General features: G+C 31.7%; 7 protein-coding genes and 1 pseudogene across 12 annotated transcripts; 4 read left to right on the forward strand and 4 right to left on the reverse strand.

Moving 5' to 3' along the window:
* Window positions 1-9,273: 9,273 nt before the first annotated feature.
* LOC137810078 (transcription factor MYB44) lies at window positions 9,274-11,529 on the reverse strand. Its single transcript, XM_068611201.2, has one exon. The coding sequence runs from the start codon at window positions 10,564-10,566 to the stop codon at window positions 9,631-9,633; it is 936 nt and encodes a 311-aa protein (XP_068467302.1). The 5' UTR covers window positions 10,567-11,529; the 3' UTR covers window positions 9,274-9,630.
* A 16,142-nt stretch (window positions 11,530-27,671) lies between these two features.
* LOC137810079 (octanoyltransferase LIP2, mitochondrial pseudogene) lies at window positions 27,672-28,929 on the reverse strand (annotated as a pseudogene). The gene has a single exon (XR_016518326.1). The product of XR_016518326.1 is annotated as an octanoyltransferase LIP2, mitochondrial pseudogene (transcript).
* A 4,956-nt stretch (window positions 28,930-33,885) lies between these two features.
* Window positions 33,886-35,759, forward strand: EB1C (end binding protein 1C). Its single transcript, XM_068611202.2, has 6 exons — window positions 33,886-34,140; window positions 34,235-34,390; window positions 34,491-34,594; window positions 34,709-34,928; window positions 35,007-35,120; window positions 35,235-35,759. The coding sequence occupies exons 1-6, from the start codon at window positions 34,033-34,035 to the stop codon at window positions 35,511-35,513; spliced, it is 981 nt and encodes a 326-aa protein (XP_068467303.1). The 5' UTR covers window positions 33,886-34,032; the 3' UTR covers window positions 35,514-35,759.
* A 431-nt stretch (window positions 35,760-36,190) lies between these two features.
* On the forward strand, window positions 36,191-38,130 carry LOC137810081 (ADP-ribosylation factor 2). 4 transcript variants are annotated; one of them, XM_068611203.2, is made up of 6 exons: window positions 36,191-36,372; window positions 36,506-36,682; window positions 36,966-37,036; window positions 37,182-37,301; window positions 37,455-37,573; window positions 37,698-38,130. In XM_068611203.2, exons 2-6 carry the CDS (start codon window positions 36,535-36,537, stop codon window positions 37,786-37,788), a joined length of 549 nt encoding a protein of 182 aa, XP_068467304.1. In that variant the 5' UTR covers window positions 36,191-36,372; window positions 36,506-36,534; the 3' UTR covers window positions 37,789-38,130. The 4 variants fall into 4 exon arrangements, with proteins under 4 accessions (XP_068467304.1, XP_068467306.1, XP_068467305.1 ...); XM_068611205.2 differs by having other exon boundaries at window positions 36,335-36,375; XM_068611204.1 differs by having other exon boundaries at window positions 36,335-36,372; window positions 36,494-36,682.
* A 2,448-nt stretch (window positions 38,131-40,578) lies between these two features.
* LOC137810093 (cyclin-D3-3) lies at window positions 40,579-42,316 on the reverse strand. The gene is made up of 4 exons (XM_068611221.2): window positions 41,742-42,316; window positions 41,448-41,649; window positions 41,197-41,327; window positions 40,579-41,115 (listed from the first exon to the last, which is right to left on the reverse strand). Exons 1-4 carry the CDS (start codon window positions 42,153-42,155, stop codon window positions 40,837-40,839), a joined length of 1,026 nt encoding a protein of 341 aa, XP_068467322.1. The 5' UTR covers window positions 42,156-42,316; the 3' UTR covers window positions 40,579-40,836.
* A 3,522-nt stretch (window positions 42,317-45,838) lies between these two features.
* Window positions 45,839-47,870, forward strand: LOC137810092 (F-box protein SKIP2). The gene has a single exon (XM_068611220.2). It carries the CDS (start codon window positions 46,052-46,054, stop codon window positions 47,744-47,746), a length of 1,695 nt encoding a protein of 564 aa, XP_068467321.1. The 5' UTR covers window positions 45,839-46,051; the 3' UTR covers window positions 47,747-47,870.
* Window positions 47,871-50,360: 2,490 nt separating this feature from the next.
* LOC137810083 (phosphatidylinositol 3,4,5-trisphosphate 3-phosphatase and protein-tyrosine-phosphatase PTEN2A) lies at window positions 50,361-60,007 on the reverse strand. Of its 2 annotated transcripts, XM_068611206.1 has the most exons (13): window positions 59,754-60,007; window positions 58,929-59,370; window positions 55,840-55,941; window positions 55,693-55,749; window positions 54,581-54,646; window positions 53,111-53,287; window positions 52,925-53,011; window positions 52,760-52,824; window positions 52,616-52,692; window positions 51,793-51,839; window positions 51,569-51,699; window positions 51,187-51,256; window positions 50,361-51,052 (listed from the first exon to the last, which is right to left on the reverse strand). In XM_068611206.1, exons 2-13 carry the CDS (start codon window positions 59,349-59,351, stop codon window positions 50,531-50,533), a joined length of 1,824 nt encoding a protein of 607 aa, XP_068467307.1. In that variant the 5' UTR covers window positions 59,352-59,370; window positions 59,754-60,007; the 3' UTR covers window positions 50,361-50,530. The 2 variants fall into 2 exon arrangements, with proteins under 2 accessions (XP_068467307.1, XP_090154171.1); XM_090298045.1 differs by lacking the exon at window positions 51,187-51,256 and having other exon boundaries at window positions 50,361-51,146.
* A 4,044-nt stretch (window positions 60,008-64,051) lies between these two features.
* LOC137810084 (protein RER1A) lies at window positions 64,052-66,163 on the forward strand. Its single transcript, XM_068611207.2, has 3 exons — window positions 64,052-64,602; window positions 65,284-65,464; window positions 65,599-66,163. The coding sequence occupies exons 1-3, from the start codon at window positions 64,259-64,261 to the stop codon at window positions 65,647-65,649; spliced, it is 576 nt and encodes a 191-aa protein (XP_068467308.1). The 5' UTR covers window positions 64,052-64,258; the 3' UTR covers window positions 65,650-66,163.
* Window positions 66,164-68,218: the final 2,055 nt, after the last annotated feature.

Genomic DNA, 68,218 nt, shown 5'->3' on the forward strand with positions numbered 1-68,218 from the left:
GTTATTTATTCCATTTTCTTTTGTGAAAATTGATGGATGAGAAAATGGTGCACCCAATCTCGGGACAACTAGAATCCTCATTCGTGGTCTCAATCATATTTCAAAAATTAAAGGAAAGGGTCTCACCTTTACGAGTATCCCTCCCTTTGCTTCACCGAAAGTTAGAAACATTTATTTTTCTAAAAAAAAAAACTATTCAGCTCTAAAATAATTATTTTTTTGGTGGTTGTTATAATTATTATTAAACAATTTATCATTTTAGTTAATGTAAAAATATATAAAAAAATATTGAATAAAAGACAAAAGTAATTATTCAGACTTTAATTCTATTGACATAACATGAATCACACAATTCCACATTCGAGATGTTAGTAGTTTTGAAGTTTAGAACTCTATAACACTTTTAAGAGATATTTTGATGAGTTAGTAGAGGAAAGTATAATGTGGAATGCAAATATTATAACAAAATATTTTTTTATAAATATTTGAAAAAGATAACTAATAGATAAGTAACTATTTTTAAAAAATTCAATTTTTCTCTTGTGGTTTCCTCACTTCATATCAACCAGATGTTGTTTCCTCCATCTACAAGATGTAGGTCTTTAGCTTTTAATGAGCACTTTTTATGCTTTCATTTAACTTGGGTTTAAATTGAGAAGGGAATGTACAAGGATTTCATGAAAAAATGTGAAGAGGGTGGGATTGATTGAATTGGGTATCTTAGAATAAATTTGTGAAGAATATTTATTGAAATTGGTGAGTGATACAATTATTTGTGAGAATTTTATTTTTATTAAATGTGTAAAATGTAAGTCTACAAATTTACTCATATATTTTACAAATATATGAATTACGAAATATGAGATATTTTAATGTAGATTTAAATTAATTAAAATTTTGTGAAATGTTTTTTATACTATTAAATAATTTATTTTTAAAAAAAATACGACTTACCTAACATTGTCGGAACATAGAAAATTGTCATAAAAATAACATTATTTTCGGAATTGTGTAGAATCTGGGTTTGAAAAAAATACAAATTATGTAAATTTGTCAAAAAATATAAAATCGTCAAAAAAATAATTGTGTTTGCATTAAAAATAATTATATTTCAAAATTCACTTAAACACATAACTAAGTTCTTTTAATCATATTTTTAAATAAAATTTAGAATTTTCATTTGAACACAACAAGCAATGGTAAACCAGGCTTTCAAAAGCAAAAATGAAATTTTTTTGTTTTTTAAAATTTGCTTAATCAAGTGAAAATTCTCTTGCTTGAGCGAGATTAAATCCAGGAGTACCCAGCATTTCATCCCAAACCTCGTCTGATCGAGATTTCTTCTCGCTTGGGCGAAAACGAATCGAGAGTACCCCATCTTTTCATTCAATTATCGCTTGAACGAGAATTATCTTGCATGAGCAAGATATGCAAAAAAAATTTGCACAATTTTGCCTAATTTCACCATTCAGACTCAAACAAAAACAATTTCAATAACTCATTCACTTCAAGAGTTGTTGGAGATCCCACATCGACTAGAGATAAGAACATTTCATAATATATTAAATGGGTGCAAACCTCACCTTATTGAGCCGGTTTTATGGGGTTGAGTTAGGCTTAAAGTCCACTTCGTAACAAGAGTAACTTACACACACTCTATCAACTATACAAATCAACCAAATTTTTTGATTCAAACAAAAACATCTACCATAAATCATCCTTGTCAAAATCAACATATTCACATTTTATTTCAAACAATAGCCTACATTACTCATAAACAATCAATCATACAAACAAATTGAAATTGGTTACCATGTCACCCCTATATCCAGATCTTCTAACATAGGGTTCTATTTGAATTTAGAACTAGTTTCCCTTACATGAACTTGAGCATATGCTTACTAAGATCTTTAAACCTACAAAAAGCTTAAGGGTTGCTTAACATGCACCACAAAGTCCTGATTAAAAATCTAACTATATCACTAGGACTTTGAGCTAACAAATCCTGAAGTTAAAAGAGTCACATGCAAAACCAAAATCGAGGAAAACCTAATACGTTCAAAATTTGACTCAAAGAGGAGAGAAAAAATGAACTTACTATATCAAAGATTCTGATCGGATAGTCTTGTAGTCTTAATTGTCAGGAGTCTAATAGCAGACTCGGATCGTCAAACTGATGACCGAGGAGATCAGAATCTTATAGAGAAAAGGAAAAGAGAAGTTTTAGAGAGATGGTGGTTCTTTTAAAATGAAATCTGAATAACTGAATTTTCTATTTATATCTTTTTTTATTTTTAATAATAAAATATTCAAGTATCATTTAAAATACATTATTTCTACTCTAAGGTTATTTTTTAAATCATTACACTTACCAACAAACATCCAAGAATCACGAGCTCAACAACACAACCACCTACTCACTCACAACCTCAATCTCACTAAAGAAGAATGGAAGAAGCTCTCATTGTTCATTCACAACCTCAACCTCAATCTCACAAGATGAATGGAAGAAGCTCTAAAAATATTTGGATCATTTGCTAGTGAAGGTGAGCCATAAACAAAAGCAATTTGACCATGTTGACATGCACAAACAAATTTTGGGGAAAAAGATAAAATTAACAAGTGCCTACGTAGCTTTTTGGTTCTTTTTGTGCATGTGAGGAGATACCGATTTCACTATTTCCAAAAATACACTCAACTCCTTTTCCACGCACATCCGTTGAAGCAAACGCGGTGCATTGTCTCCTTTCTGTTATCGTCTACAGTACTCACGTTGAACCAAACACATCATAAGGATACAAAATAAATCTATTTTTCGCTTGCCTAATTTAAAATTTCGTTTTCTCAATAAATTACGATTGAGTTATAACCATAACTTATTTGACTCATAAAAGGTAAGCTTATCGATTTCTCTTCAACATGATTTTGAAAATATCACTATAAGAAAATTTTTAAATAACAACTAAATTTAAAAATAAAAAATAAGTAATCACTATACTCATTAAATTAAATATTATTTTATATATTAAAAAATTATTAATATTAAAAATAGTTTATATTATTAATAAAAATTTATAAAATAGTTTCTAAATTAATATCTAAATTAACTATTGATATTTAAATTATAAATTAATTTTTAACCGACTAATAGATACTAATTTAAAATAAAATGTAATACGAAGTTAAAACTTAGCAACTAATTATTAAAAACAATTTTATAAATTTTTATTAATAATATAACTATTTTATATATTAATAAATTTTTTAATTTATAAAATGTCTGAAATTTAATTAATTAGTAATTAAATATTTTTATCTTTAAAATTAGTTTTTGTTTAATATTTTTCGTGTATGTATTACTTTTTTAACTCTTCATTTGGAACAAACGCTCTTTTTGTGCTTTTTTTTTTCTCAAGCTTGTTTTATGTTTTTGTTTGGTAGTTTAGTTTAGGTTGGTAGGGTTTTGAGAATGACTGACGCAATTTCAGTTGAAGTGATTTTGAATTTGCAGAAAAAGGACTTGCGTGGTGGTTGTACAATGATAATGGGAAGCCTGAATTTGAAAATCATGGGTTCGATGTTACATTGTTGTTGGTTGAGCATTCTAGAATGTTTTATTATATAAGGAATTGTACATTAAAACATATACATATACATTTTAAAATACAATTTGAAATATGAAAATACACTATGAATTCATAATATATTTCCAGACCTAAAAATGCTTTATGAATTACACGTTCCTAATCGAAGTTACATATTTCGAAATATGAAGGCAATTTTGTCATTTCACCCCCAATGGGGTGCAGCTTCAAAGCATGGTGGTGCAAAGCGAAACACTAACAAACCAATAGAACCATTAATCTAAGGCAGTTTCTTCCTGCACCCCACAATGTTATGCAAAGATCAAATTATCCTTATTATTTTTTAAAAACCCTAAAATACACTTGAACTGTATTTATTTTTTGCATTATGGATTATGGAATCATGAAAATTTTTGGATTGGCACTTCTGGTAAAATTTCGGATCCACCAATCCGTAATTCAAAATATGCATTTTTCATTCAAAAAAAGCATTCCAGATCCACCAATCTGTAACATAAATATGCATTCCGGATTCAGAAATCTGTAATTAAAAAAAAAAGCATTTCGGATCCACGAATCCGTAACAGGATTAGGCTTCCGGATTCAGCAATCCAAAAATCAATAATTTATGCAAAAATTGCTTCTGGAGCACCCCTTCATCCGAAAAAAAAAAATTTAGTTCCAGATTGATAAATCCATAGCACACTCCCAGATTCTTATTTCCGGTAACCATGGTGTCCTTTTTCAAATAAAAGATTAAGGCCAGTTTCGGGATTTAGAAAATTGTGTGGGTGCAGGAAGAAAAATGTAGGGGTGCAGGAAGAAGAAGCCTTAATCTAACCCAATCTTGGACAACGAGTGAGCCCACAAAGTTCATCCTCTCTCACTTCGGTCCTTTTTTTAGTAGTATTTTTTTTTTCATTTAAAAACTGTCTTGATAAATTTTTCTCATGTTTCTAAAAAAAAATATTTCTTTACAAGTTAAAATTAATATGTACATTACTTAAAAAATTAATTTAAAACATTAAGCTTTCTATAAATCAAGTTATATATAAGCTAGTTCTAGTTTATAAAGAAATTTCTTATTTCTTATTTCTATTGATAATAATTACATAAAACTTTATTGAAATTTACTTTTTATACCGTATAGTTTTGTTTCCTGGGTATCGGAGTATCTTGCAATCAAACTTTTAAAATAATATTTTATTTTTAAGCAACTTTTTTGTGAAATTTTTTTAATTAAGTAAAATTTATAGAATGTTTTGATTATTCACTTTAATTTCAAACGGTTTAATTTTAACGAAGTTTTGATGCTTATACTCGTAATTTTTTAAAGAGATTTTGATACTAGCATGTGAGTGTTTTGGATGTGGAGTTTCACATTTTTGTTGCATTGATGCAATTCTACAAACTGCGATTGCGTCAAAAAGTGTTACTGATGCTGAATATGGATTTCAATTTTCATTGTACTTTTCTTTCCATTTGTTGATTATTATTTTACGAAGTAGTTTGAATTTCGACTTTGCACATAACAGAAATTGTTCAGGTGATTCTGTGTAAGTCACTCACTACAAAATTAGGAATCTAAAATTAAAGAAAAAGCTATCATTATTGACTTAACAAATGTTTTAAAAAAATTGGTAGAGTGAAATTTTATTTATTTTTTATTATTTCAGCTTACAAACTAAGTGCTACACGTATTCTTTTAATTAATTTTAAGTCATTATTTGTGACATGTTTATATTTCATTAAACTCTAAGAAAATATACACTCCGTTAAAAATATTTCATTAAACTTTCAGTGATTTTTTATTTTTAATATCACGCTTTAATGAAAAACATTTTTTAAAATACAACTAGCATAATTAATTTATATTAACTAAAATTCTTATTAGCAAAATATTTCAGTTCAAAAAGAAATACCCTTTTCAATTATATTTTAAGCGTGAACAACAAATGTTCAAGCTAGCAGAATTAGTTAATTTGAGTAGTAGCATTTCTTTTTAATGAAGTTATATGTTTTTTTTTTCAAAATTACTCGTATTCGTTGACGAAATATATTTTATGTTTATCAATGAGCATAATTTCTGCAATGTGTGGTAAAAAAAATGCCAAATACCACCAAGTATTTTCAAATATATATTTATAGTTCTATTATTTATTATAGTCAATCAAGATAAATATTCTTTGTCTGATGTGGTGCATTAAATAAAATGCATGTAATCGTAATGGAGAAATGAAGGTTCTGATGAACCTTAATTGCAAATGAAAAAGAAATAATGACTCAAGTGTAAAAGAGAGAGAAATAGATAAAAGAAAATACATAATAAATTATTATTTACTTGTATATTAGAGAGTAAAATACATGGTGTATATATAAGAAAAAAAACTAAGACTTAGTTGAAACAGAAAAAGAAAGTTGGACCAAACAAACAAAGTTCAATAACTTAAAACAGAAAAACTAAATATATTAACATTATTATTAATAAATACATTATATATTTCAAATATTAGGTTGAATGTTTGAATTTAGTTATTAAATGAGATTTGTGTTTTTAAATGAATTTACGTTGGACTAATACTATTGAAAATTATCTTAGGAAGTTAAAAAACTCGTAATCAAACTAATTCTTATGATGAACTACGCAAGATTAAAGTTTTTTTCTCGTTATTTTTCTTGTTTGAAAGATATATTTCTTTTAAACTCAGAAGTAAAGGTAAATGCGTTAAAAACACTTTCATACTCAAACCAAATAAAGAATAACTAAGATTATAAATGTGAAATAAATTAACTCTCTATCATCTCTTATTCATACTATTTTAGTAGGATCATCCTATGTCCATACTTACCTTAAATGGCATATGTATATTACTTGAAGTTGAATAAAGTGTGTCCAAATGATGCATACTCTTTACTTAACATTGATTAAATTATTTTTGATTTTTTTGGTTGAGTTCAGGAATCATATCATAATATTACTTTAACCAAATGTCAACACATGATTGTTGTTGTTTTTTTCCTAATTATTATAATTTTAATTTTTTTGTTTCTATCATTTTATGTGGTAGGCCTTGAATTTTTACATCAAATTCAGTTTATTTTATTAAGTTTTATGATATATACAATTTTACTTAAATCTCTTATAATTATTTTTTTCCAATTATATTTAATTTTTTTAAATTTATTTTTAATAAATTTGCATGCATCCATAATGTTAAATAATTCATATTTTTTTCAATTGACTTCATGGTACATTTTCATCAGTTAAATATAAATTTATCAATCACACTAATCTTACCATTCACAAATTTTTATAAATTTTTCTTTCATTCTCACCTTGTGTTTGGATTAGGGGCAAGATGTGTGAGAATTTAAGGAAATAAATTTGGAGTGATTTGAGAGAAAAGTGTGAAGAAAGTAAGGTTCTTTGTATTGAGATATATTATAGTGGATTTGTAAGAAAAGTTGGTTGAAGTGTGAGAGTAATATGACAGTTGTGAGATAATTTTTATTTTTTTTAAAAAGTATAAAATCTAAGTTTATAATATATATATTTTTTAAATATTTGAATAATGAAATACAAAGTATTTTTTTTATATAGATTTGAGTTAATTAAAATTTTGTACATTATTTTGAATACCATTTAATAATTTCTTTTTAGAAAAAATACGAGTTACTTAATATTATTAAAAAATTATCATAAAAATAATACTAAATTTATACAACTTCACTGTTATATTTAAATAATTTTTAAAAAATAATTTATTTATTTATGAATTTTAGTTACTTATAATTATATTATGATAACTTTGTAGGAATTAACTTTGAAAAAAAATATAAAATTACGTAAATTTATAAAAAAAAAACATACTAAATCATCATAAAATAATTATTTTTGCATTAATTTTATTTTTATATTCATAATTGTAAAAAAAATTAGATAAAAAATGATGAATATGTATAATTTTTTTAAATTATAGAAATAAATAATTTAAATATTCGTAGTTTTATAAAATATAATTAGAAAAAAAATTGTATTGAATTTAAATAATACTATTAATTATCTAATAATTTTTATAATAATAATGAATTCAATAAAAAACAATTAACCATCAAATCCATCAACACACTACATATCAATTATGTCTGATAACGAATTATTTATCATTTATAAAATACTACATAATCAATTATACATTAAAAAATATTAAAAATAAAGTAAAGTTATACCATAAAATTAGGGTTGTTGTTGTATTTTTGGGTATGCACAGGTGTCTTTACTAACATTTCTTCACAACTTTGTGTTTTGGCAAATCCGCGTCTTCACTTCAGCTGATCAAATACCTTTGTCCTCCACTCTTCCTGAATATCTTAACTTTCACTCTCTTTTTTCCTTAAATTGATCATTTTCTTCTCCCAGATATGCATCATTCAATCCAAATAAAGCATAAATCCAAATAAAGTATAAATGATGAGCTAAATTCCACTGTCTACCGAAAGTGTTTTATTACATAATGCATAATTAGTTTTATTTTTCTTTTCTCCCACAAACGTTGGTTTGGATGTTGGTCTACCTCTTTCTCCTATTCTCTCTACCAAGTGGCCACCATTTTGGACTTTTCCCAACATCATCTTTCCCCTCAACGAATCTACCAAATTATTACGGATATATATAAATCAATTCCTAATTCAGTTTTCTACCATTTCACACTATTCTTTTTAATGTCTCAGACACCCAAATCCTGGACCTACCTCAACAAAATCATCACCCAGTTCCCCATTGCCATATTTGTAACCTAATTTTCAATATCTACCATTTTTTTTTTCTATAAATCACATGGATATGTTAGAAATTTTTATTTGTAAATTTTAAAAGAAATTAATGTATCTCATAATCATGGTTGAAAAAAAAACCCATGATAGAACAACTGAAATGAAATAAAGTCATTGAATTAGGAGAATGATATGGTGGCTTAATTTGGCTATCAATGTCATTGATGTGGTTTGATGTGAAAAATAAAATAAAATGAAAGTAGTGGTTTAGAATCATTGTTTATAGTTGGAATATAGTGTGGGATATACTGGTTTAGCTTTTACATTGCTTGAAACCGTTATAACTAAATGCATTAGCGCATCATCGGTTATTAATTTATTTTGTTTATGCAATTGTATAACTCCACTCTTTCAACTCATACATCATATTTGAAAGCACAATATTTCAACGTTTGATGCATGAGAAAGATTTGTTTCTTCCCAGCCTCTACCGTTCTGTGTATGCACTGTACCAGCAACTCAATCTTATCTCTCAGAACACATGGGGGCCACTCTCTACTGAACTGTTTCTTCAAGATCATCACTTTTTATCTTTAATCACTCGCTATTCTTGTCTTCACCCAGTTTTATATATTTGTTCAAATTTGCTCCTGCAATTCCTCCAATAAACCCTCAACTCATGCATAAATAAAAACCATAAAACTATATGTCTATTTTAGGTCCCGACACACAAACTGCACACAGACCGAAAGCAGCATCGATTCAGTAATATTCCCTTGGCTAAACTAATTTAACTACTACAAAGTTCAGCAACTCAAGTTTCCCCTGTTGTTGCGTGTGAATGAAGACCCCATGCCTAACTTGTTTTAATCAGAACCCAACCCAGATTGAAATTTATGTTTGCCAAGCAGGAAAATAGAGTTGAAGGATTTTTGTTTATTCTAAGCATGTTTTTTCTTTTTGTTCCACTTGAGAACAGGACCAAGAGACCATAAGAACAGTTACACAAATTTCTCAGACTCGTTTAACATCTATTTATCTCCATCCATCCTAGTTTTCTCCGCTTCTTCCAAAGGAAATCCATCGAATCCGTCTCGTTTCTCTTGGGATCGAGTTCTCTTACTGACTGTACATTGACCAAAATTATTTCCTAGAAATTTTGATGATAAAGAAAGACAGGAAAAAAAAAATTAAAGCTGCTTCTTTTTTTCCCATTTGCAGGAGGAGGAGCAAACCAACATTTTCTCTCATCCCAACTATTCTCTGATTATATTTACGAATCCACCCTGCTAATCCCAATTCGCTTGACGGAAGTATTCCTAAAGCCATCCTCTGCTGCCTGAAAACACATCCCATTCGGATTCTGGCGCTCCATGTAACTCCTCACCTCCTTCCTTATCATTTCCTGCATCACCACCAAAAACTCCGCACTCAGATTGAAAGCCCCCAACCCCGGTGGCTTCAACTGCGGCACCATCGCCACCGGAGCAGCCATCATTGGCAGCAACGGGATAGTGTTCGAGGGCTGTGGCGGGGGTACGGGATGGGCTGGCTCGGTTACCCGATTGGAGACCTCGGAAGAGTCGACGCCGGGGAGGGACAGTGAAAGGGAAGTTGGAGGGTCATTGGAGGAGGAGGAGGTAGTTTCTACGGGAGGAAGAACCGCGGCGGTCCTGGGCACGGGACGGAAGACGTGTGAGGGGGAGGCAACTGGCGCGCTGGATTCACTCACATCGGATCCGGAGGGACTACCGGGTGTGGGAGGGTTGATGTAGAGGCCGGTGGAGACGGGGATGGCCGCGCCGGCACTGACGGACCTCTTGAGCGGCGGAGGGTGGTCGTCCATCATGGTAGAGGCGCACTTGCGCTTCAGCGTGGAGTTCCAGTGGTTCTTGATTGCGTTGTCGGTTCTGCCCTGGAGCAAGCGGGCTATGGTGGCCCATTTGTTGCCGAAGCGAGCATGGGCCCTGACTATGGTGTCGTCCTCTTCGGGCGTGAAGGCCCGGTGCTCGACCTGGGGGGAGAGCTGATTGCACCAGCGGAGCCTGCAGGATTTGCCGGAGCGGCCAGGGATGGACTTGCTGATGAGGGACCAGTTCCTGGGCCCGTGCTTCTCGACGAGCCTCTGCAGAGCCTCGTCCTCCTCCGGGCTCCATGGGCCTTTGATACGGTCCATGTCCTTTCTGGAAAGAACAACGCCTGTGTTCATAAATACGTTGAAGGAAATAGAAATGGGGGAGGCTCCAGGCTCCTGTGGCGTGGAGTATTTGCTTCCTCTGCTTCCTTATATGTGAGAGGGGGAGGGTGAAAGGACACCGGTTTGGCAAGTTAGGTTTTGGAGTTGTCAGCGAGCGTTATGGGCAATCGGTACCGCTTGTTCCAGGGAAGCGGTTGGGTTGGGATTTGGGATACAGCTGTCACAAGACACGCGTCGACTTGTGAGCTGCTCCCATTTACAGAACTAAGTGACCTCTTTTTTGCTCTCTTGAAATAAGAGGGAAAAATGATTTGGCCATGCAAGAGGAAGAGCGCGTCTGTTACACACTCAACGCTCCTATTAATTATACCCTGGAGCTTTGCCTGGGGAGAAGAGCCTAATATTATTATTAGAGAAAATAATGAAAAAAAAAAATTTGTTGGGATGCGCGGTTGAGGGTTGAGGGTTAAGAGAAGGGTAATAATAAGAGAAGGGAGATAACGATGAAAACGGTTGGTTGTGGTATGGTATGAGTTTGACTGAGGAGTCCAGGCTGTAGAGCATTTGGTGTGGGATTTTGAAGTTTCGTCTTGTTGTGGGGGGAAAAGAGATGAGTTGGGTGAGGTGGCCAAAAACGACAAGATTGATCGCCGAATCAGAAGGCGAATCATTACTGCTTTTGTGTCAGTCCAGGCTGTATTCTATACCTGCCACCCCACCACCATATCATCCTATAACGGCCTATTCCCTATTCTTCCTATTCCCTATTCCCTATTCCATCTCCCTACACTCACTCACACGTGCCGCTCACTTCCATTTCTGTATCCTCTTGTACGGAACCCCCTCCTCCTTCACTTTCCTCTCTTCTTCCCTCTCATTTTTTTTAATCATTAATTAACTCGTAATTTGGGAGTGGAGATTATACAAAGACATGGGGAAAGGGCGAGGGACTACATTGTCGGATACCATCCCCTATTCCCTATTTCTTATTCAAACCAAATGTATTATTTATTACGCTCAAACACATCCGTATCCATTTCTGTTACTCTACGTCCTACATGTACTACACACTCTCTATCTCTCTCTCTCTCCAAGAACAAATACTCTTTCCTCATTCCATAAATACCACACTCCTATCGTAATTCATCAACCACTTCTACCCGCTATAACAATAACATCGTTACAACAATTCTTCATCCATTCAAACCTTTTTTTTATTAAACACCACGCTTAAAGTCCTACCTGTACCTGGTTAAGAGAACCTCTGCTTCTCCAAAATTGAAAATCATAACCCAATACATACACATATATATATATGTTAATAATAAATAAATTATTTAAAATAAATAAATGTTGAAAACACGAACAATATTAGTTTTATGAAGAGTAGATGATCATTGTCCATAAAAATTATTGTGTAAGTTTCCAAAATAAAACATTAATTTTTTAAACAATATTTGTAATAACTTAGAAAAGTAGTCTTGGATAGAAATGATACAATTAAAATCACATCTGAATATTTTATCATTAAAATTAAAAGATTATATAAAATTAAAATCACATCTCTTTAAAGTTCATTGTTCCTTTCTTTTGTCTTTTGTATGAAATTCTAACATCTTCGCTCATCAGTTTGACAATCGGAATCCGTCATCAGTCTTCTTTCAGTGAATATTACAAGATTGTCAATCAAAATCTTTAATAGAGTGAATTCATTTTTGCTCTTCTCTTTTAGTCAAATTTTGAACTTGTTAGGTTTGTCTCTACATAGCCTTTGCATGTGACTCTTTTAGCTTTAAAGTTAATCTCTGTAAATTCAAAGTCCTAATGATATAGTTATATTTTTTTATCAGGACTTTGTGGTGCATATTAAGTTACCCTTAAGCTTTTGGTAGGTTTGAAACTCTTAGTGAGCATCTGTTAAATTTCATGAATGGAAAGGTAGTTTAAATTGATTGAGCATTTTAGGGATATGAATCTGGAGTGAAATTTCATGTTAGCCATATTAGTTGTGGTAAGTTAACCATAAGTAATAATTTATTTGAAATAATTAAGAAAAAAAGTTAGAGGATATTACACTAAAGTCTACTAAGGATTTTATGATTGAAAAATATGAGATGTTGATATTCGATATGCATACATACTGATGAAGAGCTGAAAATAATGATTCTAGAGAAGAGTCATCTAAGTTATCTTAGTTTACAATGAAATATACTAAGATTATCTAAGAGGTGACAATTTCACATAACAAACATTCAATACTTGAGACAATAAAGATGTTGTGGATTATTTGATTTGATGATTGTATTTAAAGTAAATTTTACTTATGAAACTAATTATTAAAATTAAAAAATTAAATTAATATTGTAATTCTTTTGATAAATAAGTTTTTTTTTAAATATTATACAAAGGTGCGATGATATATTTATTAAAATTAAAAAATAATTTGTATTTTTATATTTTTAAAGTAAAAAACAATTAATTATAAAATACATTTTGGAAGGTTAAAACTAGTTGGTGTTTAAAGTGAAATCAATTTTTTTATTTCAATGATAATGGACAAATGTACTTATGGTTCGAAACCATTACTTTCAAATACTTACCATTAATAAATATTTAATCTAGTATAACTGTTTTTATCAAAATGAATAGGAAAATTTAAAATTAAAATGATCACTATCAATAAATTATTGGGCATCAGTGTTCTTCCACGAAAATGAATTTGAAAAAAATTGATAGACTAGAATTATTAAAAAGTCATTAGCCACCATTAAAACACTCACTATGCATTTTTTAGATTCATGTCGTAACGCAACATTTTGTTTTTATATGATAAATTCTACATGTATTAGGTTTTTATAAATTGAATATGTACAAACATTATAAAAATAAAGATATTTATTGAAATAGAAAACTAAAACAATGATAAAATGTCTGTAATGATGGAAGTAAATAATTTTTTTTTATGTAAATAAATTTTGGAAAAGTATGAGAAAGAGATCAAATACTTGAATTTAAATTATTCAAACAAAATAATTGAAAAAATTATAATAATTCACGTGCTTATCCATCTTTTAACTTAAGTTTTGATTAAGTATTTAATAGTTCAAATCAAATCTTTATTATAAAATACAAGTAATGTATTTATAAATCAGAATTTTTATTTGTTTATAATTATATAGTCCCTTCCATTCCATTGATCTTCATTATTGATAATTTTGATACTGGATTATGTTTTTCATCTGAATTCTCTATTTTTTCCACATTCATAACATTTGAAGAAAAAAAACCTACTTACAAAAATTTCATCTTTTATTAGTTACTAATTTTCGTCACCTTAACTCAAATTCAATTTAACAAACTAGCATTTGATTTAATATTATTCTTTAGTTGGTATTGTTACATATACAATACATGTTTTTCGCGGGTAAATTCCCTATCTAGCACCATTTACACTTTTATTTCCCTAACTAGTACCATTTTGTTTTTATTTCCCTATCTAGCATCATTTTGTTTTTATTTCTCTATCTAGCACCCTTCTATTTTTTATTTCCCTATCTAGCACCATTTCAAAAATAAATAAATAAATAATAATTTATTTATTTTTTTGATAATTTTAATTTTGAATGCATTAAAAAATAAATAGTTTTAATGTTTAAAATAGTTAGAAATATAATTAATGAATAAAGAAATGAGTTTTTATAAAATAAAATAAAAAAAATTAAAATGTTTAGTTTAAAATTATTATTCTTAAGAATGAAGAAAATAAAAAATTAAACCCTACAACAACATAAAAGTTGAATCTATAAACATAAATTACTATTTATTTTTATTATTATTGATGATGTAATCATGTTAATTTCAAGTAAAAAATACATAACATAATTATAAAAAAACCAAAGTCAATTAGTATTAATTAATAGTGGATACACAACTAATATTAAAGTGTCTATCCTAAATGCAAAATCCTAAAAAAAAAACTAATGCAAATGTTACACTTAATGCTTAAAAATGAGAAGCAAAAAATGAAAAAAAAAGTCTAGAAAATAAAAACAGCAACAATAAAAAAAAGAATGGTAGAAAAAAAATAATAACTAAAAACATAGAATATATAAAATAAAGGCAGAACAAATTAAGATAAAGATAAAAGATATAAAAATAAATCAAAATAAGATAAATATAAGATATATAAGACGATACTAAATAAGTATATGTTGATCATAAAAATGAAAATAAATAAAAGATGATAATTTATTTAATATTTTCTTCAATGGTACATTAAATAGTTTGTGCGAAATGAAACATGATTAATGACGATGAGTGCACAATTAGTAATGTTGAGACATATTCTTTATGTGTGTCTTAGTGTTTGACCATATGAACATTTTTTTTTTTCCGATCATGTTGTTCTTTTATGTTCATATCAGTCCTTATTTAACTTTGTTTTTTTTATAATTATGTCATGTATTTTTTACTTGAAATTAACATAATTACATCATCAATAATAATAAAAATAAATACTAATTTATGTTTATATATTCAACTTTTATGTTGTTGTAGAGTTTAATTTTTTATTTTATTCATTCTTATAAAAATATTTGTTAAACTAAACATTTTAAATTTATTACTCTTTTATTTTTATTTTGTAAAAGCACATTTTTTTTTATTTATTAATTATATTTCTAACTATTTTAAACATTAAAAATATTTATTTTTTAATGCATTCAAAATTAAAATTATCAAAAAGAAATTAATTTATTATTTTTTAATTTATTTTTGAAATGGTGCTAGATAGGGAAATAAAAAAATAAAAGGGTGCTAGATATGGAAATAAAAACAAAAGAGTGCTAGATAGGAAAATAAAAACAAAAGGGTGTTAGTTAGAGAAATAAAAGTGTAAATGGTGCTAGATAGGGAATTTACCTGCTTTTCGCATCATTTTTTCTTTTACATTCCTCTCTCCTTTTAATTTATTTTTTAAGTTAATCAAATTTTAAATAAATTAAGACAAAATAAAGACATGAAAAATAACATAAAATAGTACCTCAAGACTAAAAAAACATTAAAAAACATAGTGTAATAGATTATTAAAAAATCTATAAAATTAATATAATATTATTGAAATTATATTCTAATTTTTTATATGTTAACAAATACAGAGTGGATCCCTTTACCTTCTTCACATATCATGTGTTTGGTTTAAGAGAAAGTTAATGAAACAAAGATTAAACAAAAAATAATAATAAATGAAAATCGTGCTAATTGTATTCTTTTATTTAATTATATAAAAAATTACAGGTATAAAATGACATAAATATTTTAATAAGAAATAAATATATTTTACTCTTAAAAGATGACAATGTTTTTTTTTAAAAAAAAAATATAAGGTAAAATTTATAGTAATGTTTAAGGATCATATCTTAACTACTAAGTTCTTATTAATGTGAATTTATGTTACTAATTAATATTGATTTATAAGAAATTATTATAAAAATACAAGCGATGATAATTTTTTAAATATTATATTTACATTTTATATTACTTATCTTTTTAATTGATATAAAATATATATATTACATTTATAACTAGTAGTAACAAAAATTGTAACTATAATTTTAATGTACACAATTCACTGGATTTTTTTCATCAATATATTCCATTTTTTATATTATTATTTTTTATTTTTTTTACAATTTTCTTTTTAAATCAATTAATTACCTTATAAAATTATAAAAAATATGTTTTATAAGTCTAAGAATATTTTTTTATAAAACTAATTATTATTTTTTAAAAGAAAGTAAATACACATCTAGTGAGTTATAAAAATAATCATAATTAATGTAAAATATTTACTTTTGAATACTAATTTTTTTCACTTAGTCTTTCTTTGAATCTTACATTTTTTAAGTTTTCCTAGGTGATTAAATTTTTCGTCCTCTCCATTTTCTATATTTTCATTCAACATCAACACTTTTCTCACAACTCTTCTACACTTCCTTTAACTCCTCTACACTTTTTTTTCTTCTCACAAATATCTTCTTTCACTCCACTCCATACTACTATGTGAGAAAAATGTCTCCTTTCTACTGTCTCAACCACTTTCTCTCTTTACTTCCAAGTTAATTACACGAATTTGTTATTTTATTATTTGTTTAATTCAATCATTGGTTAAATCTGGTTAGTCTAAAGTTAGATATTATTCAAAATTTATTATTTAGAGATTATGAGTCAAAGTTAAACAGTGATAATGTTTATAACTCTTTAATTAGTATATTTTAGACATCCACAGTCGATCAGAGATTAGAGTCTTTCATTGTATATAAGTGGATGCAAACTTCACTTCATGAGTTAGTTTTATGAAATTAAGTTAGACTACTCTATTTCTTAAATATGATATCAGAATCATTTTGAATTTATCCTAACAAGTATTTGTTGGTAGTTTTGGTTGGACCAGATATTTAGTTAACTTTAGAAGTGAGCGCACCGGCAAGGTGATTGATTAGGAACCTGAATCTGAGGAAGTGGTTATGGTTTGTGTCTCTACAATACAATTATTTGTTGAGGTTGTCTGTGTGTGTGGAGAGAGGTTTGGTTTGTCTGGTGGAAACTGGAAACTGTTGTTGCGACGGGTTTGGAACCGTCAATGAAATTAAGCCTTTGGGAGGCAACGTCATGGGCCACACTGCCAGCTACATCGCATTGCATTAACTTGTTTCCATCTGCAACAATTTTCTAATAATAATAACAAATAATAATACAAAGAAGGTACAATTTTCTTAATCATTTTTAATGCAAATGATCCCTTTTGTTATAATATCTTTTTACAGGAATGGATATAGTAATTAAATGTTTTTATTTTTTTTGTAACTGCGAAAAAGATAAAATATTAATATTTTAGAGTTGTTTGGGATTTGCAGAGTAGAATAGTTTGATGATAAGTGAGTCTGACACCCTCGTATTCATATCCCACGATTCCCGCTATCTATCGTAAAGCCTACTGCGCTCCTGTGCCCCCATGCGGCATCGTTTTGTTGTAGTATCGCCTTCATTCTCGATATCCGCAATCTTCTTTTTCTTCTTCTTATATTTTACTCTATCACGTTTCCTTTTCTACTTTTTTTTCCACTCCCTTTAACTATAAAATGCAAGAATCTTCTCTATTTTACAATTTTTATTACATCAAACCTTTTTTTGTATTTCTACTTTTACTACTCATTTATTTTTCCTTTCTTTATTTTAAGAATTGGGTAATTAATCTTTTAATTTTTAAAATATATACATTTAATTACTCTCTCACCTTTGATGTTAAAACTACTATTCAATGTTAAATTTAATTATAAAAACCAAAATGTTTTTAATAACCAAGACGTCAAAAATAGTTTTCCCAATATTTTAATAACTAAAAAAGTAATTAGTAATTATTAAAATATTTATTGTATTCTTAATATCTCTTCCATTTTAAGATTTTTCAATATATATATATATATATATATATATATATATATATTATACAAACATGCTTTTAAGTGGTTTTTCTTGTAAGATACGTGTTTTAAAATTTAAGACCTTCATTGAAGATATCTTTTAAGTCTTTTTTTATTAAGAGATTTTTCTTTTTAGTTTCTCCATAAAAAAATTCCAATTTTACATATATTCTTCAAGTGAAATGTTATTATTGTTTTTATTTTAAATGTAAGAAAGTACTATTATTTATATCTCATATTCTTTTTGAATTTTAAATTTCACTTCCAAATACCTATTCAAAGTTTTCTAAAATAGTATCATTATAAACTTTTAGAAACTAATGTTATTTTTTACTCCATATAAGTATCATAAACGCAAATACTGTCTTTGACTCCGTGACACTAAAACACAACAACAAAAAATACTATAAAAAAATGTACAATTATCTTAAGCAGAAATATTATATATGTAATAGAAAAAAATTGTAAATAGTTATTTGAATTTCAAGAATAGTTGATTAAAATATAAAATTGTAAAACAAAAAATATATATAAAAAAGTAATAAACACTAACCAGAACACCCACCCAATTTATTTTTTACTTTGATAAACTAAATAAAAAGATCGAAAACTTAATTATATTTATTGCTATAGATAAAAAAGTTTTGTTGTGAAGATTTGATATTGTGGTGGATGAAAGATGCAATCTGAAGCAGGGGATGAAAACCCTAAATATATAATGATTGCTTAAAGAAGAGGGGCCATCATAGAGACCGTGGAACTGAAACGGTGGATATTAAAATGAAGATATCATTTTTGATACGTCATACATGTTAGTGGGTGTGGAGCTAATTATAGGCGCATGGCCAAAGAAAACAAAAATAAAGAACAACCCAGAATTTGGGTTATAAAAGTAAAAATAGCATTAAATGCTATTCTTAATATAGTTCATAAAATTGACACTGGCAAAAGTGTGTGCAAGAGGAAGTGAAAATGGAAGGTTGTGTTGCAGCACACAAGAAAATGCTGACATTAACTCATAAAACTTCATCGTATCTTTATGCAATAAACATGTTTAGTACATGAATTAAATAGGTTAAAAATGTATGAAAATAGATCTGAGAATCGTTTTTGATAAAACTGTTAAAGAAACATTTGGAATGCAGAAAGTAGAGACATGATGGTCCTCCAATAATATGGGTCTTTTGTCAAAGGGTGGAGCCCAGTGTCCCCTGCCTTAGGTGGTGTGGTTTGGTGGAGGGTCACCATCCTTTCAATTCTGGGAGCTTAGTTGGTCATTATTCAGTTTTATCTTAAACTGTTAACAGAACCACTACTAACAAAAAAGTAGTCATAAGAGTATGAAGGACAATATTCTAAGTTCGAATATTATGATTACCATGGCTGTTCTTTTGGAAACCAACCATATCCAAACTCTTCTAAAATATGACCATGTCGTTAAGTTTCCACCTCTTTAGTTCCTTCTAAGTTGCAATCAATGAACTAAGTACTAACTCAATTCAACTTCACATCCAGAGTTTCAGGATTCTTCTTTAATCGCTCTAACATATCCACATTCTGCAGTTAACACAATATTCAATTGTCCTCCATTCGACATTGACTTCGTTAACGATTAATGTTTTATTTAGTAATGAAATTACAATTTCCACTTACAAAAGTTAGAAAGTTCTTCATCTTTTTTAACCTCTAAACTGATATTGATTTTAGTTTATGATTTTTTTTTTCGTTCATGATAAATAGTGTATATATATATAAAGTTATTTCATATCTAAATTAGCGTTAATATGAAATAGATAACTATAATAAAAATGTATTTTTTTTATGTTATTTATAAGGTTTTATGGGTATTTGATACTGGATTGAGATTAAAGTTAAGTTATTGAATTAATTTTTAGATTTAAGATAAAATTTTGTATCAATTTGTATTACAAATATTCGTTCAATAATATTAAATAATATGAAACTTAAAATTGTATTGTACATAATTAGATACATTTTTTTTTGTTTTAAAATAAATTCATCTAGTGAAAGAATCATTAATTTATTGTTAAATTAAAATATAAATTATCTCTTTTGTGGGTAAAAAATGTACAGATGTTAACTGGTTGTCTTAATCAGGACTTTCTTAATAATGTTTTTTTCGTTTAATGTAAAGCACGCATCTTAAAGAAAAAAAAATTATAAACTTGTATGAAAAAATTAATGCTATTTCATTTAAAAAAACCTTATTAGTACATGGTTTGGAAAATTAAGAAAAGGACTTTTTAAAGTATTATCATTTAATCATTCATCGATATTTTTAAAGTGTAAAAAAAATGAACGGGGGAGAAAATTTTTAAGACCTTCATAGAAAAAAGTGGAATTTTTGGTGGGGAAATATCTAATATAATATAGATCGAGATTAAATTTGATTTGACATCATCAAAACTTAAAAAATAATTCACTAAATCATGTACAAATATAACAGAAAAGAGTAGATATCAACAAGGAATACTAAAAACCCTAATTACGATAAATGAATTATCTATATCAACAAGCAACTTTTAAGTGGGTTTTTTAGTTGTTTTTTTTTTTCCTGCCATGAGAAATCTCTGCACACGTGATTTTTTTTTAAGAAATTCATTACTTCCGTGTCTTTTTATTTTCTTTTAATTGTGATTAAATAAACTATTATGTCGTGTACGGATATCTAAAAAGTCATGTTATTTGGTTTTGATATCCAACCAATCAAGTTAGAAATTAAAGCAGTTATAATAAATAAGACACTTGTATAGACTCTGAAAATTAGGGACATATTCTACCAAAATTAGGTAACCAAAAAATCAAGAAATTTTTCAAAAAATAAATTAACACTGATATTGGATAGATTCGTCTTATTATAAGAGGGTCCATAATCATCATAACTAAACACTATAAATAAATTATTCTCTAGAAGTAAGATATGCATTTATCAAATAAATCATACACTCTCTTATATATAGTAATTACTGTAAGTTAAAACATGAATAAACGTAAATTGAACACATACAATAATGTGTTCACATATAGATCTTATCATATCATGATTCTCACACAAAACATAAAGTGAAGAAGTAGGCACTTACCTTGATCCATGAGTGATCCTAATTGAGCAGTTACTTTATCTCCTTTATCCCAATCTATTTCTTGCAATTCCGTTCTTGTCTCACACTTTCGTGATGGTTAACAGTGAGACAACTATTATTTGCAGAGACATAACCCTATAGCCTTTAGTACCCAATCTTCATCAGATGTAGGTTTTCATTAGGTATATCATCAGATATATATATTTCTCACATTAACCAATGGGCCTTTATTCTATTATTATTATTAAATCATATTTGGGCTCAAAGCCCAAACTCTAAGTCATGTGAGTCACTTTATAGAAATTAATTTACATAATTTCTTACATTCTCCCACTTGACTCATATGAGTTATAATACTTTCATGATTTAATAATTACATAAATGTGCATTTAAAAGGCCTTACATAAATTGGTTCTATCATTATTCATAATCAAGAATACAGAAATAATAAGAGTCATGGCGGTTACATGTCATTTGAATCAACACATTTCCTTCCATGTACTACTATATCATTCTTTCTCCTTAATATGACTTTATAGTGAGAAATCCATAATAGGTTCAAACATAATGTCATTGTCATCAATAACAACATAATTTGTTTTCCACACCATAATAACATAATTTGCATGCATATTCATAAAGTAGAAAACAACATAAATTTCAGAAACTTTATTTAGCAATGAGCTCAGAGTGTCAAATAAGCATTAACAACATTCATAATTCACTAGTAAACATAATGTCCATATTTACAACATGACCAGTAAATGTTTTGGGCGGTAACCCTTTTGTTAAAGGGTTAGCAATCATAAGATCAGTGCTAATATGTTCTATTGACACTTTATGTTTCTGAACTTCTTCTTTAACGGCAAAGTATTTCAATTCCATATGTTTAGCACCTTTGGAATACTTGTCGTTTTTAGAAAAGAAGACTGCTGCGGAGTTATCACAATAAATTTTCAGCGGCTTGGCAATACTGTCAACAATTCCAAGTCCTGAAATAAAATTCCGCAACCAATTAGCCTAAACTGTGGCCTCAAAGCATGCCACAAATTCAGCCTCCATAGTGGACGCAGCGATGACTGACTGCTTCGCACTTTTCCATGAAATCGCTCCTCCGGCTAAAAGATACACATAACCAAATGTAGACTTTCGTGTATCCACACAGCCAGCAAAATCTGAATCTGTATATCCAATCACCTCAAGGTGATCAGATCTTTTATAAGTAAGCATGTGATCCTTCGTTCCTTGCAAGTATCTTAAAACTTTCTTTGCAGCTTTCCAATGATCAAATCCTGGATTACTCTGGTATCTACCAAGCATACCAACTGCAAAACTAATATCTGGTCGTGTACAAGTTTGAGCATACATTAAACTCCCAACAATAGATGCATAAGGTATATTCTCCATCTGTTTCCGTTCCAAGTCATTCTTTGGACATTGCATAAGACTAAATTTGTCTCCTTTCTGTATTGGAACAGGAGATGTCGAACATTTATCCATTCTGAATTTCTCTAAAACTTTATTAATATATGCTTTCTGAGACAAACCTAACAGTCCTTGTGATCTGTCACAGAATATTTCAATTCCTATCACATAGTTTGCCTCACCCATATCTTTCATCTCAAAGTTATTAGAGAGAAACTTCTTAGTCTCACTTAATAGACCAAGATCATTAGTTGCAAGCAAGATATCATCAACATACAGAATCAAGAATATAAACTTGCTCCCACTGACCTTCAGATATATACACCGATCAACGATGTTTTCCTTAAACCCAAAGGACACAATAGTATCATTAAACTTAAGATACCATTGCCTAGAAGCCTGTTTAAGCCCGTATATTGATTTCTTAAGTTTACACACCATGTGTTCCTTTCCTTTTTCAATAAACCCCACTGGTTGGTCCATATAAACATCCTTTTCTAAATCCCCATTCAGAAAAGCAGTTTTGACATCCATCTGATGCAACTCAAGATCATAATGAGCTACTAATGCCATGATAATTCTAAAGGAATCTTTCTTAGAAACAGGTGAAAATGTTTCTTTATAATCAATGCCATCCTTTTGAGTAAAACCTTTGGCAACAAGTCGGGCCTTGTAACGTTCGATATTGCCATGAGAGTCACGTTTAGTCTTAAAGACCCATTTACACCCGACTCTCTTGCATCCTTCTGGCAATTCTATAAGGTCCCATACATCATTCTGTGCCATTGATTTAAGCTCATCTTTCATGGCATCTAACCACTTATCAGAATTATCATCATTGACGGCGTCTGAAAATGAAACTGGATCATTATCAATACTTAAGTCATTTTCTGACTTTTGTAGATAAACCACATAATCATTTGAAACAACAGACTTTCTTTCTCTTTGAGATCTTCTTAATACTATTTCTTGTGGTTGTTCTACTACAGGTTCATTGTTTTCTTCATGATCATTAATTTGTTGTTCTTCTTCATCGTTGCGTGACTCAACTACATTAGGAACAACAATACTTGAAGTAAAGGTACTAGTTAAAGGAACTTGTACTCTAACTTCCTTAATCTCCACATTTTGTGAAGTATTACTCCCACTGGTTTCACCATTTTCAATGAACCGTGCATTTCCAGATTCAACAATTCTTGTGTTATGGGTAGGACAGTAAAACATATACCCTTTTGACTTTGCTGGATAACCAATGAAATATCCACTGATTGTTCTTGCATCCAATTTCTTCTCTTGCGGATTGTATATTCTGACTTCTGCTTGACATCCCCAAACATGCAAGTGTCTCAAATTGGGTTTCCTTCCTGTCCATAATTCAAAAGGTGTCTTTTGAACTGCCTTACTAGGAACCCTGTTCAATAGATACATGGCAGTTTTTAAAGCATACATCCACAATGAAACAGGTACAGTTGACTCACTTAACATGCTCCTAACCATATCCATTAAGGTTCGATTACGCCTTTCTGAAATACCATTTTGTTGTGGTGTACCTGGCATTGTGTATTGAGCACAAATACCACGTCTCTCAAGGAACTTAGCAAACAGACCAGGGTGTTGTCCACTTTCATCATACTTTCCATAATATTCACCACCTCTATCTGACCTGACAATTTTCACCTTTCTGTCTAATTGCCTTTCCACTTCATTTATATAAACTTCCAAGGCATTCACCGCTTGCGATTTTTCATGCAGTAAAAAGACATAACCATAACGTGAAAAATCATCAATGAAGGTGATAAAATACCTTTCTTTATTGAAAGAACTTGCATCAAAAGGTCCACATATATCAGTGTGTATAATTCAAGAAGCTGAGTACTTCCTGTGGCTCCCTTCTTTGTGTGTTTTGTTTGTTTACCTTTAATACAATCCACACATACATTCAGATCAGTAAAATCCAAACTTGGAAGTATTTCATACTTTACCAATCTCTCCATTCTTTCCTTGGAAATATGTTCCAAACGTTTGTGCCACAAGAAAGCAGAACATTCATTCACCAAACTTCGTTTAGTGCCAACATTATGATGCGAGGTCATAAGAGTTTCAACATATAGTTTATCGAGATTCAATCTATATAATCCATCATAAGGAGTACCAGATCCAATAGACCTAAGTCTTGCCGCAATATAAGTCATTTTAATGACATGTTCGTGCATAGTACGAGAACCATCAAATTCCATGGTGGTTAATATACTCATTAATGTCCCAACAAGAGACTTATCAGTAGTTTGGGAGCGCTCTTCCACAAATTTCATAAATTCTTGTTATGCTCATTCGCATAAAGATACAGGAACAATACTTGATCACACATGCTTAACATTAATACTTTGAGTCATAAATTAAACATACTATACAGATTCAGAAAACATTCTATGTATACTAACGTTCTCCTTTGAGAGATCCATTAATACACAAAACATAATGATGCTAATAGTATTAACTTTATTTGGCAAGATGTATGCATTAACTAGAAACACTTGTTATCTTTGGATATACAAACAAAACTAATAACACATACTCACTACCAACAATCACATCCATTAATTATAAGGACAACTAATCATCCTTTAGGTGATCCATAATGCCCTATAATAATGAATTTCCATTTACCCATATACTTCATAATTTAGCATCCATTCTATAGGTAATTGGAATAAAATTTATCAGTAATCTGGAATTAAATAAAACTTAAAGATTTGATCACTTTGGTGATTAACAAATCTATCATACAAATAATTCCAGAAATTATATCATTAATTGAAATAAAATTCATCCATAATTTGGAATTAAATAAAACTTAAAGATTTGATCACTGGTGATTACAAATCTATCATACAAATAATTCCATAAATAATATCATTAATTGAAATAAAATTTCATCATCCATAATTTGGAATTAAATAAAACTTAAAGATTTGATCACTTTGGTGATTACAAATCTATCATACAAATAATTCCATAAATAATATCATTATATGAAATAAAATTTCATCCATAATTTGGAATTAAATAAAACTTAAAGATTTGATCACTTTGGTGATTACAAATCCATCATACAAGTAATTCCAAAATTTCAATTTAAAATTAAATACATAAAGCGGAAATATAATTTTTCATTCCTCACTTTCAATCAATTAATTAAACTTTAATTTAAATGCAAATTAAATTACATTATGACATAATAAAATTTGATTAAAACTTTAATTAAACTTTAATTTAATGCAAATAAAATTACATTAAAATATAATAAAATTTCATTAAAACTTTAATTAAACTTTAATTTAATGAACATAATCATTAAAACTTTAATGAAACATTAATCAAAATAAAATAAATAAAAATAAAAATAAAGAAACATGGCGTTTGGTGCAGAGAATTACTCTCACTATTTTATTTATTTATATATTGTTTCATTATTTTATATTATAATATAAATATCATTATTTTATATTATAATACAATTCCCCGTTCACTTTATCATAAAACCCTAGAAAAAAAAACACAGCCACCATTTTTCACTTTATCATCAAAGGGGTGTCAACCATAACTAAATGTGTCCCGAGAAAAGATGATTGCAGTTTCATCTTTCTTCAATTGAATTAAAAAAAAAAGGACATAAAGAGGCACACTCCATAAACCCCTAATTTTAAAATTAAGGTTTTTCAACTGGGATTAATTAAAATTAGGGTTCTTTAATTTTGATGATTTAGGACAATTAGGGAACTATCATAGAGGAATGAAAACCTTAATTTATAAACCCTAATTTTAAATTAGGGTTCTTAAATTGGGAATAATTTTTAAAATTAGGGTTCTTCAAATTTTGGAAAAACATTAATGGAGAATCACAAAAATGAGCAACTAGGCTATGATACCACATGTAAGTCAGAACATGAATGAACGTAAATTAAAACACATACAATAATGTGTTCACATATAGATCTTATCATATCATGATTCTCACACAAAACATAAAGTGAAGAAGTAGGCACTTACCTTGATCCATGAGTGATATCCTAATTGAGCAGTTACTTTATCTCCTTTATCCCAATCTATCTCTTGCAATTCCGTTTTTGTCTCACACTTTCGTGATGGTTAACAGTGAGACAACTATTATTTGCAGAGACATAACCCTATAGCCTTTAGTACCCAATCTCCATCAGATGTAGGTTTTCATTAGGTATATCACCAGATATATATATTTCTCACATTAACCAATGGACCTTTATTCTATTATTATTATTAAATCATATTTGGGCCCAAAGCCCAAACTCTAAGTCATGTGAGTCACTTTATAAAAATTAATTTACATAATTTCTTACAATTACTTGATCGTCGGAGAAACTTTTGCAAGTTAACTCTCAACCAAACATAAAAGAGTATTGAGAAGGACGAAGGAGGAGCGAACGAGGAATCAAAGACAATTATTACATCGAGTTTCAGGTAGTATCTAAGTCCATATATGTCTATACATGTACAATTGACGCTCATCGTGAGACATCAATAGTGTATATCAAACAAGTTATGTCATTCAGTCTCTATGACCAACAAACTAGGTTAAGTAATTATAATAAATAACAATTAAGACAATTGTGTTAAGAAAATTGTGCACTACTTGAAAACGAAAAACATATTCCACCAAATCCAATTGGGTAAGTATGTGTCAATAAAGTCTTTTTCTTTAAAATAACATACATGGTCATTAGATAATTAAAGATACCACCAAAATTGCTAGAGTCGAATTTTATCCTATTTCTTCGTCACATTCTGCAGTAAAATATCTCAAATCTAAAATTTTAGGGAAAGGGATTCTTTCAAAATTTACTATTTTATGAAATGTATATTAAAGTTTCTGATGTATTTACATTAAAGAATTCATAATAATCAACTAATAGAATAATATGATAGATCTTATGTGTAAGACATGGAATTGCCTATCATTATTTGTTATACTTCATTTTTTTTTTTTTTTTAAAGTATAAGGAAGAATTGTATTAACTTAAAGATTTGAAAAAGAATGAAAGAATTATACTGAATCATCCTCAATTTTAGCTCAAATAACTGAATCTCACTCAATTTCTTTATCAAATTATACTGAAGCATCCTCTTTCCAAATCAGGTTTCTATAACCAAAGATTCTGGCAAAACATGAAATCAATTGTTCCTGTACTATTTCTCCCTCGGGAAGGACAACATTTGTCTCCCTTCTCAAAGATGTTACTTCTTTATCTGCAATTCCACAAGGAACAATGTGCCTAAAGTAGCTTAAATCAGGATCAATGTTAAATGCCATCCCATGAGAAGTGATCCCAATAGCACCTATCTTCCTTTCTCCAACCCATACCCCAGTCTCACCAATTTGTCCAGGACAAGCTTTCACGCCATACATTGCAGCCAGTTCAATCATGGTTGACTCGATTATAGGATACAAAATGGCTTGGTGGGGACCATGAAAGGTAATGTCTCCTCCCCTTTGTGTGTAGTGAAGTTCAGCAACAAATTGTGAACGGTTTGCATTTTGCCAACAGTGTATGTAGGGGGTGTTGCAAAGTCAGAAGAGTATCACATCTCCTATGAAGCTTTCTATCCAAGGCCAGTTTTTCCTGCAGTTTCAATGCATCAATATAGTTGACAACTCCTAGTTTCCAGACCTCAAGGCTTCGCAAACCCCTCATTCCCTCTTCCTGCGATTAGGGTTTCTGGAGGCGCTAGGGTGCTGCGGTAGGGTGTCTGCGGCGGCGCGGGCTGTGCAGATCAGGCGTGAGGACGCGAGGTCGTCTTGTGATGGTGGAACGACATACTCTGGCGACGCGCGAATTGTAGATCTGCTGCGGCGGTGACGGTGCTGCAGTTTGCGGAGTTCGCGGTCGTTCGCTACGCAGTTTGCGGCGGCGCGGCGCGGAGTGAGCAGACCTGGTCCTGTCGACGCGCGACGCGGCGGTGTGTGCCTTTGGTGACGCGCGACGCGACGGTGTGTGACGGGGACTAGTGCAGTGCACGGTGGGGAGGGTTTCTGGTGCGGCTGTGCGCGGTTTTGCGCGGCGGTGACGTGAAGAGCGGTGGTGGTCCGCTGGCGGGACAGTGACGTGATGGGACGGGCTGTTGGCTGTTGTGCTGTTGTGGGCCCTAATTTGTTAAGGTTCTAAGGGTTTCTTATCCCTTATTCCATATAATTGTTTGAAGGATTTTGACTGGTCTTAAGAATTGTAAGATCTATGTAAGAATATACTTCAATTTAACAACTACTTTTATTAATTTTTTTATGTAAGAATTTAATTTATATTTAACTTAAATAAATTAATTTAATATTTTATTATTATACATAATTGTTAAATATATGTAAAAAAATACAAGGTGTTAAAATAGTTTTTTTTTTCTTTTTTCTATATATATATATATGTATAGTTTTTTTTCAGGTTTTTATGTTTCCCAGGCTCTTATCTTTTATGTTTTCACATTGATAAGAAGAGATTGCATGCACACATTTTACTTAGACGTATTTTGCAATTTAATATTAGACTAAAATATAATATCACAGAATATAATAATTAAAAAAAAATTAGTGAATATAATATTTATTATATATGTATAATTATTTACTGTTGTAACGAGAAGTTCCCAAATAGGACCGAAACTTACATTTACACACCTAATTGTTTCTATCAAAGAATGTGAAAATTAAAATGATAAGGGAAGGTGGATAAAAAGTAAAATAAAGTTAAAAATGCTTTGTTGAAAAAAAAATACAAAAAAATAGAATAAAAAATAATTAATAAAACCTGTTATTTTTTACTTTTCTTTCTTTTTGTTTTATTTAACAAACTTAATTAAGTTCACCTAATTGATTTGTATTTTCAAGTGGCTCTAACTGAAACAATTAATGTTGTTGTAGTTGTTAAAAATAATCAACATGTGAGAAGGTCAATGATTGGATGAGTAAAAGTATGAAGAATCAACTTTCTCAAAAATAACTAATTTATTAGATGATCTAAATAGTTTTATTTAAATAATTTAAATTTATAATATTGATACTAAAGTTCATATCTAGAATTTTAGGAAAACTTCTTGAAATAATCATTGACATGATGAGTGACTTATTACACGCTTAATAAAATAGTATTCACTAACTTATTTAAAAAATTAGTTCAACCGCATATATTTGAAATATAAAACAATTTAAATACATTTATCATAACTTTTTGTTTCATCGTCAAATTTAAATTAATATGGAGATTATATATAAAATTATTGACGTTATGATCACAAATGTCTATTGTAGTGATTAAATGTTCTATATTTAATTATGGCACACAAGTTTGATTTCCTCTAATAATATATTATTAATATTAATAAAATAATATTATCAATAATAAAATTAAGAACATGAATACTAATAATACTAATAAAATTTAAAATAATAATAATTATGACACTCATCTATGGAAAACATGTAATTAGACTATCTACAGATAAAATCTATAAAAAATTTATCTTAATGCATATAAGAAATTATTTAAAATTTTGAGAAACTCATATCTATATCATTCACATTGAAATAATATTTTTTTATTTATAAATAACTTTTTATCAAAAACTCTCATTATTAAATTATTCATTAGTATTTGACTTAGTAGGCACCCTCCTCCTTTTAATCTGGTAGGACCATGTGATTTCCATATAATTCTTGTACTCCTTTTTTTGCATATACATATTCTTCAGTTTTATATATATTCTTCATTTGATAATGACTACTAACTGTTAACTTGTTCCTTCTTTATATTCATCACCCACCTTTCTACCTCTTATATCCCTCACCATATTTGGCAGATTCATCTTCCCTGAAACCATGTTTGTTTAATGACTATTTATTTTTGCCATGTACATATCACTTAGGGGTTATTTGCTTCCGAGGTGGTCATGTTGGCGACGACGGAAGTTACAACACCACTCCATTTGGATCCATGAATTGTTGCGGATGAGGATGGAAGGAAAGAGAAATGTGAGTGGATTTGAATTCTTTCCAAAGATGAAGAGAAAGTTGAGCTCAAGAGAGGGAGTGTCACGTCATTTATAGTAAGTTACTTTGGTTTCCTTGCTTTTGTGCTGAACAGTGCCCCTGCATGCATGCCACATGGAAGCTTCAAATTCCTGACTTATCTCAGGAATCGTTTGACTGTGAAAGTGTGAAAGGTGAGTGAATGCAGTGGGTGAGGTAGGTGGGTGTGGAATGAAGCTGGCTATATAACACGAAGCATGAAGGTGGTTCCTCCATTCACAAAAAAGCAAAGAAAGCGAGCCATTAGAGAGTGTAGTGTAGTGTGGTTGGAGAGATTCGTAAGCCATCATAATTTGTGGTAGGGACTTGAGTTACGTATAGCTTGTTCATCTCACGTCCTGGATTCATCTCTATGGTTCATCTGTGGGTTCCTCTAAGGTGAGAGCATGTCTTTGAATGGTGCATAATATTTTCCCATGTACATATCACTTAGTTCTTAATTCAGTAATATTTGTATAGATTCGATATGCTTTATAAAAATTTAAATTCACAGTTGAATTGATACCTGTTCCATTTTCTTAACATGTCGTTTTTTCTAAATTTAACACTTCTTTTTATATTATGATTCATCAACAATCCATGCATGTAAGTTCGAATAAAACCATGAAATTATATTTATTGTTATCAAAATATACATAAATTGTGTTAAGTAATATGTTATTAATATTTTTGTATAATTTAGGGAATTTTTTATATAAGTCGAAACCGTACTTCCATCTAATGTTAGGAATATATTTTTTCTATAAAATAATATTTTCGTGAATTTATTAATTAAAAGCCGTAAAAAGTATTCTTCTACGTTAATATAGGTCAGCTCACTTTTCATGACCATTTCTTCACAATGCCCTGTGCATTTATTAGAAGGGAAAATATGAAATTATAAAACTTATATAGAAACTATCCTTACACTACATATATATTAGCAAAAGTACACATCATCAAATTCAATGTCTGTACATCGTTTATCTAAAAGTAAAGTTGAGAAAAAAATGTAATAAATTCTAATCTATTTTATACTTAGAGTAATTTTCATTTGTTAGTTTAAATAAATTTTGCTAAATTTTTTAAGAGAAATAAGCAGTTTGGTGTACCAAAAATTGAATTGTTTAGTTCAATTCTAACTTCCACCCTATAATATAACTAACGTGAAATATCAAAAATATTTCTTTAATTTTTAAATAGAAGTGTGGGTGCATGTGAGAAAGTAGTCTGAATTTGAGTTTTGTAACAATTTTTGGATTTGGATTTTAAGAATAATTTGCACCCTCATAATACATTTCTTGATCAGGTTTTACGAAATAACTTTACAGAATAGTCTTTCTAAAATATTTCCAGATTTTATTTTTTAAAATATTTTTTCTAAAACGTATTATTTGTATTCTTGAATCCAAGAAAATATTTCTCAATTATGAATTTCCAATTCATGAATGCAATGAAATACGATAGGGCAATTCTGAAAGTTTGGAATTTGACAGGGGTAGGAAGCAAAAGCCGAAGATGTATGGTATGAAAGCCCAATTAATAATTGTTATTTTAAAGCCCATAACGCTAGAAATTACTCTAATAAGCCCATAATGTGGTGTGGGCTTAGCCCACCGTTGCAACTATAACGCGGTCCACACCACATTATGGGCTTAGCCCACCGTTGCAACTATACATTGGTAAGACCGCGTTCACACCTTAATCAGGGATTTTTAGTAGTAATAATTATCTTAATAATAAGAAATAATGATAAAAATAGTAATAACTAATTATAGAACAAAAGGTTGTGATAGTAATATATCATGGTTGATTTTTTTTCGGTGATATTCATAATAAAAACAACAATATTAATGAAGATACCACAATAATTATATTTGTAATCTCTAACACTAACAACATTTAGAATTTGTTCGACAAAATAACTACTAAGCTTGTAATTTACAGGTTTGGTATTGAATTGTAATTTTTTTCATAAAATATCAATAGAATTGTAAAATTAAATAGAGATATAATAATATAAGATTTATTATACCAGTGGAACTTGTATTTCTAAACAACGATATATTATTACATAATTTCATCTTTTTAAACAATTAAATTTATTAATAAGTTTATTTATTTTTAAAAGTTATATATTCTTTTTAATATGTTATTTTATTTAAATAAGCTAATCTAATGATTATTAATCAAATGTAATTTTTATTTACTTTTCATAAATTTGTTTATTTTATATTTCTTAATTTAAACAATGTTAAATTGATTTTTTTTTGTAAAGTTTTATTGTGTGTAATTTTTATTTAATATTATGTAATGAAACATTTTTTATTTTAATTTCTAATGTTGAACATGCTTTAATTTGAATTTAATATAATAAAAAAATAAGTAGTAGTAATTCAACAAATAATAAAAACTAGTTCAATAATAATTATGTTTATAAGATTAAAATATGTAATGTTAGGTAAAATAAAATTAAAAATATATTAAAATATAATGGACAAGCTAGTTAGTAGTTGAAATAATTTATAAGTAGGAAAACTCTCACACAAAATTACCTTGACTTTCAAATTAAGTTGTAATGGAAATGTTGCAATGACTTCTTTAGATAGTCACTCTCTTACTGGTAAAGATAATACTGATGAAAATATTTCAAATAAAAATACTAATGTTAATCAAAACTCACTAAAAACATTGTTAGATATGCATGTATTTAAAATGAATTACTTGAATACATTTCATAATAGTTTTTCGTGGAAAATTAGATGTGGGTATCATTTCACAAATTTCTTATATTTGTGTTATTGACATTACAGTGGATGATAAATGCATAAGTAGTTAACTTCTAATAATTTTAACTCATAAAGGAATTTCATATCAAATATAAATTTAACCAAAAATAAAACAAGATGTGTTCACTCTTATTCTTACCTTAATCTAGGTATTTTTATCATCACCTTAATCTAGGTATAGTTCAATAAATAGTAAAATAGCACCTTAACAATTTTAAAAAATTTAAAAGATAATAGGTTGCAGGTTGAAACTGATATGGTGCATGAAGAACTTACCTATTATAAAAGCCTGCTTAGAGTGTTATTTTAAAGCCCACTACGCAAGAAATTGCTTTAAAGCCCACTACGCATGAATAGAAAGCCTAGCACAAAGAGTTTGGTCCACACAAAATTGGGCTTAGCCGAACGTTGCGTTGATTCCTTATTAAGATTGCGTTGAGACCGTTAATCACCAACCAGGGGATTTTGAATTTGAAAAACTCCCGCTCCAGTGTCCATATATATGCCACCTCTGTTTCTTTGTGAAAGAGCCGTTAACAGTACACAAAAGAGTATCCAGAAGGAGAAGAAGAAACGAGAGAGAGAGAGAAATGGCGACCAACATTGGAATCATGGATGCGGCTTACTTCGTTGGCAGATCTGAGATTCTTTCTTGGATCAACTCCACTCTGCAACTCAGTCTCTCCAAAGTCGAAGAGGTTAATCTTCTGATCCAATTCTTTTCATACTTTGATTTGGTTGTCTACTATAATTTCTTAGTTTATCTATTTCGTTGGATCGTTAATTTTTCAGGCATGTTCCGGCGCTGTTCACTGCCAGCTTCTCGATGCGGCTCATCCTGGGATAGTGCCGATGCACAAAGTCAATTTCGATGCCAAGAACGAGTACGAGATGATTCAGAACTACAAGGTCCTTCAAGATGTCTTTAACAAACTCAAAATCACCAAGGTAATACTCTCCCTCTCTCCTCTTTCAATCTCGTCTCTGTTTTACTTTAATTTTGGACGATCTTTAATTCGGTTACTGAATTGTTCGTTGTGTTTGTCAGTACATCGAGGTCAGCAAGCTCGTGAAAGGAAGGCCATTGGATAACCTAGAATTCATGCAATGGATGAAAAGATACTGCGATTCTGTCAATTCCGGACAGAACAAGTAATCTAATCTTAATTTGACTCTCATGCGTATTATCTTGATTTAGTGCAATGTTTTTGGTATTGCTGATGTAAATTATTTGAATTAAAAATACTGTATGCTAAATTTTTGTAGTTATAATGCTTTGGAGAGGAGAGAGGTTTGCAGAGGAGGAAGAGAAACGAGTAAGAAATCTGCAAACTCCCAAGCCTCTACTAAGGGTTCTACTTCGCAGAGACCTCAGTCTTCCCACAATTCTCGAAGAACCGAGGTTCTAAATGCAAATCCAACAAATCAGGCTGTTAAGGTCGCGAGAGCACCAATTGCTGCAGGTGGCCCTGCTTATGAGGAAAAGGTTTTTTTTCTTTTCACATCAAAAAAATTATCAAACGAATGATGAAAATACATTTCCCTAATGTTCAAGTTCATGCAGATAACGGAGTTGAAGTTGTCCATCGATAGTCTTGAGAAAGAACGGGACTTCTACTTTGCAAAACTGAGAGATATTGAGATACTGTGCCAGACTCCTGAGATAGAACACTCACCGGTACTGTGTTTTCATTGTTTTTAGTTATTGACTGCTGAAACCCAATAACTGGTATTACTATAGGTAATGATCATATGTGATTTGATTGTTGTCTATTTGTCTATGATGATTCAGATCGTTGAGGCGATTCAGAAGATATTATATGCCACAGATGATGATGGAACGGCTGTGGCTGAAGCTCAAGCCTTACTTTCTGCTGGTCATAAGGAAATAGAGGGGTTGAGTCCAATAGCTGAGGTTTCTGAGGAGAAAAGCAGTTCAGAAACTAACAAGAGAAAGAATATTTCCAATATTGATTTTGATGCTGCTGGCATCGCAACGTTGTCTCCCAGACAGAGGCTTTCTGATGTTTCGGATGTTCACTGTAGCGGGTCACCTCTTATGACTTGTTAAGGAATGAGGGAAGCGTCGTAAATTTCAATTAGCAACTTGTTCAACTGTTTTGGTTCTGTTTCATGTGTGAATTGACAGGGATATTATAATGAATGATTAGGGTTCTAGGATGTTCTGTTATGAAGTTATGAAAAATATAGCCAGATATATTTTGCCTTGTAGAATTTGCAGTTGTCATCAACAAATTGTTGTCATCAAGTAATTTCTGGTCGTTAGCCCTATTACATTTTCAGCTTTTTTTCATTAGTTTGCGACGATATTTTCAATTCTGGTCAAATTACAAGCTATCAATAATCACCTTGCTGAACATTGCATTACGCTCCCTTCCAAATCATCGAATGGAAGGGGCATGTGAATCCTTCGTTGTCGGTATTCGTGCCTAAAGTTTGCTAACATGAATGAAGAAGAGGTTAAGTGTAATTCCAGAGTCATTTCTAATGATAAATGAATGAATGAGAATGAATTCGTCTTAATGCACAAGATGCATTAAATCCAAAGATGCGTCGAGGTTTATTGCTTTTGCATGAACCCTGAACCCTTGCTTTGGTTTGACGCTGATGTAACTTCTGTACTGTGTCATCCGAATCTCAATTCTGGATGGGACTAGAAAATTCATATCAAAAGATCACTTTTGCATGGAGACAATCATAAGTCGCTTTCTACCCATGGTTTCAAATGGCACGCCCATCATTCACTTTATTCTTTCAGCTATCTACACTCGAACCCTATTCCATTCCCTCTTTCTATTAGTGCAGTATTGATGCCTCGTGCTATTTTCTGGTCACATGGTTATATAATATATGACCAACAGAGTGATTTTTAAGTTTCCTCTGGTTGTAAAAATATACATCATTTTGAGGTAGTAGTACCTTCCTCTTCTTTCATCACAGTTTGCAAAAGAAAAAAAAAATCAGAAAAATAATTTCAAGGGTTTTATTTTGATTTTTGGTTTTATTTTCATTCTCCACGTTTTACTCAAGTTGTTTTTTCAGCCAAAATTTCGATTGAACCAGAGGCCACAATGGGTTTGACGGTGTCACGGCTAATGAGATTGTTTTATGCGAGGAAAGAAATGAGGATCCTCATGGTGGGTCTTGATGCAGCTGGGAAAACAACTATACTCTATAAACTTAAACTTGGAGAAATCGTCACTACAATACCCACAATAGGTTCATACTAGTCACCGTGCTTTTTTTCCATCTGTTCCTTAAATCTTCTGAATTCGTACCAGTAATGACATGACTATTTGAAATAATTTCTCTCAATATGAAGTTCCTGAGATATCTGTTACTTAATATTCATTCACAAATAAGGTACAAGGCAAGGTGGATTAATCACATTTCCTTGAATACTCTCTCTCTCTCACTCACACACATATATAGAGAGTGGTTTTTTACAATATGAATGACAAATGAAATTATTCAAATTGGGTATATATCTTGGATGGATTAGGCTTCAATGTGGAGACTGTTGAGTACAAAAATGTCAGCTTCACTGTCTGGGATGTTGGAGGGCAGGACAAGGTATTTATGATCTTCTGGACACATCTTAATTTATTAAAAAATGAACCTTCATTTGAAATCCTGCAGTTTTGTTTGCCAAAATATAATTTTTATGGGATCATTAGTATATGGTAACATTCCAAGCACATGTTATAAAACTACGTAGATTCGACCATTGTGGAGACACTACTTTCAGAACACACAAGGTCTTATCTTTGTGGTAGACAGTAACGATAGAGAAAGAATTTTGGAATCCAGAGACGAGTTGCATAGAATGCTAAGTGAGGTCAGTGATTTTTCATAGTCAAGTAATTCTAATTCCTGCAGACTTCGAACCATGGTTAAATTTTATCAAAAGTGCAGTCCAAATGAAAACATGCAAGCTTTGCCTTTGGACAATTAAACGATGCAATAATGTTCTTAATGATGAGCATTTCAGGATGAACTTCGCGATGCTACAGTTCTGGTGTTTGCCAATAAGCAAGACCTTCCTAATGCTTTGAGTGTTGCAGAAATTACAGATAAACTTGGTTTACATTCACTTCGCCTGCGTCGCTGGTATTGCACTTTTTAATTACAACGATTCATATAACTTTTATCATATAACAATCACATGCCCCTTATTATCCTACACATAACAACTTCGTGAGAATTAATAATGTTTATGTATTTATTTTTGAAGGTACATCCAACCAACCTGTGCCACATCCGGGCAAGGACTCTATGAAGGGCTAGATTGGTTATCCAGTCACATATCTAACAAGACAAGATGAACAACGCTTTGAGTGCGTTTCTGATCTTCCATAAATGCTCACACTCCATTATAAATGTGTAATATAATATATCGTTTCACTATAGGCATAAATGAGTTTTATCTGTTATTTGAACTTCGAACTACTTATAATACCAATCACTGTGATATATGTGTGACATAATCGTTCAAGGCATGTAAACTACATAAGTTCTGAGTTATCATGCGCACATACCCAGATGTTGTATTAGACAAAATCTATGTAGTAACGCATTGAACAGCAAATGTTGTAGACTACACTATGTATACGCATTATATTTTTGTAAAAGATGTAATATAAAATCATTGACGTGTTTTTGCCTAATGTATCTGTCACTATCTTCATAAAAAACTTTAATATCAGCGCATGATAGAAGGACATGTGCATTATTTATGCTTCAAAGCTAGAGGGGCTCTTGCGTGATAGGGCATGTTAAAGATGCAATAAAGCATTCATGGTCCCTAAAAAAGGGTTTAGAGAATGATTACTTTTTTAGCCTATTTCACGTAGTGAAACTTACAGTATAAGCTCTGATATGAAAAGTTTGTTAATTTAAATTATTTATTCAAACATTATTAGATCTACAACAGACTAATATTAGGAATAAGATCTTACTGGCTTCGAAATTTTCAGTTTAAAATTGAAGAATACTTGAGTTGATAATCAAAGTTTAGGTTGCTGTAAAAAAAGTGTTTCTTTCTCGTGGTACTCCTTTCCATTTAACTTATATGGCCTCATAATTAAGCGGCTAGACCAAACATGTAGACCAATATGAGCATGGTAGCTAAAACAGGTAGATTATGCGGAAACAAAATTGGCTTACATAAATTTGGCACTTTTAACCAAAACCACAACGCACCTAATATTACGTGCATGTGGAGAATGCTGGCTCCTTATTAGCTTTTGATGCTATATTTCTAGGTAGCAACTTTAGTCTATAGATAGATATCACATTGTGCACATCTTCTGTCTCTTGGTTGTACATCAGAAGAACCCTTTTAATTTGGCACACCCCTTGGTCATACTCGTGGTCCCTGGCTACACCATACAACTTTACTAACGAAATTATAACACTGTCCTACCTCCCAAATACACTTCAATCATGTCACAATCTTCTTCTTTCTGGTATCATAGAAAATCTCAAGCAGACTTGTTTTTGCCAAACTAAGTATGATGCAAATTTCAATCTGAAGGAGGCTCATGATATCACATAGAATTATTGTTGGGCACCATAACTATGGCATGATGCAACCGCAACACATTGCTGACCATAACTCAGTTAAAAATGGGAAAGGAACAGGACAGAGAGGTAACAAAGGCAAAAAGTTTGTGATTTTCAAATATTTCGTCCTATGATGACCAGTCTTCCCTTTGATCATTTTGCCTTTTTTGCGTCCCTATTTTCTCTTCTTCTGTGTAATACCTATATTATGAGCATGGCTCTATCACTTTCCAAACATAAAAGTCAGACAAAACTCCTAAAAGTTCAGAGAGAATTCATCTTTCCTGAAAACTTCTCCATCACCCATCACCTATATCCAATTCAAGCTCATAGCAGCTAGAGTCCATCTTTATCATTATTTAGTTATCGTGCAAAATGCATTTTCTATTTTGGCATCTTTACTTTATAATGACAAGAGTACCTTCAATTAGAAATCTTCAGAAGTTGCTTTAGGTTGCTTCGTGGAACACTCACAAGATGCTTAAAAAGTATTTTAATTATTTCCCTAAGCATCTCAACCTTCAAAGTAAAAGAATATTATTTTGTCCATCAAAATAATAAATACTTTTATATAAAGACAATTTAGTCTAAATTACAAAAATATAAAATTGTAAATGACTTTCACTGGAACACAATTGGGATTGACTTTCTTAACAACAATATGACAATAGAAATCACAAACTACAATTTTAATACATAAAGCAACTTATGTAATTTACTTCTATCAGAGATGTTTTAAGTGCTCAAAACCATATGGGGAAATTTCAATTCCCAATTTTCAGTTAACCGGAAGATGTCTCTTTTAAACAAGACAACAGTCATAGTGTTAGTGATATGGAGCTGCACCTTCAATTATAAGTCATACTGTTCGTAATATGGACTTGCATTTTCAATTGTAACATGGTAGTTAGTGACAGCAAACCTTGCATTAAATTTGCAACCACAGACACTGAATTGCTCAAAGTCCCATGTTCATACTTAATGTCGAACAGGAAAAAAAGGTTTGATCTGACTATACGACCATTGAAAGTTGAACTTTTGATTGCAATATTTTCCTCCACAAATTGACAATGAGTTAATATATATTCATGAAATAGAACTAGAGTTGAAAGCTGAGTTTAGTGACCAACTTTGAGACCAAATTATGCATATTCTTTTCTTTGGTTCTTGTTGTCCATGCATGAATTTCGACTATGCCAACAATTATTGACCAGGGTTACAATCAAAGCTTTTGAGTTCTGAGCATAGGCCGGAAGATCTTAAAATCTAATTCAGGCAAAGGAAATGGTTCCATGTAAACATAATATTAACAGATTGAGATTACTGAACGCATAAATAGGTTGGTATAGTTGGTATTTTGTTGGAAAAATGGGGCTCCTCATTTATATTCATAAAAGAAACCATGAGTATCTCCTGGAGGAATACAAAGAAGACTTGTTAGAATTTCATTTATTCATCTAATGCATTGCCGAAGACATTCCACCCATCTTTGTTTGCATGTTAACCTTAATGTGGAGTTCCTGTTCTGTACTAACAGGGAGAGAATGGAAGACAACAAAGAAACAAGGGAAACCCTTGACTGTTGCTCATTGGGAATAATTGAACTTGCACATGTAAAGCTAATATTCATGTAATGTTGCTACTCAGTATCAGATCCTTGTTCCACTCAAATAACAGTGAAGATTTAGAGTCTCTCTGCTTCGTTCATTTTCAAATGTTCAGCCATCAATCTAAAAACTAACAACATAAGTTCTCCTCATAACATAACTGCCAGATATTTTTCCTATTAAAACTACCATGATTCTGAGTTATTGACGAGGAATATTTAGAACACCAATAGACACTCGATCCACTGAAGGCAAACGCATCTGCTGGTCCTGAGCTTTCCTCCTCTTAAACTCTGGCTCCACAGAAAGTGATGCCACTGACCATGAATCATTTGAACTTTCACAGCAGAAAGATGCATCAATGACCCCATCAGGGCTACTTGGCTCAGAGAAACGTTTGCGCCTCTGACCAGGATTGTGAATCCCTTCACAGCAAACTAATAGTCCCAGCATCAGTTTGTAGCACTCATTCACTTGCTCCTGTAACATAGCCACCGAAAATTTCCAATCAGTAACTCAAAATTGTGGCAGATTGGAACAATTAAAGAGAAAGTGACACACCTCGCTACTTCTGAGTAAACCAAGAAGCTGATTTCGGTACTCCCTAGCATTCAATGGTTCAATCTCTTCAATAACGTGGATCATTATAGCAGCAGCCAATGTAGAAGGAAGATAACTCATAACCCTTGAGTCTGAAAAATAATAAAGAATTATAAATATTACAACACACACCAAGTTAATCACATATCAATATGAATGTACTGAGCGATATCATGTATGTATCATTATTTATTAACATTATTGTTACTTACCGGCGATGACAGAGAGAAGAACATGTTGGCACCCACAGAGAAATTCCCAGTGCAAGTGAGGCTTCAAAGCAAGCCTTGTGAGAAAGTGTTGAAAGAAACAGATTGGGGTGACAGGGTTCATTTTCCATTCGAGAGTGGACAGCACGAGGAGCTCCATTGTATGTATGGTGTTCGCTTCAAACACAAATTTCGATTCCTCCACCTAAACAAAATCCAAAACCACTTCCACGTTCAACAGTAGAAACAAAGAAAAACGGAACTTTAGCAAACAAACAGCGATGTTGGAAAACGTACTTGCAACTCCAAAAGAAGCGGCACTCGTGTCTCTTCCACTTTGGCCGCGAGAGAGACGCAAGCAACGGCTGCTAGTTGGGTCCTCCACGGTTTATCTTCGCTCTGAAAGCTTCTTCTGTTAACGAACCTGTAGAAGTAGTTCACGGCAAGAACGGTGGTGAGAGGAGCGAAACCGTGGAAGTGAGAAAGTGTAGAAATCCAGCGGACGACGTGGTGGGAAGGGGAGGGAGTGAAATGCGTTGCGGTCTCTTTGGAGAGTAGAGAGAGAAGGTGGTCGTGTTGGGAGAAGAGGTGGTTGTCGGAAAAAATGGAAGGTGAAGAAGATGGGGTGGTGATGAGAGTTGGAGAATGCTGTTGGAAAGAGGAGTGTTGTTCATGACAGAGTAGGAAAGAGGGTGATGGTGGATGAGACATGGTGTTGAAAGAAGAAGAAGAAGAAGAAGAGAATGAAAGAAGAAGAAGAAGAAGAAGAAGAAGAAGAAGAGAATGAAAGAAGAAGATAGAAAGTTTTTTTGGCTATGGTGTGAGAAAGAGGAAGCAATTTAACATTTCATTTCATGACGTTACTTACTGACGCAGATACTACTCGGAGTTGGAACTCAACTGAGTTACGTTTGCCAAAACCCAAACTAATAATAAATAAAAAATAAGATATTTAGCAACTTATATTTAAATAATCAATTTTAATTTCTTTTGTATGAAACAGTTTAAGTGTTTGAATTTCACTAATTATTAATTTAATAATGAAAATAGTAATTATTGTTCTGGTAATAAGGAGAGATGTGAACATTGGAAGTGACAATATTTACTGACAATAACAATGTGATTGGTGGCAGTGATAATCTTTTTACTAACGGTAATATAACATATTATGGTAATAATATAAATGTTTAAGTATTCACGTTGAGTAATTAAAACAATGGGTTACTTCTATACCATACTAATTATTTCTGTAACTATTCTTCTCTTAATAATCACAACTAAGTAAGAACAGTGACAATACTTACACACACTAACTAATATTTTTCTTAGTCAACATAATATTAAACCATATAACGGTAATATAAATGTTACTTAATCACGGTTGCAGTAACAAATACAATACTCAGTTATGTGCTAACAATAATGATAAACCATTGAAATGGGTTTACCTTTAATAATTTATATTTTCTCATTTAAAATGCTATGTTTATATCACATCACAGTCTTATAAGTATGTTATTGATATTATGAGGATCGTGAATGTATGAGTTATGAAATTAAAAAAAAAGAGTTACATTATATTTAAAATTAAACACTTTTTAGAATATTGAACATGGTAACGAATTTCTTGTCAAACATGTTCATGAACCAGTTATATAATTTGCTAGGTGCTGCTTACGCAACTTGCTTGAAAAAAAGACTCTAGTAAAATTTGAAGTCTAGAACAAAACTATTTGGTATTAAATCTTACTCATGTGAGTGTTTAATTAGATGAAATAATACGTTAGAAAAAAGAGGGAAAAAATAGATAATTATCATGAAAATGTTGTTCTAAAGCCATTTCTCTCCAAATAGTTTGATACCGTATAACTATTCACTCTTGTAAATGAATTTTTATCATTCGAGTATAACATATTTAGAGTTTTGATACGATCTTAATTGAATTTAGCGAAATATCACGACAAGGTTGTTCTAAATAGATTTTCTTCAAGATAAAAAAAAAGAGTAAAAGTATATTATTTTGAAAAAAAAATGATAAATGATGAGATGAAATTGTTGGAAATCCCACATCGATTAGAAGTTAGAGTCTTTCATTATATATAAGTGGATGCAAATCTCAACCTTTTGAGTCAGACTTGGTAATAGAAATGGATGGGACTTTGTAATAGAAATGGATGGTCTTGCTATATATGATCATAGTTAGCAAAATGGATTGAAAAGTTGTTGTGGTGTGTTGGATCATTTGGATGCAATTGAAAGAATAATAAATCACCATTATTTTCATTCCACCCGCAAACCACCAAACCTGTTGCACTATGCAACACTAACAAATAAGTCAAAAAAACAATCTCCACCAATTATTCAACAGACCAACTTTTTTTTTTTTTATAAAAAGTTTTCGCATCACCATACTACTGGAAGAAATAGTTATATTTTTATGAATGACACTAGAATCAAAATTTATAATAAGTTTAATAAAAACTGAAACAGAGTTTGTAAAGATTTTGAGAAAAATAATTTTAGAATAGAAGTTGGAGTAGCAAGAAATCTAGAAAATAGCGTAGGTTAAAGAAGAGACACGCTATGAAAGTTATTACACATTGATAAAGATTTTTTTTATCACCATGCAATTGATCAACATTAGATGTGATATAGTTATGTATATATAAATTAAATTAAATTGAATCTTAATTCTGAAAGGCTAGGTAGAGTTTGTTACTGACAGTAAAATTTATTATTTTAAGATTAATGAAAATCGAAACAGAGTTATTGTACAAAGTTTAAGAAACTTCTCGCGGCTGTTTTTGGAAAAAAATAAAAATAATAAACTAAATAACTTTTTGATAATTTTTTATTAAAAAACATTATAGATATGATTTATTTCACATTAAATTTTTCTAAAAACTGATTTTTAAATTTTTCCTAAATTAATTTAAAACTTATAGATTATTTTTTTTGTCAAAAACATATTTATAGTTTTTTCTTTCTCCCTTGTCATATTTATGGGATGTTTTATTCAAAACCAGCCAGCCATAAATGTGGTTTATGTGACAACATACAATTTACACTATACTTTTTTATTATAAAAAATAATTGATGTAAAAAAAAATAATGGGTGTTTATTGTTCGGAAATGAAAGAGACGATAAATAATACATTAAAATAGTTTTTAAAATCATAAACAAGAGATAAAAAAAGTTCTTAATATTACAAAAAATATAATTTAAAAATTCTACATTTGTAAGTAGTTCAACTTCCTAAAATTGACACAAAATTAGAAAAAAGTTAGTTTAACTTCTAAATTTGGCACGACTAATTAAATTACTTATTAAATTATAAGCATCAGAAAAATTGGTTCTTAATATTATAAAAACATTAGTTTAGTTTCTAATTTTGACAATTGTCTGTTAATTCAACTTCTAAAATTGACCCCACTAATTAAATTAGTACTTAAATATTAGATAATTTTTTCGTAATACTATAAAAATATAAATTTCTAACTTTTGCAATTGTAATTTTGTTTAACTTCTAAAATTGACACAACTAACTAGAAGTGATTTTTTTTATTTTACAAAATTAACTATTACTGTTTTTTACTTGTTTACAAAGTTATTACTTGCAACTATTATTGTTTTTATTCATACTTTTCTGTGAATCTAAAGTATTCCATTGAAAAAGTAGTAATTTTTTTAAAATCTCAAAAAAGTTACAAGTTATCATGATACAGAAACTCTCTTATTTGACTTTATTTAAAAATATAAAATAAAGAAATTGAAATGGGAAATAACTTTTGGCCTTCCCTTCGTGACCAAGTCTCAACTCATAGTCATTGATGATTAGAAATGAGATTATTTTATATGAAGAATCACTTCCCTACTCATCTAACCATTAAAAAACAAACAAAAAACTCTACCTTAACCACCAATAAATGAGTGGTTATTACAGTTTTTATGCTGACTAGTCAAAAAGCATGTTAAATCATGCGAGAAAATAATGATTATGTTTGAAATGTTTTTTTTTTGCATAAATAATTTTCTTCCATTTTAAAAAACCATGAAATTTATATCAAAACAATATTTTTATTAACAAAAATGCATTAGAAATACAATTTAATAACAAAATTGTCTTTAAATTCTTCCTATGTAAGAATATTCAGATGACCTTCCAACTATAAACTAATGTGCGCATTTTCTGACTGTTTCATGTTCTTTTTTTTTTCAGAATAATTTTAATAATGTGTAGAAGAGCTGAGTGAATATAGAAAATTCCCTTATATACCATTTGGGGAAGACTAGAAGTTGTGAAATGCATGTGTTTGAATGGAAAAAGAAAATTGACCTAAAATGTTGAATTGGAAATCACATGGAATTAAGGAAATATAAGTGTATATAAAGCAAAATAATGAATTCATTGTATAAATGCTCTTATTTTTTTTAATTAAACAACTCCTACTATCTTATATATATATTTTTTAATTTATTTTTAAACGTGGAGTATGAAAATGAAAAATAAAAAAAAGGGTAAAAAAAAAAGGAAAGATGAAGGGCCAGGTCCAAGATGACAGAGACACGCAAGCCCACTATGGCGTACCTGGGCTGACTCTGATGCATGAATCCATACGCAAATCTCGCCCACTTCCCCGTGGTCGCGCGTGTACCACACGCGCCTCCTTCCTTAAGTTCAATGCTTCTCATTCTATTAAATCCTTCAATACCTCTCCGCCGCTTCCTCCTCACATTTTCCATGGGACAGTCACCGTCCACCGCTGCCGCGCCAACGCCGGACCTCAACCGCCACCAAATTTCTCAGTTACATTCAAGCAGCGATCCTCCCGATTTCGAACCCGACCTCACCATCCGTCTTTTCGACGATTGCTTGGCGGTGATCTTCCATTTCCTCAGCAACGCCGACAGGAAAGAGTGCTCTCACGTCTGTCGGAGATGGCGCCGCGTGGACGGAGAGAGGCGGCACCGCCTCTCGCTTGTCGCTCGGCCGGAATTGCAAGAGCTCGTTCCCTCCCTATTTGACCGCTTCGACGCGGTCACAAAACTCACTTTACGAATAGACCGGAAGTACGCGAGCTTAAACGACGACGCTTTGATTATGATCTCGATGCGGTGCAGGAACCTCACGCGTTTGAAGCTGCGTGGGTGCCGTGACGTAACGGAAATTGGAATGGCCGGCGTAGGCGATAACTGCAAGGCCTTGAAGAAGCTATCGTGCGCGTCGTGCATGTTCGGCACGAAGGGAATCGCGGCGCTGCTCGATCGATGCGTAACGTTAGAAGATCTGACGTTGAAGCGGCTCCGTGGGGTCCACCATATCACCGAGGTGGAGGTTGGTGCCGCGGCTTCGTTGAAATCTATATGCCTGAAGGAGCTCGTGAACGGTCAAAGCTTTACGCCACTTGTGATTAGTTCAAAGAAGCTTCGAACTTTGAAGGTGATTGGGTGTACGGGGGATTGGGATGATACTCTGGTTAGGGTTGGGTGTTTAAACGGTGGGTTGGTTGAGATTCACTTGGAGAAGGTTCAAGTTAGCGATGTGGGACTTGTGGGGGTGTCCAGGTGTTTGGGGTTGGAGACTCTGCACGTTGTGAAAACCGCGGAGTGCTCCAATATAGGGCTTTCGATGGTTGCTGAGAGGTGCAGGCTGTTGAGGAAGATTCACATAGATGGGTGGAGGACTAATAGGATTGGTGATGATGGTTTGGCTGCGATTGGCAAACACTGTTCTGATTTGCAGGAGCTTGTGTTGATTGGTGTTTACCCTACTTTCTCAAGCTTGGCGGCGATTGCATGCAATTGCAGGAATTTGGAGAGGTTGGCTCTTTGTGGGATTGGAACCGTTGGTGATGCGGAGATTGAGTGTATTGCTGATAAGTGTGTTGCACTCAAGAAGCTTTGTATTAAAGGGTGCCCTGTATCCAATGCTGGGATCGGAGCTCTAGCTTCAGGATGTCCCAATTTGGTTAAGGTTAAGGTGAAGAAGTGCAGAAAGATTACTGGTAGAGGGGTAGAGTGGGTGCGAGAACAGAGGGTTTCTTTGGCGTTTAATTATGATGATAGTGAAGTTGAAGCTTTGGATGGGAGTGGAAGTGATGGGGTTGGGGGAGCTCATGATGGTGTGGCAGAGGCTGAGGCAGAAGCTGAGGCGGAGGCTGAGCCTCCTTCAAGTAATAACAACACCCGATTGACAATGTTGCGAACAAGGTTGGGCCTTTTGGCTGGTAGAAATTTATTATCGTGTGCCTTCAGAAGGTTGTCTAACATTGATAATGTCTCTAGTAGCAACTTTTTATGATGTTAGTAAGAAAGTAGTAAACATGTTCTTGCCATGTTGCCATTCCCCAATTTGTAAGATGAGTTCTAATGTTGATTGCCTGTCTTTGCTGTGTTGGTTATATGATTTTTTGTTTTCTTTTCAACAGCTGATAGCAGCATTTCTATTGTTAACTAGATTTGTCAATGATCCTCGTTGATTGTCTCATTTCCATTTGTTGTAGATTATTTCCTCTGTTTGCCTCTAAACTGAACACTCGGTCTAGTGCTTGATAAAATCTGCATATTTCACCAAAAAGACAGTACAAATTGTGTTAAATCTCATTTGCTATGTGTTATTTTGTGGACGGTGTATTATATAGTTGGGGATGAGAACTCAAACAGTGTATTATATGGATGGAAATGACAATTACTTTTTTGAGTTTTGACTGAATGAACATTATTCATTAACTAATATGGTAGAGAAAACAAGCCAAAAATTCAGTCCCCTAACTTTCCACGAAACAACTTAGGTGCAGTATTTGGTGTGGTTTTCATTAATTAATATTTAGTTTCATCTCTCCCTTAATTTAAGTTGATTTTGAAGATTGGTAACTGGGAAGCGTTAGGCACATACTGTAAAATTGTGTAAACACCAATGTTTTGAGACTCGAGGATCGAAAAGAGGATTAAAAATCGTAACTCAAGTATCTCATGTAGACTTGATATAGACTTGAAAGAGTTATTATTAGTAATTTAGTAAATGAAAAATTATATTCAATACATAATTAACACAATTAAATGTAGGTTCATAATTTATAAAATATTCATGCATAACGCAATTAATAATTCCATAAATGTTTAATACAAACTATTTAAGGAAATCCTTCTTATTAGTTCTCTTCTATATTATCTTTAATGTTATCTGACATGACCCTCATTATTATCTCATTATTATGAGGAGGAGCTTCCAAATCATTCACACCTACAACGATACCACCTTTGCTAGCATCTTCATTTTCTTTAATTTTCTTTAACTTCAATTAAGATGTCTTCATCTAAACTTGAATTTACTTCATTCTCCTTCCTAATCCATTTATCATCAAAAGCAAACAAAATCTTTAATATTATAGTCTTTTGATTTTGCCATCATAAATACCACATCATTCATAATCTTTTGTCGTAAAAGATTTATTTTCTAAATGTGAACCTAAATAATTATAAAATTAGTTAACACAACATATTATTCACTCAACAATAATTATAAAAGCAATCTCATAAATTTAAATTCTTACTTTCTTTAAAGCTTTAATAGTAAAATTTTGTAATTTCACATGTTCATCATATGACTCTCACCATTATGATGGAGTTTTGGTTTTGAGTGTTTCCCCTCATAATTAGCTTTAAACCCACATCATTGTACAACATGAAGTAATAGCTTGTAACATGTAATGAACTATTCAATTAGTTGTCTCATTTTTTATCAATGGTTTCTCAAAGGGAATGTAATTAAGTAAGATAAAAACAAATAAATTAATCTTTAAAACAAAGTCTATATTTCTAAAAAAAACAAATTAACAATGAGTTATTATTATGGCATTTTACTAACTCCATTGAAAAGACTTTGTATATTTTGTTTAACTATATTCATCGCTTCATAAATAAATCTCATGGTTGACTGGTTTCTTATATGAATCTATCATGTGCAACACCTTAATTAGGGAAATAACACCCTTCATGCAATTCAAAATATTTTTTCAAATCTCTTATCCAATTTCAAATTTTCCACAAACTCTCTATCTCTAGTCTTTACAAAATGATTAGATTGTCTCTTCTTGGATGTGAACATCCTAATAAGTGACCTTTATTTTCATTCAAGCATCCCAAAAGTGAAATAAGAAGTGGCAAAACGAGTATTGGTTGGTCTTGCCAGATCTATCCCTTTAGTATATTTGTGTAACAAGAAGATAAGACCAGATCTTGAATAGATGTAGGTTGTGATTTTCTTACTATTGACTATTGTCTTATGAAGTCATATTTTCTTCTCTAAATCTTCCAACATTAAATCAATGAAGTGTGCTGCACAAGGTGTCCAATACAATTTTTTCCTTTTTTTTTCATTAACAATTCTCCAACTATCTTGTAATTTGTTGCATTATCGATTAGAATTTAGATGACTTTTCTTCTCCAATTTCCTCAACAACATCATCCATCATCCTAATTTTTTTTTCAATTGTCTTGCATATATCAAAAACATCAATAAACTTAAAAAAAACCCTAAACCCCTTAAACAGTCCACCTATACACTCATTTTTCTTCCAATGTTTTCTGCTCCAAACTTGTTTCATTGTACTACGAGTATGAAAGTATACTCACGCTTTTCACAATATACATATACACATACAACCGTGTTACAATTACAAAAATATAAAATTTAATACAATATTAGTATCATTTTTAGGCTTGTTTCTATAAGATATAACTAAATAGGATTAAAATTTGTCATGTTGATTATATATATCATCGGTGTGGTCATGTCCCATATTGGTATATTGTATTTGTTACCTTTTTTTTTTCTTGTTTCAACTCACAATAAACTAATATGATTTGTATTTGTTACCTTTTGTGGAATTCTCCAGTCGACAGTAGCACATAACTTAGAAAACTTAAAAGAATCACATAAATATATAACTTAAAAATATACAAGGTGTGAAAAATTAAATAGAGGAAAGTTCATTTGACAACAAATAGGGAGAAACCAATGAATTCCGTAATGACTAATGTCTTTCCTTAATAGTATTGAAATGGATCGGCATCCCACCTCCTTTCAATCACTCTCAAAGTCTTCATCCCCAAAGGAAAAAACTGAAGCATCTGCTGCAATTGCCTTGATGTCACTTGCCCCTACAGATCCCACGTTTGTGCTGCTATTGCCTGTATGAATTTTGTGATGTTTATCTGCAGTTGATTCTTCAGAATAATTGTCTTGCCTGCGTGCCTCATGCTGTAGTGACAACCGATCCGTTGTGTGTGTCAACATCCCTACATGGTCTGTTGTCCCCTCAGATACTTGATGAGGTGCCATAAATTTGTACTCAGTTGCAGCTTTCTTGCTTTGTGTATCTCGGCTCTCCTCTTCATCACTGTCTGAGAATACATCATCATCTCCAGTTCTTGGGAGTTTACTCTCAGTTGAATTAGAAGTAGTAGGTTTTGGACCAGGTAGGGCACTGGTTGTGTTTCCGTCAGATCCTTTGCTGGCGGGATTGGCTTTTGTTCTTGCAGGTAGGGTGCCATTATAGTCTATCATGACAACTTCCACCCGGAATCCTGGAGCGGGGATCTTCCTCTGAAGGATGCAATAGTAAGGTTTAAATTATCATCAGGTTCAGAGAATAAACCAATAACGTAAGTAGGGACTGCAGCAAGATACTGAGATAAACCTGCATACAAAATAAAATTGAAAAGAAGTGAATATTTTACCTTGTCGAACCCATCAAAATCTGAACCATCTAAAATTTTTCGATTTTCTGTCATTGTTGTATTCATCCAACTGCCAAGAAGAATTTGTTACATCAAGAGTTAATTTGTATATCATACACATCTTTTAAGAAAACAATTCTATGATATAGATTGGAGTAGGAATGAAAATAATTATCATAATATAATATTACGTCATCATGTTAAAAATATAAGACCGAATATATACACTGATAATTTTTTTTACATCAAAATCACTCTAAAATGTCACAATATAATCAAAATGATTCTGATAAGTGAACGAAACACATAAATAAAGATGATTCTCATAAGTGAACGAAACACATAAATAAAGGGGCTGAAAGAAACAGGTTTCTGAACAAACCAGTAGAAATCTCCATGTCTATCATTAAAATGAATTTTGAAGTCTCCTACCAACTCCGTCAGACCAGGTTCTCCTGGTAGTGCAAAAACCACAATTCCTTTCTTCGGTGCACTGATCCAGAAATCTTCTGGCTGCAAGTGAGTTTAGAAAGTAAATTCAGTAATCAAATTCAAATCCATATATTAGCAAAATTCAGAAAAGATGGGATAAAAAATAGCATGTACCAATAGATCTTTTGTTTTGGGATGGTTTTTTGTGGCAAACAGAACTCCTGGGAATAAGTTAAAAACATCAGGCTTTGTAGATTAAAATGTCAGTCGTAAGAACAACTTCACTATTTGCACGAGAAAGTACAGTACAAAGATTCTTGTAGAGGTAGAAATACATGTCAATTACTTTGGTTTATATTCAATTGGGAAAAGATACAGGCACTTTCAAGTTAAAAAGTGCAACCATATTAAAGGTGGACATCTGAAGTTCTGAACCAGACCGTCAGATGAATGGTTCAAATTTCTAGCTTTATGAGATAATATTGAGAACTTATTTTTAGCTGTCATCTCATTTATGTCCATTCGTGCATTTACTCCTTTACCAAGTACAGCATTAGTTGACTCCACACAATGTCTTGTTTATAATTGTACCATTACATTTTTCCTTTTCTCTCCATGCAAAACTTGGAATCCAATACTTTTTTGGGTAGATGGAGAGAAATAGGTTAGATGGAAATAAGTACGTAGAATGGAAATAGATGAATAATAAATGTGAAAGGAAAGGTGTGTTTGGTTGAAGAGAAATAGAGATAAGATGAGGAGAGAGATAAAGAGATAAGTAGAAATAGGTAATAAATAGTACGACAACGCATTCCACTATTTTTTTAAAATTATTTCTCTTCCTTTCTCACCGAACACACCACATTTTTTTATCTTCACCCATCCTCTCAACCAAACAACGTGTAAGTGATTTTAGTTTTGCTAAAAAATGTGTTGAAATTCACACTAACATTACTGAGAATGACATGAAGAGAAAACAATGAGATTTACTACTTACCCTTATGATCAGAAATTGTAATAGATGGTCTAACCCAATAAGGGCACTTGTGAAGCCGGAACCCTCTAAGTATGCACCTGTCAAAGTCCAAATTAAGAGGAGCCTTCTTCGATTCTAGTACATTGTGACAAAATTACATCTTACCTTCGTCCAGGCTGGACTTCTCCATTGAATTGTGTTAAAGTCCGTTCAAAGTATTTTACATATCTCTAAAAAATTACAGAAATAAATGATTTTAGAGGAATATGTCCAAAATGGAAGAATATATCACATATTTAATAAAGCAATAAACCAAAATTATTGACTGACTATTTGACTAGGGAGGACTAGAGCCTTTCCATCTACACATCTTTTATGGTTAAAGTAATCAATGGCTTCTTCTGCAGTTGGGAAGAACTGCAAAATGATATTGACAGTCAAAAAATTGAAAAATTCAGAGTGAAGAAGAGCACAAGTAAAATTCCAAAGTCTTTGAAGTTGATTATCATGACTTGCCTTTAGAAACAAAAGAAGACAACATATCATCAGTCCAGTCCTCCCCATACCAGCTTTACAATGAACAACCACCACATTTTGAATATCCTCCTTCAACCATGAATATGCACTTTGACAGAATGATGCTATAAGTTGAATAGGAGGGCAATTATGATCACTAAATGGGAAAGTTGCAACCTGAAAACAATCCCAGTACGTTAACAGGACAAACAAAAATATTACACTAATTTAATTTGATATAAGAAATTGTGACATCTGCAAAACCAAACAGGAACAAAAAAAGTCCAATAATAATTTCTCCATATTTATATGCAAAATTTTAATGTTCCTATGTGAAGTTGTCAGACACTCTAAAATGTTGCTAGAGTTCCTCAGGGAATGGCATGGCAATTGACTGCATTTGAGTGTAAGAAAGCTGCAAAAGTTGTCAATAGGATCTTCTAAATACTTCTGTCGAGGATATGCAAGGTACTGTCATAGTATACCCAATATCAAAGACCAAAGTTAGACAACTTAGAAACAAGCAGATTTTTTCTTTTTCACTCCTGTTTTATTTTACATTAATCCATTATTCCCTAGTCATATCTCCAAGCTTTTCCCAACAAAAGGATGTGGCTGTTCAGAATGTAGTAATATATAGTTTGAGGTATAGGAGAGGAAGGGGGGGTCCAATAAGAGGGACGACTAACATAAGCTTATGGTTTTGTTTTGTTTTTAATAATTTCATAAAGTTCCTTTAAAAGTGTTGGAGATCCCACATCGACTAAAGATTAGGACATTTCATAGTTTATAAGTGGGTGCAAAACTTACCTTATAAGTCAGTTTTATGAGGTTGAGTTAGGTTTAAAGTCTATTTCTCAACATGGTATCAAAGTCATTTCAAGTCTATCCTAGTGAGTGTTTGTTGGACTTATCATGTCTATCCTAGCGAGTGTTTATGAGGTTAAGTTAGACTTAAAATTAACTTCTTAATAAAAGGTATTTTATTGATTACATTAAAATTATTGAAGGCTTAGTATTCAATACATATTAAAGGTTCACAGAAAGATATATTAATTTACTAGAAATTGAGACTAAATTAAAGTTTAGAATGTCCATTTGTAAAAGGGATACAATTTAGAATACTTTTTATTTCTTTTCCATTGTTATTTATCTTTACCAGGTCCCATGACATAATTTAAGAAAAAAAAAATGACATTTCCTTTCTATTTGAGTGTTTTGGAGCAAGAGAGTTACCATCAGCCATTTAAAACATTTAAAAATACCAAACTCTAGATAGTTACATTTACAATCATAAGCTCTTGGCAAGTTGACTCAAATTTCCAACTTTAAGTAGAACATAAAGAACAAATGCACTGAAAGAGCAGGTGCAGCACACTGAAAAATGATAGGCAACAGTCAAAATTATTACGCATCAATACCAGTACATCAGTTTGATTACTAAAGTGAAGATAAAGATGAAAATCACACCTTCCCCTGGAATAATGATCCATCATATAACCTTTCTGAACAAAGATTGTATACTTTGTATTTACCCTGCACATCAAGGTTTCGAAAGAATAAAGTTTTGAGAAGATAATTAATAAATTATCAACACTAAGTGCATGAAGACACTAACTGTAGCAAACCATTTAATGACACAAGAAAAATGAGTAATTGCACAAATTTGTAGAGGAAGTTAGAGTTTTTAGAACTTTAGGTACTCAGTATCCATTTACATGCAGTAGAAGAGTTCAAGAGCCTGTCAATTATAATTAGATGTAGGGCGGTTGTTTGGTGTTGTACATTAACCCAATTGATGTAGCAGGGTTATTTTATATTTTGGGCTTAATTACATTTTTGTCCCCATGCTCAGTTTCTTAATTGCTCAAAGAACTCAGCTCAATATTTTATCCAATGATTAATAGAAATGTAATAAAGGTGTGGCATATTCATTTGTATGAATTAGCAAAGAAAAAAGTGTCTAAAATATGTAAATAACAAAGAATGTATAAAATAAAATAAATATCATTTTATTTAATTATTCTACATTTTTTCCTTTGTGAATCTATACCTATCAATGATAGATTACACCACCTCGGTAAAAATTCTATCAGTTAATGGATGAAATTTGGGGTGGGGGAATTAATTTGAACAATTAGGAAAATATGATGACTAAATGCAAGAAACTAAAACTGCACAGACTCAAGTACACGAGCTAAAAAAGTAACCAAGCTTATAATTTACAAATGTCTTTCAGATTCTATTGTATTTACATTAGATAGCTAGGATCTTATCTATTCAAAGGGTTAGGATTTGTCTATCTAATGGATTCTGAACAATATGAATTGTGAAGGGATTTAATTTAATGCCTTTAACAGGGGATATAGTTCACATTTTCCAATAAAATGTTTTCTTCTATGTTGCTGGGCTGTTAACCAGAAGAAAAGTAGTATGTATAAACCCTATACAAGAATCCCGTACTTCCAATGTGTTACTCAAGTCTCATACTAGCAATTAGTTCTCAATGCTTTGCTAAATTCTGAGTGCGAAATGGATGAGCAGATAATAGGATCCCAGGACTGCAATAGATAATATGTTACCTTATGATGTGTTTCAAAAAAGTTGATCACTTCTTCCATGTGATTGCGATAGAACCCCTGAAACATAGTTACTCCTTAAAACAAAATTGAATGATAACTGAGCTTGGCTTGAAAATGAGAAGCAAGGACTGACTGTCAATAATATACCTCAATGTATCCAAAAATTCCAGAGCTAAAATCACCAGCCGGAAATCCCATAGCAATTATATTTTCAGTAATGTATGTCATATCCAAATCAAATCCATCTTCCTGTTTCAAAGAATAAGAGCTAAAATATTAAAGTACAACAAAAAGAAAGCAACATGGAAGGTAACTCATTTTTTAAGAAAAAACAAATGTTTCTTTCCAAAATTCATTAAATTTGGTAGAAAAATGTTAACTTGTATCAGAGAGAGTGTCATCTACACATATGATGCATTGACTAAGAAGTCAATACCAATTTGATTCTTCAATAAACAAATTCAATATAGTGACCATTTCCCTCATGATGCTTTATAAATAGTGGGAAAATCAATATTTGTGTTATTAAGAATGTTAGAAGACAGAACAGATCTTTAATAGGAGGTAATAAACCTAAGATGAAGATACTTGGAAAATACATTTCGAGAACATGCTCTTCTTGCAACTATTGTAGCGAATTTCAAAAATCTCCTATAAGATGTTTTATAGACCTTTTTTCTTATACATATGTGCACCGAAAAGCAGAGCATGCCTGAAGTTTGGTACATTGCGTGAATTATTTGATTGGTAAACAGCAATATGCAGGGATGGGGGATCAAAATCCAGCATATTTAACTTGATGGGATTCATGCTAATAAGGAACATTTTGTGTATTAGTGTATTTTTATTACCATTTTTTGTTAGAGACCAAACACCAAATCAATGAAGAATAGAAAATTGAGAGAGAAAATTCGTTATCAGTAGATGATGAAAAAGAACTACGGAAAGAGTGAACTTCTGCCATAGAGCGGGGTTCCTACACATAACAATATTTGTTCTCCCCAGACACTCTCTCTTTCGCTCCTGAAATACCATGTTTTGGGCCTTCCATTTAAGTCCAAGCTCGCACTACCAGTCCTATCAATACGGGCTTCATCAGGAGGAGACTTCTCCCCAAGTCTAAAGTCAGGGAATTGGCTTTTCATGCTAAATTCATTCTCCCAGGTGGCCTCTTCCTTTCCTTGTCCCTGCTGTTGTATTAGCACCTGACTTACAGTATTCCAATCTTTGTTGATCACCCTGTGAGCAAGGACCGCTTCTGGTACTATACTGAGTGCATAATCACTGGCTAATTCTGAAGGAAGGACTCTTCTACTTTATAGTCTTCCACAGTTTTCTTTAATAAAGACACATAATATATCTTAGTTCCTCCAGGCAGTCGCAACTTATATGCTACTAGTCCTATCCTAGTCAACACTTTAAATTGACCACAATAACGTGGCCGAGTTTTAAAAGCACCCATTCTCCTATCTCAAATTTCCTTTAAGAATGCTTCTTGACCGATTGATTTTTCATTTTGGTTTGGACTCTCTGCAGTTGATACTTTAATTGGCAAAGTGCCTCTACTCTATCTTTCAACTCTCAGCAAACAACTTCAACTCAAACTTCTCCTGAAAGGAAGCGATGGAGAATAGGAGGCTTTCTGCTATACAAAATTTCAAATGGCGTTTGTCCAGTGAAGCATGGAATTTCTTATTATACCTATTTATTACCAGAAAATACCACTTTTTTTTTCAGAAGTTTTTGCTTCGTATATGACTTTTAATTCCCTCTTTTAGACCATGAATGAAGTATCCAAAATACTGATCATCAGATAGATGAAGGACTTGGGCAGTATAGCAGAAATGGTCCCCAAGTTAAAGCAACCTTCATGGAATTGTCCCCAAGTTAAACATATGTTTTCATTCATCAGAAATTTGAAGAAATGGATGGCAAATCCGTCCATATACAACTGCACCAAATTCACATTCACATCGAGGTGAGTTTCCAACACATATAAATACACCTCAACTTGAATAATCCACCCCGCAGGATGTCTCAATTCAACTTTGACAACTCTACCTTCTCGATGGATAGACGAAATTCATCCAATAGGTCACTATGTAACCCTGTCATCCCCCTAGTTGCAGACCCATCACCACTTGTCATCCCACTATTGCCAAGCAAAAACTCCACCAACTTTTCATGGTGGGCTCAGACTTCAGCTCAATCATGAGCATGGCGTTCTTGAGCTTTGTTACTTCCACCACCAAGGTTGTAACTTTAGCTTCTATCTTATTTGGTGACATCTGCTGGTCTTCCTCACGAATTCGCAGGTTGGACCAATTTATAAGAGACCAACAGAATAACAAATAATAGGAAGTTGAGACGAAAGAAAAGAATCGTTATTATTAGATGATGAAAAAGAGTTACAGAAAGAATGAACTTCTTCTGCCCCAGATCGGGGCTTCTACACATAACAGAATGTGTTCTCCCCTGTCACTCTCTCTTTCAGTCCTCAAATACCCCCCAATTCTCACATCATGCAGTTACATCCTTTGCCACATCACCCCCTACTTTAATACCCTTGTTTCTCCAAACATAAACCCTACTGTTTTCGGCCTCCCATTTAAGTCCAAGCCCGCACTACCAGTTCTAACTTCTATCCCTTTTTAATAGCTACCAAAGTTGTACACAACTATTATATAGTAACCAAGACGTTTTAACAATTAGGAACATGCCAAGAGGTAGAAACCATATAAAAAGATTTTTGTTTTCTTTTTAAATGATTTTAAAGACTGCTTCATGGCTTGTCCATCAGTATATTTTGAGAGAAAAAATGATACTATAAGATTTGTTATAACTGATACATGTGCAATATAACCGGGAATAGCACAGTTAGCAGCAGCATTAATAGTATCATTCAGGTGGTGTGCCTATTCATATAATAAATTTTAAACGGAAGTTGCTGCCAGTGCAGATAAATAGTTACATAATCCTAACGCAAAAACATATCAACAGAAAAATATATAAATATAAGGGTCCAGTTTTTATAACCACAATTTGAAGAGGGAGAGATGACAAAAACAAATCATGCAGATGCAGGTATTGTACATGTGCTAACACAAATGCAAGTGACTCAACCAACAGATTTGGACACGATAACATAAATCAGTCATATGATTTAATTTAAACCCATGTAATGGACGTCAAAGAGGTAAAACCAAACTAGGCGCGAAATTTCGTTGTCAACTAACCTGGTATCTACGTTTATTTTGTGAGACAATATGGCGTGCTTTGACCTGGACAGCTTTTACTGCACTCTTGGAAGAGTCCATCAACCCTTTGGTGAAGGATTCAATCAAATTAGATTGCTCAGGTCCTGAATTGAGTGGAGGAGCAGTTTCTTTTGACTGCGTTCGCAATCCAAGCCCACTGGCCAGGCGAGCAAAAGCTGATATGCCTGTGTTTTCGGTCTGTGAATCCTGTTGTGCTGGTCCAAGGCCAAGACCTGGGAATTTCAGATTTCTTGCCCATGATGACATGCCAGAAGCAGGTAACGATGATGGTGAATCATGTGCATTGTTAATCTGTCCAGTCACTTTGGTTGAGTGTTGCTCTTCAGCATTAGAAACTGGAGGAGTAGGTTGAGATGAAGAATGAGCTGAAGCTGGTTCCATGAGTCACTCAAATGCAGTTCTGCAAGGTGTAAAACCAATCTAAGTGAAGAGCAGTTTACCTTTACACAGCTAACAGCAAATTAACTAAGTAAATAAATAAATTAACACACATCATACAGTGTTGATGGAAAAATTACTATATAATAGTACTACACAAAGAAAAACATCTACTTCACGCAAGCTAATTACTCTCATAATCTAAGCTGTTCATAAATTGAATCAAAGCAGTGCAAAAACGTCGGCGTCGGGAATGTAAACAGAGGGATCTGAAAATGGATACAGGTTAAGCAGATTTGCGATTGAAGAAAGCAATTATTATACTAATTTGTAAATGTTGCAGATACTCGCTCACATCATAGATTCAACAAATTGAAAAGGCAGAAGAAGCAGTGGATCGCTTACGGTAAGTGGATGGTGATGCAAACTATTCGATCTGTTTTGCTGAGAACAATGGCTTTGTGAAGGGCAAACACACGATTTGTGAGTTTGGGAATTAGATCAATGCAGTTCGATTGAAGTCATCAGCAATTACACATCGGAAATCAAAGGGAAAAATGATATAAACAGTGCAAAATGAAGATTCATATGAACAGGTAGACCGTTGCTTATCTTATAATCCACCATGGCACCATTTTATTTTATCATAATACATAATTAAAATTAGGGTAGCCACAATAGTGAATTAAAGTCACCCTCCTCCATTTTGTTTATTCTTTCCAATCACATTAATAATTTTTTTACACATAATTTATAAGTTAACTATTAAAAAAGAATTTTAAGTCTAACTCAACCCATGAAATCGGTCGGGTTGAGTTAGGCTTAAAAGTCCACTTTTAAATATGATATCAGAGTCATTTAGAGTATATCCTAGCGAGTGTTTGAGGGTTTATCAGGTCACCTACTATCGGCCGTTATCAGACCACCCATAATATGTTATCCCACCCACGAGCTGTCACTCTCGACATGAGAATGTGTTGAAGATCACACATCAACTAGGGATGAAGACAATTCATTGTATATAAATAATGCAAACCTCACCTCATGAGCCGGTTTTATGGGGTTGAATTAAACTTAAAGTTTACTTCAAACTATTGACGAGGTTAATTTCATTGAATGATGAAAAAATTATTTATAAAATGGAAAAGGAGTCATAAAATGGAAAAAGATTATATTATTCCAATAATGGTAAAATAAAAATATTATATGAGCAGGAGGTTCTGTATAATATTATATATAATATAAGTGTAAACTAATAAAAAAAAATAGTAGAATGGAGTCATATTTTAAGAAATAAATTGTGGTGTACTCTTAAATGCCACAATAAATTATTTATCCTATTTAATGTATAAGTCATTTGAAAGATAAATTAGTTTTAGAGGTGAGGTTAGATATTATTTTAAAAATACTTTTGAACGTTTTGAAATAACAATTTTACAGGATGTTTGAAGCAATAACCGAAGGCTAGGTGTGTAAAGGTTCTCATAGATTTTGTTGTTCTTTCTTTACAATTTTTATTGAGTTAAACTAATAAATCTTCATTGTAACTATTATATTTGCTGATAAAAAAATTATAATTATTATATTTTCACTTTTGATTTATATATAAAGTGATTTATAGTTATTCATTTATCTTCTCTCGGTATAAAAACGAGTATATTTTAAGTATAAAAAATAATTTTATAAAATCAATATATTTGTTAAGTATAAAAAATAATTTCACACAGTAAATATTTTATAAAAGAGATTTTTTTGTATTCTTTTTATGTGGTTTAGTAGACGATCTCATAATCTAATACTTTAGAAATTTTATTTAAAATGTCTTATGAACGACACTAACTTTACTTAGAATCATTTGGAAACTTTAATTATTATTATATGGAAAAGTTTATACTTTTAATGATCTTAAATGCAACCATTGGAACTTGTAAGTTCATTTTTCTGTGAGTGTTTTACTAAAGTATGACTACTATATTTTGACTGAAACATTTTTTTTAGCACTTAACATGTTTTGTTTAATATAATTCTTTATTGTAAATCGTTCTCTAATACCAACATTATCAAAATAAACATACAAACTCAGAAGATTAGTTCATGATTATCTTTAAGATGTATTAGTCGTTAATATTAATAGAAAACAAACCATCAAAATTCTTCTTACGTTGACAGAAAGCAAATATTGAGATTTTTCAAGTTATACTAAAAATTGAAACCTTTTAAAATTTTAAGGGAGTGGATCTATAACATTGAAAGGGGTGTTGTATTTTAAATAAATGAGAGGATTGTGTAGAATTTTAAAATATTTACAGTGTCGGTGCGTTTTAAACAAATATCATTGTTGGTGTAATGTATTGTTTAATTTAGTATAAAATTTGAATAAAATCAAAGAAATACAAATATAAAAAAAAAAACTATTGTGATTTGGATTTTACATATTGTTCCTATCAAGTTTACTTATACGAGGTCCTTAAGTGTTTTTAAGTGTTTTTTTAGCTTTTTAACCTTCACTTCTTTTATCCTCTTGTGTCTTAGGTGTCTTTTTGATTTACTAGGTTTTTTAAATTTTCTTAGTGGTAGAAATACCTGCAATGTTACAACTTATTGTTAGTTGTAATTCTTTGGTTATTTTAAAATTAATATTTTTCAAAATCATATTTAAATATAAAATAATTTATAGTTATTATATACTTTCTAAGAATAATTTTTAGAATGAGAATCTATTACAATTTTGCATATTTAAAAAAATTGAAATTAATTAATAATTTAAAAAATAAATAAGTTTTATTTTATATTTACTACATACTTTCTACATACCTAGATACAATTTTTTATATGTTCTAAACTTAAGTATATATCACTTTTTAATAAAAAGAATTTGTGTACTTTTCTTTAAATAAATATTATAATATGTTGTCAGAAGAAAAATGACAACCATATGAAAAAGAAAAAAAATCTTATAAAAACATGAGCTCCTGTATTTGTCTTCTTAATAATAAGTATATGGATTTTAGAAGTCAAGTTTTTTTTTTTTTTGAAAAATATTGTTCTTTGTACATATTGCGGAAATAAATCATTTGAGTTAGTTTGGTGTTTTATATAGACGGGTATTTGATTGGAGGAGAAGATAAGTTCTAGTAGATTTGAAGATAGATTCTCTTAGGAGAGAGGGATGATGAAAATCGTTCAACCGCAAACATCTATAAAATAAGGAGGATAAAAACCTTTAAGCTATTTTTCCAAAATTTGTATATAATAGATTAAGACTTTTTCTTTGGATCAGGGATGAGAATTGGTTTAATTTTTGGGATCTTGTATTTGAGTCAATAGTAAAGTAAGACTAGTTAGGATTATGAGTGTTTAGTTAGGGTTATAATTGGGCTTCTTTGAACCTAATGTAACCGTAAACTATATAAGTATGACATGGAGCAAAACTTACATTGACAAGGAGCACATGAACGTCCACATAACAACATAGGAATAAAGAGAGTTTTGCATAAAATGTGTGAGCTACACATGAGAATCATGAGTTTACAAAACATCTTCTCATTAGAGAGTTAATTTTTGAATTTCAAATCTTGACTCCAAATTTTGTTGGAGATCCCACATCGACTAGAGATTAGGACATTTCATCGTATAAAAGTGGGTGCAACCCTCACCCCATGAACCGGTTTTATGGAATTGAGTTAAGCTTAAAACCCACTTCTTAACAAATTTTTCAGCCCATTACACTATAAATAAGTGGGCAAATTACTTATAATTGAGCTTAAAATTAAATGAGTTTTATACTTTCAAATTATATCCAAAACACTTGTCTAAGTTCTCTCTAGGATGTCTTCCTCTGTTTTAAAACATTTCCTAATAATTTGGCTCAACCTTTCACTAAGCCACTCCTCATTCTCTACTCCAAATCAGTCGTGAATCATATTCTTACTTCCTCCATATTTTTGGAAGTTTCATACATCTTCCATAAAAAATTCAAAGTTAAACAAAAAAAAAATTCAAAGTTAAACAAAAAAGCATGATGAGGAGGTCTACCAATACCGAAGAGATATCATAAGTTTATTTGAATTCATGAGTCGAAAGAGTAATTTGTTTATATAGTTTTAATTGATAAAAAATATGTAATTTGCACAACATATTAACTTATAGCAATCCTTTTCTATTATGACTTTAAGTTAAAAAGTATGTCTTCGTTGGACTATTTTGTATTTTTTCAAACAAAGTGTTTTTTTTATGAATGCCGAAAAGGTAACATAACAAAATTTTAAAAAATAACATTAAATAATGTTTATAATCATTAAAGTATTTAATTTTAATTATTTGTACTATGTATCTTAACAATGTTTGGTCTGACGGAAAGTTCGTTTTTAAATAATTTATGTTAATAAAATATATTTTAATATAAAATAAAATAATTGAGAGTCTAAAATTTGGCAATTGTTTACTTGCTTAATGCAAATTTTGAAAATTGTACTTCTGAAAATTGAAAATATGAAATTAAAAAATATATTATGGAAAAAATCATTTTTTTAAAATGAAATTGAAAAATTAATATCTAATTCTAAAATAATATTTTTAAAATAAAAAAGAATATTGGATTGGATGCATGGATCAATTGTCCTAAAAAATTAAAAATTTTCAAAGGATCCATTGGCAAAAGAAATACCTCTCATAAAAGGTGGTAATGTTAAATCCATTAACCCGGTTCAATAAAATGTGGACCGGAGAGAGATGTTGAGGCAAGGAGAAGCGAACCGGGAAGAGGGTCCATTAGGCCGTTTCTACCATCTCATCTCATTTGCTTTGCTTTGCTTTGTATTGTTTGCTGCTACCATCACGCGCACACGCACACTTTGCACATTTCTCCTACGCCAAACAAATCCAAAAGTCAAAACTACCCCCAGCCCACCATGGACGTAGGAGTCGCCGACGATCATTCCCCGGAAGCCGCCATATCGCGGTGGAAATTCGCGGTGTCGCGGCAGTATCAGCACATGCTGGACAAAACGACGCCGCACGTCTTCCGCCGCTGGATCGGGTGTCTGGTGGTGGCTGCCGTCTACGTCCTCCGCGTGTACTTGGTCCAAGGCTTCTACATCGTCTCCTACGCCCTCGGCATTTACATCCTCAACCTCCTCATCGGCTTCCTCTCCCCTCAGGTCGATCCCGAGATTCACGACGGCCCCACCCTCCCCACCCGAGGATCTGATGAGTTCCGCCCCTTCGTCCGCCGCCTCCCTGAGTTCAAGTTCTGGTACTATTCCCTTCTCCTAATTCCACCTTCCTCCTAGGGTTTCGTATTCCACCACCTACTTCTGTTGTAATATTACCGTGTTACCGTCTTCGGTTCTAACTCCAAGATTTGATTTGGAATTGTCGTTTCAGGACTCTTAGTTAGTTCGCTTAAGAATTTTCAGATTAATTAATTAAAGAAGGGAATTTAATTAAACTTCTTGCACTGCATTTATCACAAACACAAACAATTTAACCTGGACTTGTGGAGAAGTTACATTAGGGCCTGGGGGCTGAGCTTATGAGAAAAAGTTGAGGAAATTTTTCATTTATTTTATCCAAATTTATGCTCTCTCTATTGTTTTGTTTTGTATCCGTTACTGTACTCAAAGTCTAGATTTTCGTTCAAGCGAATCATGGATATTGAAAATGCCACATTCTGCTGATCATACTGGCTTCCATGTTATCCTTGATGAGTAGGAGGATATGATAATCTTCTATTGAACTTTATCACATTTCTGTGTTTAATTATTTGTCTATGATTTGGCTTCCGAGGAGATCAATCTTCATTCACGAGCTTTAATATTGTGCTTTGTAGGATTTGTCATTTGTGGAGTTGTTGATGTTTTGTTATTTACAATTTGGATTTAACGTGCAGATGATTGTTTTTACTGAAAGCTGCTAAACTTTTCTTCGTGGGCAGGTACTCGATCACAAAGGCGTTTTGCATTGCATTTGTGATGACTTTCTTTAGTGCCTTTGATGTTCCAGTATTCTGGCCGATACTCCTTTTTTACTGGGTGGTCCTATTCACACTTACAATGAGGAGACAGATATCACACATGATAAAATATAAATATGTTCCATTCTCGTTCGGGAAACAGGTAGGTTCAGCATAATTTTTTCCCATTCAAATTGTTGTGGCAAGCAAATATTGGTTATTCATTTATTAATGGTGTTTTTATCAGGATTGCATCCTTGTTGCTAATAGTAAGCATTTTGTCTATTTTATTTTTAGCGCTATGGAAAGAGAACACCAGCAGAAAGCACCAGCCCGACCGTGGACTGAAATTCAGTTCAATTGAACTTTATTTGCTACATTTAAGCCACAACCCCACATGTGGCTTGATATCATCTACAGTATATTTTAACAGCTGGAGCACCTGAGATTTGGTGGCTGGGGAAGATTGTTTTGAGGTCTAGCATGGACGTATGACATCTGGATGTTCAACTCCCAATTGAGCAACTGTTTTGGACATCTTCAATGTTTCTACTCCCTGGTAGATGCTTTAGTCTTGGGTAGATGTTGGGGGCTCTCTCTTTACATCTCCCTTCTAGTGAAATCCTTTTTCTTCTTTTTCTTTATAGGTAGGCAAATGCGAAACTCTTATTGCTGAATTCTAGTTAAATAACGAGAATTTTAAGACGCCTGTGCAAAAGGAATCCCCTTCATTATTTGCAATGGGGTATTAACTCTTTTTCCATTGTATTTTTTTTCTTCTAATCATGTGATTTTCAGGAACTCATTTTTTTCCATAAATGTGCCCATGCAATACTATTACTCCCTTCAGGCTTTCTCGTCATTATTGTGATGTGTGGATCTTTTTTATATATATTTTATGAATGAGCTTGTCCACACTTTTTGGCTGTAAGACTGATATCCCCAGGAGATATTGAAGTTGTTCTTCATAAGGTTTTCTCATGGGTGAAACCTCCTATCATCATTGCAGAATGTCCTCAAGCACAAGTATTTTTTTAAAGCCAAGTACTTGTCTTATGAATCAGGAACAAAGTATTTTTATGACTCTTTTTAATTGGTGTTTCTGTAACCGAGTTGAATAGCGTTGTATGATTCATATGGTTGACTATATCTAATGGAACAAGGTCGATCTTATTTAGTGGGATAATGTATTTGTACAAATGCCATTTTTTAATTTTTTATTTTGATAGAGCGATTACTTGGCCGGGTTGGTCAGGGAATTCTTTCCTTTGCAAAGGGTTTCTTGCTACACCATTTGTTCAGGAAATTTTCCCATTGATCCTGATGTGCATCTCTCATCAGAAACATTGGAAAATTGTTATGTACCACTAGAGTTTTGTTACTGATTACTTATACATATATGCTCTTTCAATTGTCTTGACCCTTCCTTGTATCTGATTGTCTCAGTGCTCGCTAACCTACTTTTCCCCCAACTGTAATGGTATCTGCAACTCCCTCATTCCAGTAGGCCAAGTGACCTTAAAGTCACCCCGTTGCCATGGTCATGGAAAACACCAGTTATTTATAGTGCGACCAAAAATTGTTGTTCCAAGAAGCGATTGTGATCGCCTGAATATTGATATTTGCACTAGAAGAATTTTGTGCTACAATTGTAAAATGAAAACCGTAATGTTCCATGTCCTAGCCTTGAATTTATTCCGACATTTTCTTTGGAAAAATAGACGGGAAAATTTTAGAGTTAGGGAAGTGAAGAAGGAAAGGAGATGATGCAACGCCGAGATTTCCTATGTTGTTAAAAATTATGTAATAAACCCAAAAGTAGAGAGAGAGGAAGTGTGCTCTCTTTCGTAGAGTAGCCTTTCCATGCTTCAAAGCGCTTGATCTGGCGAGGCATATACGTTTTGTAGTGGGCAATTTCTTCAACCACTCCCATGTTTTCTTCCTGTTCTTCCTTTCACTCTCGTGGAACAAGTGAAATGACAACTTTGTCATTTTCATCATCTTTTCATTGATACCTGTTTTATTAAACTTTGAGATGGTCACCTTCAAGCTTCATAGGCTCCAAGGAAATGAGGAGGCTACACCTACAGAAGATACTTCGACGCTCAAGTCAATAAGAGTATAGAATATAGTGAGTATAGTGTAAATATGAGTTGAAAGTACTTCCTATGTTGTATTAGATGATCTTTCTATAGGGCGTAATCTGGTATATATATACCAAGTCGTAACATCTTCGTCTTTAATCATGATTCTGTCTTAATTGAGTGATTAAGGTTAATTGATTGAGATCCCTTAACTTGTGCTCCCTCATAACGTTAAATACACAGGTCGGAAAACAACCCATAAATATCCAACCATCGGGCTGGGCCCATGACCTTACGTGGCCTTAGCCTTAGGCGTAGGCCAATGAGGTTATAGCGAGTTGAAGGTCGGAAGATAAGTCATTTGTTATATTCCATCGGGTCACGTCCATGACTTTACATCCCCCCAGCCTCAAGCACAGGCCAATGAGACTAAAAGTCAAACTTACTCTGACGATCTTCAATCAACCTACATATCTCTTAACACCGGGTTTGACCCATTATGCTACAACACATTTTCATTGACACCTTTCTTTTTCTTTTTATAGATTCTAAAATTTGAAATACAATTTTAATTTCAAGTCTATAAGGTATTTATTTCCTGGATTCGAAAATACATTATGAATTTTAGAAATTTATCTAGAAAAAAAAATGTGGAGGTGGAAGAAGAAATTGCCTTTCTAGTGTGGTGATGCAAGGCAGAAGAACGAAAATGAGTGTGTTAGGGATTGGAAGAGCGTCTTCGGTTTAGAATAGTAAAAACACAATAGTGAATAGTTGATGTCTAAGAGGTTCAAACACTCCTCTTAAATGTTGTGTGTGTCGGACACTCGTAT

The sequence above is a fragment of the Phaseolus vulgaris genome, chromosome 2, assembly GCF_051622355.1.
Source record: "Phaseolus vulgaris cultivar YP4 chromosome 2, ASM5162235v1, whole genome shotgun sequence".
Classification (NCBI taxonomy): domain Eukaryota; kingdom Viridiplantae; phylum Streptophyta; class Magnoliopsida; order Fabales; family Fabaceae; genus Phaseolus; species Phaseolus vulgaris.

Coding starts and splice junctions, on each gene's coding strand:
- LOC137810078 (XM_068611201.2), bottom strand. CDS start 10,566: ATGAACACAGGCGTTGTTCTTTCCAGAAAGGACATGGACCGTATCAAA.
- EB1C (XM_068611202.2), top strand. CDS start 34,033: ATGGCGACCAACATTGGAATCATGGATGCGGCTTACTTCGTTGGCAGA. Junction 34,141..34,234: donor GTCTCTCCAAAGTCGAAGAG/GTTAATCTTCTG, acceptor TTAATTTTTCAG/GCATGTTCCGGCGCTGTTCA. Junction 34,595..34,708: donor GTCAATTCCGGACAGAACAA/GTAATCTAATCT, acceptor AAATTTTTGTAG/TTATAATGCTTTGGAGAGGA.
- LOC137810081 (XM_068611203.2), top strand. CDS start 36,535: ATGGGTTTGACGGTGTCACGGCTAATGAGATTGTTTTATGCGAGGAAA. Junction 36,683..36,965: donor CACTACAATACCCACAATAG/GTTCATACTAGT, acceptor TGGATGGATTAG/GCTTCAATGTGGAGACTGTT. Junction 37,037..37,181: donor ATGTTGGAGGGCAGGACAAG/GTATTTATGATC, acceptor AAAACTACGTAG/ATTCGACCATTGTGGAGACA.
- LOC137810093 (XM_068611221.2), bottom strand. CDS start 42,155: ATGTCTCATCCACCATCACCCTCTTTCCTACTCTGTCATGAACAACAC. Junction 41,650..41,741: donor CGCTTCTTTTGGAGTTGCAA/GTACGTTTTCCA, acceptor GATTTTGTTTAG/GTGGAGGAATCGAAATTTGT. Junction 41,116..41,196: donor GTTTACTCAGAAGTAGCGAG/GTGTGTCACTTT, acceptor GCTATGTTACAG/GAGCAAGTGAATGAGTGCTA.
- LOC137810092 (XM_068611220.2), top strand. CDS start 46,052: ATGAATCCATACGCAAATCTCGCCCACTTCCCCGTGGTCGCGCGTGTA.
- LOC137810083 (XM_068611206.1), bottom strand. CDS start 59,351: ATGGAACCAGCTTCAGCTCATTCTTCATCTCAACCTACTCCTCCAGTT. Junction 55,750..55,839: donor GAATTTTTGGATACATTGAG/GTATATTATTGA, acceptor ACTATGTTTCAG/GGGTTCTATCGCAATCACAT. Junction 53,288..54,580: donor GATCATTATTCCAGGGGAAG/GTGTGATTTTCA, acceptor GATTGTTTTCAG/GTTGCAACTTTCCCATTTAG.
- LOC137810084 (XM_068611207.2), top strand. CDS start 64,259: ATGGACGTAGGAGTCGCCGACGATCATTCCCCGGAAGCCGCCATATCG. Junction 64,603..65,283: donor CTCCCTGAGTTCAAGTTCTG/GTACTATTCCCT, acceptor CTTCGTGGGCAG/GTACTCGATCACAAAGGCGT. Junction 65,465..65,598: donor CATTCTCGTTCGGGAAACAG/GTAGGTTCAGCA, acceptor TTTTATTTTTAG/CGCTATGGAAAGAGAACACC.